This window comes from Pelodiscus sinensis, chromosome 4, assembly GCF_052426305.1.
Source record: "Pelodiscus sinensis isolate ZL-2025 chromosome 4, ASM5242630v1, whole genome shotgun sequence".
Lineage (NCBI taxonomy): Eukaryota > Metazoa > Chordata > Testudines > Trionychidae > Pelodiscus > Pelodiscus sinensis.
In genome coordinates, this window is record NC_143055.1 from 26,468,275 (window position 1) to 26,540,363 (window position 72,089).

A 72,089-nucleotide genomic window follows, 5' to 3' on the forward strand; every position below is an offset into this window, starting at 1 on the left:
ACAACTATGATATCCAGCAACCAGATGAGACTGACCTTGCCTGGCTTATAGACAAAGTTCACCTGCCTGATCAGGACTGGTAAGCATACAATGGTATGCTTAGCTTGTGTTCTGCTTGGCGTAGTAATTAATAGAGTGCAAGGGTATTACTGTGTACAGCTCTTTTCACTGCTAAAAGATTCTGCAAAAGATCACAGGAAGTTACATGAGCTCTAGGAATTGAGTATGGGCACACACTTGTAGAGCATGTCGGTGACAGAATTGTGTGCAATTAACAAGTACTTTCTGCCAGATGCTCAGTTTTAGGTTAGAGTAATAAATTCTAGTCAACTAAGCTATAGATCCAGCAGGCCTTGTTCTTTGCTATTAAAGTGATTTCTTTTAACGATACTGCTAGTTACCCTGTCTTTGGAAATCATGGCCTAAATTACACTGTTTAATTCCTGTTCTACTCCCCTGAAACTCCCATTCTCATGCTAAAGGTTCAAGAGACAAAATACTTGCAACCATTAAGTGTCTTAACATTCCACCCCTTTAAAAAGGCACCAGAAGCCATCTTTTTAGAATGGCAGATGAGGATCTCATAAGTCATCACTGAAGAATTCTGATAAAGACTGCCATTCACAGGTGTTAGTACAGTGGTGTTCCAGCTAGTTGGATCCCTTCATATTTGATTAAGTTCTGCCTCTAATATATTTCACTATTTTCCATCACAGTTACAGTTGTATATTGGGAGCTGCTACATGACCAGAGAAGCCATCTCAGTTTAAGCTACTAGACATGGATTATGGGTTTCTAGTAAAGAATGAATCGTGATGAAGGTGACGCCCAGCTGAGTATTTCTAGATTCCTGCTATACAAGGATTAGTCACAGTTCACACAAGTGGCTCAGTGCTAGCACACTCACTTTATGACTAATTTCTATGGGTAAACAGTCACTTTTAGCTAGACTATAAGAGAGCTGCCTTCTGCCAGCCAACAGAACACTGACTGGTTACATTTGCCCTCATTTCCCTCCCTACTTCTGTAGATCACACCGTCCAACAGAGATAAGGAGCTACTGGAATTGGGCTAGCAATAGCTTATTTATTGGATGGTAGTGTACCACAATAACAGGTAACATTTCCATTAAAAACCCACACATTACACCACCACATAAGACATCTATAATGAATTCATTCAAGTAATTGAATTAATTGCCACATTTGCTTGTTCGTGGAGATTATCCTTCCATGGTAGCCAAGTCTCGAGTCAATGCTATAACGATCCCTCAAAGTTATGTTTGAGGAACAGTCGTCACTGCACTGAATGCTGGACAACTATGTAGCAAAGGTTAAGCATGGCATCTGTTCATCACTCTTGATTGTTATACTTCCATATCTTAAAACAAGTACAGTGTACAAAGATTGTATGGCAAGGAGCAAAAGACTCAGTAAAGACATTCAAAATAAATATTCTGGTGAAAGCTCTTAGTTGTTAAAAATCTACAAGATGGCTTTAAGTCAGAATTTAAAAAACCCCACACCCTTTATAAGAATTGTGACTGGCACTCAATAGCTTTTCTTTAGAAAAGTTTCCACAACGCTAACTAATGAATCGAGGCCAGAGTGGATTTCAGGAACAGGGAGAATCAAATGTTTTTGGTGCTGCGCCTAGCAAGAGCCATTAATAATGGTGTGAAAACTAGATAAACTGGATGATTTCCACAAGTAAGGAGATGATCAAGGTGGGGGGCGGGAGAGGGAGAAAGACTATTAACATGAACACAATTAAGAAAAAAATTCCAGCTATTTAAACACTTCAAAGGTAAGAGTTTCCTTTTTGGCCACCAAGACAAGTCGCATATTATGTCTCACCAATACACACCAATGACAATTAAGTCTTTTCCTCTGCCCTGCCAACCATCAGAACTTCCAAGTCACTTAAGGCAAACTTGACCAGTGGGGTGGGGTAAGTGAGTGATATACGGTTGGTTAATAGCTCTAACAGTTTGTGTTTCTGGGGAAAAGTGCAGAAGTGACAATCAGGAAAAAAAGTTTAAATTAATATGCAAAAAAAAATCACCTCAAGTCATAACAATGATTCAGTTTAATTCCTGTATGAAACAGGTGTTAATGCTGAAAGTGTTTACATCAACTTAATTCTTCTCTTTAAGAAACAAATTTATCTTTAAACAGAAGCAGAAGTTCTCCCCTGACATTGAAATGACCAGACATTCTCAGTTGTTCATAAGGTAACAAAGATGTTTTCTAGAGTGAGAAAATGCCATGATAGTTATTTGTAAACATTATACTGACAACAGTAAGTACATTAAAATCCCACATTTCCATCCTAAAATAACCACAAAACTTTGACATGAAATACATAAAGCGTTTATTATGTGTGTAGCCCATTTCATTATTTGAAGGAGGAAATCTGAGGCAACAGTTCGGTGCAGTACAGACAAGCAAAGTAATATACAGTAGCTGCACAGCTTGATTTGTTTTGGATCACATCTAAATATTCTTATGACCATAGTACAGAAATGTTCTGTAATTAGAAAAAATGAGAATTATTTCTCTCATGCTGTACAATCTCACACAGACTCTGTTAGAAAAGAAGAACTGATCATGTTTGAATTTTTCATGCCAACTCATTTGGCTGTTGCCTCTGGAATGTTCAGCACAAAGGTTAAGTTCCAGACATAATTTAAGTGCTTTTCATGTGCAAAGTGTTACTGGCTAAAGCTTTCAAAATACATTTAATTACAGATATGAACACCCTGTAAAGATATGAAGATATGATAGAAGACCCAGAGGCCATTAGAATTTTTCTTTTAAAGAGAGAAATGCTATGTTCCACTGCAGTAGTTCTAGTCCCTGATGAGGTCCTTTCAAGTAGGAGGACTGTTCATTTGTAGGAGATGGACCATTCTTTGACAGAAGCATCATGGGATGTGGTTACCAGGGTATTTTCATCCAGCCATGCCAAGCTGCTTACATGATGTAGTCTATGAGCATCTGTAAAGAGGGAAGTAGGTATGTTTGAGAATTTTTAAAAATGCAACCATGTAAGAAGCTATCAGCTCTTAGTCATCTTAAGCCAGTATTTTGAACAAAATTTGAATTGTAATAAGTAATGTACTTGTAAAATGCAGTTGACCATCAAATGCACTTAGTGAATTGTAGTCTCGACCCATAATTAAAATATTACAGATAGATTAAATGACCCTGCCTCTATTTAGATGGCAAGACAACTGCTGATGCAGTCCTGACACAGTAAGCCCTGCTCCTGTTATGAGAGAGGCTAATAAAAGTCTCAAAACTAATCTCTTTATAGCAACAAAGTACACAACATACCTGGTATCTTGACTCTGGTCTCCGGGTCACTTAAGGTCCAAACATAAACCATCATGTCCATACCCCCAGAAGCAAAATGCTCATTGTCTGGAGACCAGGCAATGCAAACAATTTTTGCATGATGTCCATAGAAGACGTTATGTTCCTATTTGGGAGTTATTGGAAAAATGGTGTTATTTAACTGGCTATTACATTTAAGATGACTTCAGGTAGCTGTTTCTGCTACCTGTGATATGGTCCCTCATTATGCAACAATTTTAATATGTTAATTTTCATTAATCAGCTAATCAAGTCGTCAATGGAATTTCCTGTAGGGCTCCTGCTCTATTTCAAAGGCAGAGTCACAGCAGATAGGCCAGGCGCGAGCGGGGACTACTTGAGTCACCACTCAAGCCCTTTCTCCACTGCCTCTGCCCCTGCTTTTAAGCTGGCTCCTGCTCCCCCCTTGCTGCCTCTAATACAGAGGTAGCATGGGGAGAGGGAGGCAGAGTGACTAGTCAAGTAGCAACTCGACTACCCAATAAGTCTATGCTTATTGGGTAGTCGACTAGTCACTTACATCTCTAGTTAGAACAGTTAAATATCTGTATACTCCACATACAGAGAAACACTGCAAACTAACAAAAAAAAAAAAACCCCACACAAATGGTCTGGTAGCACTTTACAGACTAACAAAACATGTAGATGGTATCAGTGGGCTGTGCCCATGAAAGCTCATGTTACCATCTACATGTTTTGTTAGTCTACAAAGTGCTACCAGACCATTTCCTGTTTTTTTCCCCTGTAAGACTAACTTGGCTACCCCCCGAAGCTTACTGCAAACTAAGTGCCTTTTACATTTGAAAAGCATGCCTAAGCCATAAATTTGTTGAGAGCCATTTAAAAACTCCATTTTATGCTATTTATATAAACATCTGAGAAGACCCAACAGAATTCCAACCAAAACTGATAAAAAATGGTAGGTCTGGAGGTTCAAGTAAACAAACTGGTGATCCTAGGACTCTAAAGTGGCCTGCTCAGCGTCAGCTATAGTACACACAGGTTATATGAAGCCTTTGAAAGTAGCTGTACAGTAGGTGTTTTAAGTAATAATCCATACTAGATGGGAACTACATCCTGGATACAAATCTTTCCCAACCTGACTTTTGTCCTTCAAGCCCTCCCTCTTTAAATGCCCTACAGATTAGGGTACCCAATCTCAAAGTGGCACCAGCCTCTGCCATAATAGATGCAAAACCTGCAGACATCTCTCTACAACTTTCTATGCCACAAGTCTTACACATGATGTACCTCAGAGTATTCCAAGAGGCTCATCAACAATAGTGGTGGGTTAAGAGAGACACTATGCTCCCAGAAGAACGCAGACAGAAAAGTTATAAAGGAGGGGGGGGGAAGCCCATGGGAAAACCATGATCACAAAAATCACCACTCCTTATCTGAAATATCACCTGTTGTCCTCAAAGAGAACCCACACATACACACCTCCAAGAGACAAGCCTGGGAACTCTCAGTCTAGCTACCGCAAAGGTTTCAACCTTAATCCTTGCCTTCTTTATTGAGAAAAGCATATGAATTACAATGTACAGCTAGATCCCTAATTCCAATTCTTGCCATTTCAGTGCATGGCCTTTACAGATTTAATTTGCTAGCCACAATGCTTTATCAGAAAGCCAACTGTACAGTTCTGCATAGGTTATAGTCTGATCAGACTGCTTCCTCAGGCCAGCCCAGTTTCCAGAAGTTAGGGAACTCTTTTGCAGACATGCACAATAATGGACAGGGAAAGGCACATGGAGTTCACTGTGCATTTGTTGTGACTGAGGCTTCCATTATATAGACACTACCATGTAATTCAAATGACTTTGTGAAACCCTATATAGTTTGTGTTCAACCACAGTAAGCCTAGCCTGACTTCCTTCTCCTCCTTGCAGTTTACATACTGCCAAGTGATTTTTAAAAAGATACCTTTGTTTGGATAGAACTTGTTTTCTCTATTTTTCTTGTTCTTTGTTACAAGATTTGGGTAAAGTTTGTATTTTGTTTTTCCTAGCAGCCAGCCTATGCTGCTCTTTTCCTCTCCTCATAATTGTGAGGCTTCAAACTTGCTGCTGTGAAATTGTTCTCAACAGAAGCACGGCTGAATTATTCACAAGTAGATGTTAGCAGCATCTTACTCTCCTCTCCCCTCCCCCCCACAATAAAGGCTAACTCACACCTAGCTATGCGCTTTCATTTCTAGACATAGAATTTTAGGACTAGAAGTATTTCACAAGTCAAATACAGTATTTCTTACCGCATAGCCATCAGCAACACTAAACACAGTGACAACTTTGTTTGCATCACAAACTGCAAGAAAGGCACCATTGTGAGAATATGCTAGGTCAGTCACAGGACCTTTAGCTTCCAAGGTCTTCTCATCATTTTTCAGAGAGTTTCCTTGTATTGAATATAAATGGACTTTCCCATCCTGCAAGTTAATAATAAAAGTCAATGCTTCACAACAAAAATCAATCAGGCTTAAGTTAGAGGAGCCTCTGTATTTACAAATACTTCCCCTTCTATGTATTTCCCAAGCAGTATTTTAGGGGTATATTGGCCATATGCCATCAAATTAAAAACCATGCTATTAACACTGGCAGAGTTTTGATAAGTAGGGAGAAGATATTGTGGCTAGTATATATACACACACACTCAGAAGTGGGAGAATCTAGTGGAAGGGTGGGCAAACTATCTGGTTGGAGCACCATGTCTGGTTGTGAAAGTTGTAGGGTGGGCCCTTCCATCACTTGCCCCATTCCACCACTTGGTGTTTCACCCAGGAAGTGGTATTGGTGGCTGGAACACAGAAATAGATTCAGGGTCAAATTTAAAAGGCTCTGAGGCCAGATGTGACCTATGGGCCATGGTTTGCCCAATCCTGAGCTAGTGGTAGGAGGCCAGCTCTTTTTAAAAAACTAAAACAAAAAAAATCTACACACACACACCCAGCAGCACTATTTCCCCTCCCCCCCAATTTAAAAACCGCAACACACACACACACACACTACCCCAATAGTACACTGCCAACTTTGATATCTTGATGCAACCATAACCTAAAGCCCACAACGATGGAATACTTTTCACTAGAATGTGTCCTTACCAGTCCTCCCACTGCAGTAGTACCATCTCTTGGGTGAATAGCCACTACTTCTGGTTCATAGATAGGGTCTTCAATTGCAAAGCACTTCTGCTTGTTCTTCATCAAGATGATCTATAAATGCAGAGCAATGCACCCTAGTGAGCATTGGCTCAAAATGCTTCAGAGGTCATACTGTCTTCCCCATACATACTAGTGCACTATGCTAGTGAGCCACAGTAGGAGATAGTAATAGAGATATAGCCATATTAGTCTAGCTGAAAACAAACAAAAAAAAAAACCAGGACTATGTAGCACTTTAAAAGACTAACAAGATGGTTTATTAGGTGATGTGCTTTTGTGGGCCAGACCCACTTCCTCAGATCTGAGGAAGTGGGTCTGGCCCACGAAAGCACATCACCTAATAAACCATCTTTAAAGTGCTACATAGTCCTGTTTTGTTACAATAGGAGATATTGGTTCAAAGAATACCGAGATACAATTCTAATCTGCATAGAATGAATGAGATGCCTATGATGACTGGTGACTAAGCTTTTTCCTCCCACAAGCATTTAGAAGTGACGCAGGTGCTGGTGCAGGCTGCCTTCCATCTACTAACTGCAAGCAGTCAGGACTTGCTCTTGCATATTCTTTTGGCTGAAATTCATTTAGTCACAACAAAAAGAGGTGCATGGAACAATCTAGTAGGTGTTGCTTGAAATGCTATTTCATAGGACTGTCTTCTGTGGGGAAGAACGCGTCAAAGTACACATGCTATTACACTCCTGACCAAAGGGTCATTTCCCCATCCAACTATAATCATCACTAAAAACAGTTCGGCTGACAATTAGATCATGAAAGTTCAACCTACATCCTTATTAGTCAAAAGCATTGCAAAGGACTGCATGGGCAGCAGGTGACTACCAGGTTCAGGGAGGCTAGTGTCAGGCAGAAAGGGTGGGCCAGAGACCCTACCCATCCCATTGGCGCTCAGAGGTCCACGTCTCCAATCCCTGAAATGCCAGAGGGCCAGATGGGTGAGTGAGCAGGGCATTCAGCTCCCATCCTCCCCCGCCCCACTGTGCAGGCTAGCTCCCTTTTTGCCTGTGGTCAGGGCTAACAGGATGAGGCCTGGAAGAAGAGCATGGGCAGGGCCACACAAGGCTGTTTAGGGAGGCTCAGCTTTCCCCAGCCTCAAATATTAGGCAGTTAAGCGACTAGTCACTTATCCGATAAGCATAAGCTTATCAGATAGTCCATTAGTAACTCGACTAACTGCTCCCCCCTCCCATATTTCCTCTATTGGATGCAGCAGGAGGGAGGAGCACAGGAGCCGGTGCTGGGGGAAGCTGGTTCCCCCCACCTCCCGAACACCATCTTTGCGGGGGCAGGTGAGGCAGGGGACTGGGCATGATCTGGGAATCAACGGATTCCCGGCTCACTCCCAGATGCCACACCTCTGCTTTTAAAAATGTAAAAAGAGCTGCCAGACGCTTAATACAGTTTAAAAAGCAGAGGCACAGCAAGCCTCATGCCCGGTTCTTCCCTCCCACCACTGCGCTTCAGCCTTTTTAAAAGTATTAGAGCCTGGCAGTTCTTAATATGTTTAAAAGGCAGACACACAAAGTGGGGTTAGCCCCAGAGGCCGGGAGCTAACCCCTGCTGCGGCTCTGCAGTTTCCTCCCTTAACGACTAGTCAATGGAAATTGTTGATTAAATGCAATTCAGTATCCCTACTCAATATCCACCACCTATGAATGTAAGGGTACGTCTAGACTACATGGCTCCGTCGACGGAGCCATGTAGATTTGTTTGTTCGGCAAAGGGAAATGAAGCTGCGATTTAAATAAATGTGGCTTCGTTTACATTTAAATGGCTGCCCAGCTCTGCCAATCAGCTGTTTGTGGGCAGATCGGGGCAGTCTGGACACTCCCCATCGACATGAAAGCCCTTTATCGACCGCCCCGGTAAACCTCATCCTACAAGGCATAACGGGGAGGTCGATAAAGGGCTTTTAGGTTGGCACGGGAGCATCCAGACTAGCGCGCTGAGCCGACAAACAGCTGATCAGCTGTTTGTCGGCTCAGCGTGGCAGCCATTTAAATTTAAATCAAGCCGCGATTATTTAAATCGCGGCTTCATTTCCCTCTGCTGATCAGCCTAATCTACATGGCTCCATCGACTGAGCCATGTAGCTGGACACACCCTAAGTGTGGTTTTCAACAGATACTCCTGAAAAAACAAGGATCTTTGCTTTGAGTCATACCAAAAAAAAAAAAAAATTAATATAAAAAAAATCTTCAAACTACCAGAGTATGTTCCTAGAGCCAAGAGATAAGCAAGCTGTACACTAAAGATTGATACAACACAGTCAGCCAAAATAACAAATGCTCAAGCAACAGACTAAGGAAACCTGGTGAATGTATGTTTTTACTATTGACCAAGGTCCTAAGACTATCATACTGACCATATCCAATGTAGTTATAATCGGAAAAAACAAATAACTGATTTTATTAGCTATAATCATCCGTCCATAAAAATAAGATTTTAAACCAAAAATCCCTGACATCCTCATAATCACTATAAGAGCTAGAAAATTAAGTACATATTTGCTCCTGCTCACTAGCAGAAAAGATTACCTTTCATATTTAGAGTTCAGACACATGCACTCCAAAAAGTAGGATAACCAATTAAAGCAGCAGCAGCTGCCACACTGCTGTAAATCAGCACTGGATTCAAAATTTCAGCTAGATTTTCATGTTGACTCAACCTTCTTAGGCAGTAAATCCACTGGTACATCTACACGTAGTTTGGGTGCCGATTTAAAAATATATGGTTTTTCCACTAATTTTAAAGTTTGGTAACTAGCATGGATGCAAGAATACCTTTATACCGGTATAACACATTCCCATCAGAGGTTGTATCAATTTAAAATAAAACAAGCTGATTTAAAGAAAGCAGTGCCAAAACTGTATTTAGATAAAGAATCTGCTGGTGTAAGACTGAGTTAGTTATGCTGGTACAGAATTTAAAAATAGTAAGGTGCTATACAAGTGCTAAGTATTACCATGGGCTAATATTAACAGCTGACCCAAACTGACAGCTGCCTCTACCAACAGACTCCTCCACTGAAATATTTTTCTAAGAAACTTGTTAGTAGACCAATGACATACACACAGAGCATTAAATACTGCACTAGTTACACAGGACACAGCAGCTGGCCTGTACCAGCTGACTCAAGCTCACAAAAGTCTACACAGCAGTGCAACAGCTCTGCAGTCCAAGCCTCAGTTTGCTGGTCCAGGCCAGCTGTGGTGTCTAGTGGTTGTACCAGAAAAATACCTGGTTAGGTCTGTACTTACTTGACCAATGCATATAACTACTGTATATCCACCAGGACCAACAGCTAAACATTTGGGTTGAACATCCATTTTTACAACATCCTGGCCACTGAAAAGGAATAAAATGAAGATCAAAATCATTTCTTTTTTTTTTTTTTAATGTATAAATCTCAATTCAACAATCAGCTATTGAGAGATCATTGAAAAGTAATCAGGAAAGAAGTCTTCATGTATGCAGTATGAAGATGGTTTCCTTAGCTAGATGCTAAATTAGGTCTTATTGTCTTTGCACCACTCAATACAATTTTTAATTAGATTTTTTCCCCACATTAAATTGTCATGTAGATGCTCTGATTCAGAATTGACTGATCTTAAATTCAACTTCAGAGAGAATGGGCAACCCTAGAACGCTTCATCTCCTGAAGAAGCAGGATTGTCATATCCACAGGGGAAAGAGTTTCCAAAAAGAATCTTAGGACGTGTTTTCTTTGATACAGTGAATATTTAGAAAGACAACAAGACCCTCACACAAAGAGTCAGCCAATACCAAAAAAAAAAAAAAAAAAAAAAAAAAAAAAACCCACACACACACACACACACACCACACAAACAAAGACACAACCCCCCCCCCCCACACACACACACACCAGGCTAAGACCGGTATAGTTATATAATCAGAAAATATATTATCTAAAAAGCAGTCTCTCGTGCATGGAAGATAAAAATTTAGTTGCCTGAATACACTGAGGAACTTGTTTCAGAGATAAAGCAAATTTGGTATTATAAGCACTTCTAGCATTTCCATGGTAACTTGAAAATTTGCACAAGCTGGATGAGGAAGCTATTCAGCATTCTACACTACAATCAGTGAAAGACTCTTGGTACAACTAGACACACCACATTCAAGCACAACCAAATGTAGTAGCTTCACTAACCTGTAGTCTCTCTTGTTTAAGTTAGTATAACGCACTGTGTCATCCATACTGCAACTGACCAGTTGATCCAATTCATCCACAGCCATTCTAGAAACCTGGTTTGTATGTCCTTTTCCAGAGAAGCCATCATTCTCCCCAGTTTCAGAATCCCAATAATGTGGAGAGTAGAATTAAGGAATTTTTTTTCTGAGTGGGAGGGGGTGGGGGGGGGGGGGAGAAATGATTGCATCTCCCAAATGCCAACTAATGAAAACACACCAACTCAAGTATTACTTGATAATCAGTTTAGAACAGTAGAAAGGTATTGGCACATAAATTAGAAAGCATTAGGTCTCCATGCCTAAGGAACACCTTCCAAGGGAGATATGGGTAGGGACATTGTATCTTTGACTAATGAGGAATTTCTGACATGTTATCAAAGTTTCTTCCTTAGCAAGTCCTCAATTTTCACATACTTTCCAAAAAGAGGTAATGCAGTTATAGGGTGCATTATGTTCACTAATGAGCAAGTGTATTATCAGGGCTCGCCAAACTGCGGTGAGCTCCACTCGCCAGCCACGCTGTCCGGCGATCTGCGTATGCGCAGATCACCCAAACCCAGCTCTTCTGGGTTACAATCTACTCGCCACGGGCAAGTAGACTGTATTATTTGTCGAGCCCTGAGTATTATACATAATTGTTTAAGGGAATAAAGAGATAACACACTCACATTTGCCCATTACTGAAAAAAGTTCAGTAGTGTTCAGCTACAGACCTCACAGCCTAATACTCTCAAAACACCCCAGGGGAGAGCTAGATTGCATTCAACGTTTATTGGTCCACAGGCTAGTGGAGACTGAGGTTATTATATAATAACAGATGTCCAAATTCTGGGGTTGGGGACCTGACTATACTTGAGACATTGGCTAGACAAGAAACAATAAGATGACCGCCCACTCTGAGGACAGCAATGAAATTAAAGCCATAAGGTGGTATAAAAAGACTTGCAGTTTAGAGCAATGCAGAAAGATATTTAGTATAAAAGCCTAGAGGCAGAGCAACATGGAGTTCAGAATTGAAAGAGTTATGGACTGACGTGGTTAGCTGTTCTGTTTCTTTCCTTTGAAGCACCCAGCACTGGCCACTGTTGAACACAGGATACTGGACTGGATGGATCTTGGGTCTAACTCAGCATGGCCATTCTTATAAACATTAATAGGGATTTAGGTAAGACTACTGTGGTATCAGGAAAGCAAGTTACTCCAGAGAATGATAAATCTACAGACAAGTGCCATGTATAGAACATTAGAAGCAATGTGATTCAGCAATACAATTTTATTCAGAAGTGTCAAAGAAAGTTCACTTTATTGAAGAAAATGTGCTTGAGTTCCAAGAAAGCTGAATATCCGTTTTAAAGAAAAGCGGGATTAGAATAATCCATTTGATCACAACAAAGGATATTAATGTGCCCATCATGGCTTCCAGAGTAAATGTAGGATTTTCCACCATTTTTATGCACTGTCAGACACTGAATTGATTTACTATGACCCTGTGAGACAATATAATGAGAAATGAATCACCCACTAACTTATTCAAACTATAACAAAGCTAATATGTTCATGAAGTGCTACTGGTGAGATATAAAAAGTTCAAATGACTAGTTGTTCAAGTCCATTTCAAGGAATCAATACACTGAGTACTTAACACTTTATATTTCCATACAAATTCCAAAGAAATAGATATTCTCTGGTATGATTAGGCACGTTTTTTATTTCTGGATCTAGATTCCTTTCAATACATAAGTGTTATGTTCCATCATAAGCAAGTGCCATGATTAGGAGATAGTTAAATATGGTCGCCTATGTGTGTGTACTGGTTGCCAGATTTACAGTAACAATAAAAAAAATATCTAGGACACAGGTTTCTAGTTCATGCAAAAACGTAAGCTCCTGCCACATAATTCCTAATATTAAAGCTTGACTGCATAGTGAACCATATCTCCTTGTTCATAACATTTAACACTTGCAGGATGATGAAATAAAATCCCCATGTGTGCTATTCTAACTCAATCTTTCAGTGTCATCTTAACCTTCCTCCCTAGTTTTTAAACGTGCTTAAGTTATTTTATTAGCATAATTAAGGCCATTACTCACAAATTTGCAAAGTATAACTACTATATTTGATTGCTAATGACTGAGGTTTCAAGTCAGTGATTTGTTCAACAATATCCAAGCTTGATGGAATTGTTACTACTACTAAACAGATTATTGCCAAAACCAAGCTGTGTAGCAGAAGCGCTGCTGCAGCCTGATCAAAGTCAACATACCTTTATGACACGTAGAGGCTTATTTGGGTTATTCTTATCCAAATAGTTAATGTAACCCGAAAGGGAGAGGCTCAGTAAGTGGTCCTTCTGCCACAAGCAACCCAACTGTTGATCCAGAACATTTGATCCCATGTTAAATGTACTGACAACAGAGTTAGCAGCAACATCCCAGATTTTAGCAGTTTTATCTCCAGAAGCAGAAAGCAAATGACTGCTATCAGGGCTCCAGCTAATCTGTAAAAACAGAATATCTGTTTTAGTACACTGAATGCACTGTTATAAGACAATACATTGTCAGTGGGAAGTTAGGTATGTATTATGCTGTAGTTACAAAACTATAAATACTTACAGCATAAATGCCTCCATCATGAGCCTTATTTCCACCTAGAGCACAAATTTTCTCTCCTGTCTTTCCATCATAGACAAAAATCTTTAAGAAAACCCACAAAAACTCATTATTATACATATATTAGACAAATGACAATTAAATGGAGGCTTGTATTTTGTAAGTTATTTATGTGCATTAAACAGCTCTTTGCTGCAGGCATAAAAGTAACTTCAAGTCAAGTCTTCAAAACAAATGCATACTGCTGTACTAAATATTTAGGTGCCAGAGGATGTTATGGTATTCTAAATGAAAACAGTACACTGTTCTAAGGAAGTCTGACATCTAAAACACTGACAAATATTATGCTAATTGTTCCTCCTGTAAGAGCAGCAGCTTCCTGCTAGTCACTGAAATCTTCCTCTATGCAGGGAAGCTATCCATGACAATAGTGCTGTTGTCACTCATCCTTTGGACCTCAGCTGATAATGTGTACAGCTAGACTCTTACCTAGCCACTTACTCTACACCCACCTTCTCAGCCAGTGCTGAGAGACCAGTAGTGGAGCACAAGTATGGCTATAGGGTGGTACAGAATCAAGCTCTTCCATAAAGGAAAATATCCAAGAATTCTCAAATTCCCTCAGACTGAAGAAAGCCTTGCTGGGGGGGAGGGGGGGGGAGGAGGAAGAGAAGAGAAGAGCTATAGGCAGGGCTGTCATTCCTCCAGAACATACGTAACCTGCACTGAGGAAGTGTATCAGGAAGAGAAACAGGGATAGCCTGATAGAAGCAGCACCAGGGTTTTGTAGAACAGCTGCTACAGCAGTATCACAGGGGGATAATGACAGTTCTTAAGCCTGTTTTTTCATAGTAAAAAGAAAGCATGTAGGCTGCAGTACTGCTCCCCCAAATCTCATCAAAAGGGGCATGTAACTCAATTATTCCCCTCTCCCACAAGTTGATATCAAGGTGGCAGTTCATTTTTACCTGGCCATCTGCACTAGACGTAGCAAATCTATTCCCATCAGGCGAGAACTTCACACAGTTAACAAAACGGCCATGGTCCTGCAGGAGACAGCAATTAACAACCAATGAAAAAATAAAAGCTTCAGAAGTCTCAAATTAGTTACTTGACCCCCATGAGATCCATTCACTTACAGTGAAATTCTCCTGTGAGAGGCTCTCTGCACTCCTCAAGCCACATATTGGCTATGAGGGACAGACAGTCCTACAGATGAAACCTCTGAACCAGTCTAGCATTGGTAAACATGACAGAGGTGGGTCAAGGACAGTCATGGCATCCATGGTTCTGCAGTTCAAACAGCTTTAATGCATGGTACAAGTCAGATCACGAGTACTCATCATGGCTTTGGCTAGAAGGCAAGAAGGCTCAACAACAGCACTCTTCCCCTGCAGGATGAGCAGTCCTATTTTGCCTCTACCCCATCCTATCCCATTTCGTATGCATAAGCCTGATTACCAAGGTTTTCTGCAGGTAAATTGAATTCCACTCAATCATCAGAAAATGCATCCATTTCATGCCCAATACTTATTTTTACTCATTGATTTGTTAAAGAAACTGTTACTGAAAGTTGAACTATTTGAAGCAGAGTTGCCAATAGACAAGTCTAGCCACTATCAGTAATCATTTAAACTTTCAGGGTGGGCAGGTAGCAGCTACTTCAGCCACTACTGGTTAACCAGAACGCCTCACCAATTAAAGATAAGACTTATTGGTTAACCTTTTACATCCCTAATCTCCAAAGCTACAATCAGTTAAGTTTGGAATGGAAAACAGACAAAAAAAAAAAAAAAAAAAAAAAAAGTACTTTACAGGTTGGACCTTCGTGGTCCAACACCCTCAGAAGCTGACAGATCCTGAAGGAGAGTTTGCTGGACCAGGGGAGATCAGCTGCTGTCAGCAGATCAGTGGGTTTTCCTGGCTCCACCTGCCCTGGGGCTCTATGGTTCAGCAACATCCATAGTCCTTTTGGACCTCGGATGTTGCTGGACCAGAGAGGTTAAACCAGTAAGGATTTTAACTCAACTTAAGGCATGTGTAAAAACAATAGGTTTCTAACTGCCTTTAAGAGTCAGGTCACTGAGTTTACATTTCTTGAAAGGAGTTAAAGACGTACTAGTATGGTAGGGACTTAATCTGCAACAGGGATGAGTGGCAAGCCCTACTCAGAAGGAGTAATAAGATAGAGACTCCCTAAGACAGGAATGGGCAGTAAGTGGACAACCAGATGCTTTATTTACCCACTGGTATACCATTCACAGCTCCCATTGCCTAGGAATGACAAAACACTGTCAATGGGAGCTGCAGGTAGTTAACTTCTGCTTCGTATTGCACTAGTGCAGTGTGAAGACTACTTATTCCCCCCCCCCCCCCGACAGAAGGTAGCAGCAAAGAATAAAATAACCACCAGTAATGATTTTTCAAAATCTAGGCTAACACTTCCAAAGCTGCCTCAGTGGATTTGGATGCTTAACTCCTATTTAGAATTGAGAAACCAAATCCTTTAAAGAGATTTGAAAATTCTAAACCCTCATCCCCCAAACTGGACACTGTTGAAAGATTAAGGCACATGGTTGAATACTGAGTTTCCACTAAGACAAAGGAAAGAACTGACCTCCAACAAATACTGAAAATTGTTTCCAGTTACCTTCCTGCAAATTCAGGAGAGTGAATTAAAGCCAGTACAGAAACAGATCAGAGACATCACACTTAAAATTATACTGTCCTGAAAACTAGATTGTTTCCTTTCTAACCCATCATTTATTTTGTTTTATGAGCTTGAGCTAGACTTTCAATTCTCCTCAAACATGCGTTTGTGGAAACTAAGTTCTCATGGCAATGATTTATATCAAACACACATTAGGTATGCCGGAGAACTGTTCAGACTTAATATACACCATTTGACTTCATGCACAGCCTTAACAGAATGTGTGTGTTAGACTCACGCTTATAGTAAACTTGAATTTGAATGGTGGTCCCTCAAAGAAAGCACTGCAGTTGTCATCACTGCCAGTCACGATACGATACGGCCTTGTTTGTTTTATATCCACACTGTTGATCACCTTGTTGTGCCCAGAGATCTCTCCTACTGAAGAGCCAGTATCCCACAGAAACACTGCTCCAAATCTATTTGAAGACAATACACACTTAGTTCATAAAATAAAAAAAAGTTACATGAAGGCTAACTCCTCATACACCAGTAATTGGTATGAGTGCACACAGACAATAGAAATTAGGTCATCTAGTTAATCCCATGCAAATGCAACGTTGTTCCCTAACGGATATTCAAGTCCTTTGTCTAAGACAGGAAAAAAAAAAATCCATACCTCAGAAAGTCACATCTGCCACGTGTACAAAAGAGATGCAAATATACAAAACCTTATAAATTAAAGTATACCTTGGATCTCATTTTAAGCGATCAACTACCTAAAAGCAAGTTGTCATCCCAATTGGATAGTTGCTACAAACAGATGACAGTATGGAACACTGGAATATAAAACCACATCAAGTCCTTCATGTGGTTTAGGCCAAAACAGTTGATTATTGCTTTTAAGTCCTGTAGGAATACACATGTATTCCAAGTGCAAAGTGTTAGTGAAGTATTTAGCTTATGCAGACCACCACAGAGATATCTCCATAGTACCTTACTGTAAGGTTTTAGAGCAGGAGTGGGGGACCTTTTTGGGGGTCAGGGGCTGCTGACTCACAGAAAGATTAGTCAGGGGTCACACACGAGACAAGAGAAGCAAAGGAAAAGAGAACCAAAACAAGATCCTCTCGCTGATGTGGCCCCCCAACTGAGGAGAAAAGACACTCCTCATTCACCCTTACACCCCAGAGTCTAGAAAGGTCCAGCCTAGTACATTTTGTGAATTTCAGCCCTGTGGTGGGGAACTCTGAGCCTCAGGGACCGGATCCAAGCAAGCCAGGGGCTGCATCCACCCCCCAAGGCCTGAAGTTCACCACCGCTGTCTTACAGTGACAGTTCAGTAAAGCCCAGGAAGGGCCACAGATACTGAGTGACTAGAAATCTTAGCAGACCAACAAGTTGCCAGTTACTAATTCAAGGATATTTTTAAAAAGCCTCAGAGTTAGCCTGTAACCACAAACAAGTTTCCTTGGCACATAAGGTCCTTTGTCAGCTGTGTTTTTAAAACAGCACAAAAGATACTCACTTCCAAAATAAAGTAAATATGCTCTAGATAACCATTTCAGCAAGATTCTAAAATGAAGCTATACTTGCTGGAAATGCAACACAATTAGTTAGAAAACATTAATGACTTTGCTCTAACTTATGTACTTCTGAGCATTTTAAAAAATACATAAATATGTACATTGACATGCAAGACATCATACACATTTCTTCAGTTCCATCCTTGAGACATTAAGCAAACAAAGTATTACAGCAGGCACCTCCCCCAAAGTATTAAGCTAGGAGTTAGACAGTAGAATCTCAAAGATTTGAATACCAGAATATGGACTTACCAGTCAAATGGACACCAATCAGGCAGCAGCGGAAACAAAAACAAGACCACAGCAAATACTGCATTGGGCTCAGGGTGTCAGCCCAGGGGGGATTGGAGAGGGCCCTGCAGCTGCAGGGAGACTTAGGATGTCTGCCCTGTGAGAGCACTGGAGCTCAGTGCATCAGACCCCAGTGCTTACCTCCCAACAAACTCCCCCTCAATTCACTGAGACCAGAAGTGAAGTTGTAGGAAGCCCCCCCAAACAGAGTATTCAGGAACACAGCCATATGGCTGAACTCCCAGCACTACCCACTGGGTCTAATGCCCGGAGCTCCTGCAAAACAGAAGCCCCCCCCCCCCACCCAGAGCTGTTGTGACCAGTGATTTAGAAAGCCTCATGCACCACACCACCTCGCCCTCGCTGCCCCCCCCCCCCCGGGCCTGGAACTCTGACCTCTAGGAACTGAAGTTGCAGCTCTAAGCCCCATAACCCTGCCCTTCCATGGCTGAAATCCATAACATCTTGCTCAGAACTCTGGAATATTTCAGATTACAAACAACTTTCAGTCTCCTTAACTGAGGTGCTACTGTACCACCAACTTATACAAAACAGTAGTTAGTCTTAAGATATAGTACATGGTCAATGTCTAAATACCACTCTTCCTCGATTGGCCCCTACCTTCACAGGTCTGCAAATCTTTTGTACTGGCAAGTGTACACCCATACCTGATTGAAGCTATACAATGGGCACTTCTAACTCATTACAGAATACTGTCATTGGTGGTTATTTGTGAATTTAATTTAACTATGTGTCTTCTTATGGGGAAGACACATAGTTAGAGAATCTCACGCATACAACATTAGCATATTTATCTAGCATTGCTCAGCTTCTTAATTTGGGGGCCAGGGGAAGGGGGAACGGAAGGGTGTACAGAAGAAAAATGTACATTTTTTTAAAGCTTCATAAACACTGAATTAAGAATCTGAAAAATTAAGAGGATTAAGATTTTTTTTTTTTAAACACACACTTTTAATGAGGAATTCCATAAAGTGTATTTCTTCATTCCTATAAACTTATTTATAATAGGAAAAGAGCTATAAGTAATTTGGGTTCCAGTAACATTGTCACCTAGTTTTCAAACCATAAGAATTTATTTAACTGTGTCAAAACACAGTACTACTCCAAAATTCTTAGCTTACAGAATAGAGTATGGCTTACTGAGAAAATCCTATTCCAGGTTCATCCCATTTTTCTGGCTCATCTTGATTCAGTCTTTCAACATTTGCTGAGTGATGTCAATTTTGAGAACTATATATGAATTGTTGATTCTCTCTTTCACATCCCATTTTCCTGGTACAATCAAACCCGCAGCCTCTTATGCTGCTTTAAGTTATAAGAGGAAGATAGATACTGAATTTAGTGGCCCTAGCTCCTACTGTTAAGAAGGATTTCTTGATCAAGCAGAAGCCACTCTAAAATATACAGTAAAGTTTAAAAACTTTGTGGTTCTCCCTGCAACAGAACACACAAAGCAAATCAACCCACTGCATCCTCTGGGTAGTAAATCTCGAATCGACCACAATACTGCATGCAATCATGTCGGTCCCAAAATTAGAGATGGAAGGTGTATGAGATGAAATCTTTTATTGGACTCTTATCTACCTTGTGTCCCTCCATCTTGAATTGATACCATTTAAGGAAAAAAGGTAAAGCTGCTCTAAAGGGGTCTATTTTAATGGCACTATTTCCCCAGTTAATAAGCTAGTCTCAGTTCTGTAGCTGAGAAATGCCATGTAAATAATTTTGCTACTGAACAGTGAATCTAGAAGACTAAACAAGAGTGAGACATACATTTCTCTTAGAGGAGCTGAGAGCTTTCTGCATCACTGATTTTGTATTGTTAGGACACAATACTTTAAAGAATTACTCACTTCTCCCTTCCTTCCCCCACAACTGCAAGTCTCTTGCTGTCTTCAGTCCAGGCAAGATCCTTTATTTTTCCTGCAAATGGCTGATATTCATACTTCAATAGGTGTTCCTTCTGCGTGGTATCCCAAATTCTAAGCTTTCCAGAAATATCTGCATAACATAGTAATAAATAACTATCACTGTTCCAGCAAGTATCAAGTAGTCACATGTCTCAATCTGTCTCAGTAAAAAAATTCAGTCATACTAATTTGCTAGTGTATTAAAAACCCAACACGCTATCATATCATTATACAGACTTAAGATTCCTAAATAAAATTGAATCCAATAATCGTTAGAAATCATAGCTCTTTCAAAATCCTAAATTCAAAGTTCAGCATGCAGAATTTATGGTGTCTTAGGTAGACTCTTGTGCACTCAGCAGATACTTGTGCCAATACGACCTTTAGTTCAATCAACAATGGGTAAGCATAAATACCTGGCCTGCTCCGTACCTAGAGTACTTAAATGCATATGTACAAAATTAAAAAGCTAGCTTGTTACCTAGAAGGTCAAATAAGTATTCAGCAATCACTGGAGATCCCTCAAAGCTGAGGATGATTATGACAGTCCATGCAAGAAGTTATCTATCTAAAGAAGGAGTACAGCAGAAAGAGGTCTAGGGGTTATAGTGGACCACAAGCTGAATACGAGTCAGCAGTGTGATGCTGTTGCAAAAAAAGCAAACATGATTCTGGGATGCATTAACAGGTGTCTTGCTCACAACACACAAGAAGTCATTCTTCTGCTCTACTCTGTGCTGGTTAGGCCTCAATTGGAGTACTGTGTCCAGGTTTGAGCACCATATTTCAAGAAAGATGTGGAGAAACTGGAGAAGGTCCAGAGAAGAGCAACAAGAATGATTAAAGGTCTAGAGAAGATGACCTATGAAGGAAGGCTGAAAGAACTGGGTTTGTTTAGTTTAGAAAAAGAGAAGATTGAGGGGGGACATGATAGCTGTTTTCAGGTATCTAAAAGGGCATCATAAGGAGGAGAGAGAAAACTTGTTCATCTTGGCCTCTGAGAATAGAGCAAGAAGCAATGGGTTTAAACTGCGGCAAGGGAGGTTTAGGTTGGACATTAGGAAAAAGTTCCTAACTGTCAGGGTAGTCAAACACTGGAATAAATTGCCTAGGGAGGTTGTGGAATCTCCATCTCTAAAGATATTTAAGAGTAGGTTAGATAAGTGTCTATCAGGGATGGTCTAGACAGTATTTGGTCCTGCCATGAGGGCAGGGGACTGGACTCGACCTCGAGGTCCCTTTCAGTCCTAGTATTCTATAGTCCTGCAGATGAAGCCTGTTCCACAGCCACAGACTCCTGCCACATTTCTAAGCAGACAGGTGAACTTGCATGTTGGTTTGAGCTCTGGCCCATGCAGTCACTCCCTTTTTTCATTATTCAACAATGTTATGACAGGCAAAATTGTTTAAAACACGACAGACCATTAAGCAAAAATGAGACCTGAGAATATTTGCTTCAATACACCTGAAAATTGCCATTTCTTGAAAATAGAGGGGCCCTTCAATTCAGAGAAAATAGTGATGTTCCTCGTGTAATTCAAACAAGTTTGGTCTTGTATAACATAAGAACACCCATACAAGTTTGCTCTTTGTATTAGGACTTTAAAAGTTACATGATAAAGCCAGACCCACCAGCTTGTGTACTTAAAGTTACCAGTTTATGGTCCTCTTCAATATAGTAACTTCAACACCCATGACAGGAGGTAAGGATTTATTATAACTATTTTACAGATTGGAAAAAGGTACCAGGTAGATTAAGAGGTTTGCCCCCCCCCCCCAAAACTTGAAGTCTGATAATTTAACCTGGATTCAAACCCATTATTCCCAAATCCAAATCCAGTAACCTACTCACTGAAGTAACCTTTTGTTACTTCCCCAACCATTTCACTACTGCCGTGGTAGCAATGATGAGAACACTAGCATAAATAGCCTGTTTGCTCCTGGGTTATCTAATTCAGCTTAGCAATATCTATGGGAAAAAAAATGCAGGCACAGGTGCTTCTCATAGTGACACATCTTAATGCACAATTGCTTCATTTTAAACATTTTGTACCTAATCAAACAAAATAAAGACTGACATACCTCAAGGTTAAATATATGCTTCTGATCTGTGCTCAGTGGAGTGGCACGTTACTGACAGGTTATTCAGAGAGAGGTTGGGGGCAAGAAGGGGGAGAGAAGGGAGAAGAGACGAGACTCAAGACCCAAATGGTGAACATGGATGATGCCCCTGGTAGCTGATCTCTGCTTAGCAGCAGCTTCTCTAACTACACCACAACTGAGATTAGTGCTGCATTTCTCTCAGTGAAGGGGGACCTCGCTACCATTCAGTGCCCCTCAGAGGAATTTTGTATTTCTGCCTTGCCTTATTAGCAAGAAGAAAACAAATGGGAACTTTGCAAAGTAAATTATCAGCACAGAATAGACCCAAAAGTGATGGCCTGGGGCAGGGAGAGCAGACTCCACAGTTTTGACACCACACATGGACTGGAAGTCAGGAAAGCCATGTCTCTTGCACAGATTTTACAAGACTGCATTATCCAGATCTTTTAACACATACACCCTATCTGTGCTCAAAAGATATGCAAAGTTTAGGATATGCATGGAGAGGCCCTCTGGGTGGGGTGAATCACTGAATCTTCACAACAGTTAAAGAGTGCTCTCATAGCAGGTCCACACTGGTTCTATTCAGGTAGAAGTGCATAAAAAGGACACCCCTCCTCTCCATGTGCTATGGAATCAGATTTGATAGGACATGACCATGCACAGCTCAGCTTTGAGGAAAAAACAAAACAAAAAACAAAACAAAACACTGAGAATCTCCATGGAGAAGGAGAACCTATATATTGAGACCCTATAGCCTGGCTCAGGAGATCTTGAAAGTGCTATATGGCTCCTCAGGGACTTCCTTGGAGCCAGGATTCCAATTGATTTGGAGTCAACTTCATCTTGCAGACTAAGGAAGTCTATCTTTCAGGGATGCACTCTTGGAAGGTTTCATTCTGAATTATAAGGGTTATGAACATATTTAAAGAGTGAAGATGACAAGTTAGGAGCTTGAATTCAAGTTAAGTTAACTGCTTGTCAACAGCGCTTCCATGAAAATTTTACATAATTCTTTAAAAAGATTATAGTACTTAGTTTATTAATATTTATTCTCCAACACTTACCATCTATAAATTGTCCCTGATTGATTTTTTTTGTCCTTTCATCTGACAAATCAATTCTCTAATGGACCATGGCATTAATATAGGCTTGTTTCTTTCTATACAACAGCATCAAAAACAAACTTTATTTTTCTGTCAAGAATCTAGATGAGGCAGGAAGGGACTGGTTTAGTGTAGATTCCCTAAGTTTGGGTTCATGCTCAATGTTTTCATAGAATCTCTACACAAAAATGCAAAAATCAATATCCTTTTCCTGCTAAGTTGTTGCAGTTTGATTTGCAGCCCTGAGTGAGATGCCAGCAATAAGAAAAGTGAGAATCTGTGTGTGTAAATATGAAAGACACAAAGTCAGTGGCAGAATTTCATTTTAAAGATCAAGAATTTGAGGCCCTTTATAGGTTTTCTAGGCTATAAAAATGGCAAAACATCAAAATTAAAAATTCCACAGTTCACTCCTAATGCTGATGTGCAGACAAGTCATTCAACTAGAGCAAAACGACAGTTTATAGTAAGTTACCTTTATGTCTATTTACATACAAGTAGAAGACCATACATGAGCCTCATAGGCTGTGTGTGGGGGGCTGGGGCACCCAGAAGTGGCTCTGCACACTGCCGCTCCCTACCCCTGCAACTGGAGGAATAGCAGTGCAGGGAACTGCTTGCCTGGAGGCTTTCATCACTGCTCCCATTGGCTGGAGTTCTGGCCAATGGGAGCAATTGAGGGGCAGTGTCTGGGAGCAGCAGGAGGAGGATGGAAATCAGGTAAGCAACTCCCATCCCCCAACCCGCTCCTGCACCCAACCTCCCTGGTCCAGTCCCAAACAAGGGAACTTACCGGTCCAGAGAAAATTAATGCCAGCTGCTCTAATGCCACTGGTTACCAGGCTCTGCTTAAACAACAGGAGCAGCAGCACAGGGGCCAGAATTAACCAAGCGGGGACTGTGCAGGTTGCTTGGAGGAAGAGGCAGGATGGCTGCAGAACCCTGTAGCCAGGATTCAGGAGCACACCAAGCCCTGTGTGCAGCCACAACCTGCCTCTTCCCCTCTTAGTCAGTCAATGCCAGCCAGGAGGGTGGGAGGGGAAGGGAATGGGAGAGTGCACTGGGTTAAAGAGGCAGGGTGGCTGTGGAGACCCAGGAGCGCAACCCTGTGGCAGCCAAGCTGCACTCCTAGCACCTAACACTGGACCCCAGCCACGGGGCTCCACAGTCTCTTCTTCCAGGCATCCTCCTATCCCCCTGAGCTCATGTCACTCCAGAAAGTCTGAGAAGGTGGTGGAGGAGTTGCTGGCTTTTCCCTGTGAGTGCTCCAGCCCAGGAGCACTCACAGGGATGCCAGATCGCAAATGGTGCCAAACTACATAGAGGTCTTAACCACAGAAACTGAATTTTTAATCACTCAATACACACCCACCCACCTTATCTCCATGAGGGATGGAGCATAGTGTAACATTAAAAGGCACACAGTTAGGAAGATATATTTGTTAAATATTATGTAATTTAACTATGTTCAAGCTGTATACCTAAAGTCTGTGCCAGTAAATTTTACCTAAGCATTTCAACATTCCTGTCCACATACCAGAATGTGTACTGATACTTTACCTCCAGATGCTATGTAGAATCCACTGGGAGCATACTTGGCAACCACAACTTGATGGGCATGCTCAGTATAGATATCAGCAATTGCTGGGTTCTACAGATTAAAAAAAAATTACAAAGTTATATTAGTGGGCTTCAGAGAAAGAGAGAACCAGTGCTTCCAAAACTGAATCAAGACACTTTTAAAGCCGAGGCATTGGAGATATTTAAGTCCTATGTAGGATAAAAGGGAGTGGAGAAGAACCAAAGTGAAACATACTGCAGATGAGTGGAAACATACTGTTTAATGTGACAGACATCTAACATGGCTGCTATAGTGAGAAGTAATATCCCTAATGGCCATCATACATTAGTGTACCGATACTTTGGAATTTACACAATACTGGAGGCTGGAACTTATTGACTGAAAGACTACATTTCACTGTAACCCTATCTCTCTCTACATTGCAGAAGTAGCTTTCTGAAACATGTATATACTGAGAGGAGAAAGTAAGACTGTTCTACTTTGTAGAGTACTAAGCATGTGAAGGTTTTCAGTAAAACATGCCTTTTAAGCCTTAGAATAAAAAACATTAAACAAACCCTTGCTTAGCAGGACATATGCACCTGTAATTTCTAAGTATAGTACTGACTCAGGGCTACTCAACATACAGCCCATTTGTTTGCGGCCCACAGGTGGGAGCCAAAACAAAAAAGGTAATCTATATAATGGTCTCTCGATGTGTTTTAGTAGTAAAATTCCTGTACTGCCATTGCTCATTAAAAATGCTGTCACATGGGTGGAAATCAGTAAATACTGCATTTTATTAATATCACAGAAACGACTTACATGGGGCCTGTGTTGTCTTGCCTTAATCTTTGTATTCACACCCATCAGCGTGAAAGAAGCTGTGTGTGTGTGTGCGCGCGCAACCACACTTAAATTGCAGCCCTCTGCATGTGCTTCAAGTATCATCATGGCCCCCAGGGCTTCTAAAGTTGAGGAGCCCTGCTTTAAGTCTTCACTGCTAGAACTAGAGACTTATTACAGGAGTTGTCTCAACAGGCACAGGAGATTTATTAAGTCAATGTGGATTGAAGGGACTTTGTCTTTTGACAAAGCTAATTTATAAGCAGCTTTCTCCAAGTTTCAAAATAAGGGGTAGTATAGAGAGTTATTTCTATGATCGATAGGAAAATTGAAATTCAGATTAAGTTGCATCACTGCTTTAAGACATTACAACTATAGATTTTCCACTTCCCTTTGGGAAAGTCTGTTACGGAACCAGACATTTCATTGAATACTAACCTTTTCTCTCCAAAAGGACTTGTGTTTGGTCTACAGAAAGTTAGTGAGTGTATTTCATAAACTAACACTTGTTCAACAGTATCATAAACTACTAAGTAATACAGTATGATTCAACTGTGCTCAGGAGAAACTGGACTGTTACAGAGTACCTATTCTGATTAGGAAGCTTTTGGGCTTTTTACCAGGAAGAGGTCTTGCTCTTGCCAGTCCTGTCAGTCTCTCAGAGATGTAATGTAGCCTACTCAGGCAAGAGAACGCTTTTCTATTTCTGGTCAAGAAAACATTTGTACTGGTTGAGTGCACTTTTAGCTCAGGCAAGTCAGAAGTTATTGCACCTTAAAGGGTCACCCAATTCCCTGCCACTCTCCATTTTGCTGGGTGATTGAATTTTAAGTATTTAAAACATGCCATATCTACAAGACAACTACGTTAATATCGCCTCTGTTGCAGATCTAGTCTATTGCCAACAGAGTAGTTCCTCTTTTATAGCAGAGTTGCAAGAACCAACTGAAGTGGATAAAAATCAAGACTTACAGGGTACTGAATTTAAGACAGACAAGCTTTTGATTTGTTTAAAAAAAAAAAAACTCTACTGTTAAAAGATTATACATGCCAAAGAAGGGTCTTTTCCCAGTTTATATTATTTGCATATTTAATAGTACTATTCCTTCCTCCCATTACAGCCAGTCCCCTCATTTACATACATCCGTCACACAGAGAAGTCAAAAACACCCTTTAAAATGAGAAGATATAAATCCAGAAAAATTAGGAGTAGGAATTCAGGGTCAAGAATATATCACTACCATTAATTCTTTAAGAGGAACCACTAGCTGGAGAAGGAAGGGCACACAGAGCAAGACAAAAACAAAAAGTGAGACCAAACAAAACCACAGAATTCGGGTAATTAATGAAGCTTATGTGGCTCCTTACACTGAAACTGCTTATGATAGCTCAAACTGCCTCAGACATTGCAGGATGAAGGATCCATAACCAAGGTAAAATATTTGTGAGATATCAAGTCTTCCAAGTATCACTGAACTCTCCTGCCCTAGCAGTGCTTTTCCAACACACATCCAGAACTTCAGCCTACTAAAGCAAGTTTTGGATTTCGCTGTTATGACTAAGAACATCCTCATTACCGCAAGTGCTTTACTCAGGACAAAATATTTGCAAGACACCAACGATGTGGTCTATTTTATTGACTAGGATGAAGCAGTCACAGGTGGAATTGGGGCAGAGTTATTGTTATATTGTACAGGGATCCCATGTAGTGCTCTCCAGGAGGTTGTCCTGTTTGTGCTAACATGAGGTAGTTATTTATCTAGGCTTCCCTATTTTTGATGGGTTATATTTCAGAAATTAGCTCAACAATAGTACATCCATGGTCCTTTAATAGTACCATTAAATAGTACTAATCATCTCTAGTAAATTGCAACAGATTGACTCAAATACTAGGATACATGCTTTTGACATTAAAACCAAACATTATGACAAATTTTAACAATAGGTTTCAGTCAGTTTATTATACCAGAAGATTTTCCCTGTTTGCCAGTTCACTTTCAGCTTTACAACAAACATTCAATATTAGTTGTATTGGTCAACTAGCTTTCTATAATCTTTCTGTACATTTGTCATAGATGCCATTTTACCTTCTTAAATGACGTTTTTGGCTTCAGGAAGAGACATTTTTGCTGTTTTAGTCATTTAGCCAAGATGTGGGGCTAAAACTACATTGGATTCCAGTTCTGATATTTCAAGAAAGTTTAGAAACAAATTCAGACAAATCAGAGAATGTTTTAAAAACAAAAATGTAATTGTCAGCAATTTAGTATTTGAGTCCATCATTGAAGGCACTTTTAACACACTAACAACTAAATAAAATATTCAGATATACCCATCAAAGGAGAATACCAGTCATTATCAGTGAAACATATCTTGGAAAGGTGTGCATATTCCCACCCAGAAACAAACCTTACATTGAGGGACAGGACAATAGGGTGAGGAGCCTAATCAAACGAAACAGTTCTTCAACAGGTCAGCGCTCTCATGCATTTCAAAAGAATGCAGTCCTTGCAGCCTGATTATCAGTATTACCATTTAAATGGCACATTGTTAACAGTTAACTGCTGCTTAAGGCATAAAAAAAAATAACCTTCTGAACATACCTGTTTAATCTTGACCATTCATATGCTGTGAAGCTCCCTAGCACTAAGGCTGAGAGCTTTGCATATGCAGATATTAGATGCATTCTAAAAATCAAAACAGCTCTCTGATATTTAATTGGAAGTGTAACAGTATGCTACACAACACTGAATTCGATTTATAAGGCTGTGCGCAGCAAGTAGGGGTATTTGTTAACTAAAATCATTTTAACAGGTCCCTAGGATGCACAATACTGATATCTGTATGACCATATTAATCGGGCCAAGCAGAACATGAAATCCAAACCCAAACCTAAATTCTACAGCAAGGGAAGGGAGGAGACTATGCAGGTTTTGCTGAGATTTTCTACAGATTTCTGTAGTCCCTGCCCACAATTTTATGACTGAGTCATTCACCCTCTCCTGTCTCTTCAGCAGAGATATACCTGACCTCAATAGAAATTCCAAAGTATCAGGAACAAACCAGTAAGGGAGAGCAGCTGGAAGAGCCAGAGAGAGAAACTAAGAGGAAAGAACCACATAATGAAATGAACAAAAATTATAGGATACGTTACATCAATGTTCCTGATGACGACACATTTTCCATTGGTATACAGAAAGTTGTTGCCCTTGGGATCCCCGCCAAGGATTTTGGAGACACCTCTTTCAACCTGGGGCAGGCTGGCAAACACGTTTTCTACAAAAAGAAAGATTCGTAGGTTGATTTGGGGCACCCCGAGCCAGCGCCTTGCAAAAGCCGGTGCCCCCGCCCCAGTGTCGGCTCCACAGTCACTTGTTGCTGTCCCCGGAGCCCGGGACGCGGAACACTCGGCACCCACCCCGCGCTGCGCCGGGAGCCGTGCGGGGCTAGCGGGGGTCTGTGGCGAGCGAGCCCGGTCCCAGACACCGCCCGGGGCAGTTGCGGCGCGGACACGAGGGAGCCCGAGCAAGCGGCAGCGGAGCCATTAACTCGGCACGAGCCGCTCCCCGCCAGACTGTCGAGGGGGAAGGCAGCGCTCCCGGCACCGGCCGCACAACCCCCAGCGACCCGCCAGGGCGGGATCCGGCCGCCCCAAGGCGGCTCCCTGCGGCGCACGGGCAGCAGCCGGCGACCCGCGGACTCACTGCTCTCGAACGGCATCTTCGCCCACTCGCTCCCGCGGCCGGAGGGAGGCGACGCGCTCGGTGCCTAGGCGGGTGACGGCGGCCCAGCCTCTCCCTGCTCCGGCCTCGGCCCCGAGCTGCGGATCAGGAAGCGCTCGCCGAGCTCGCCGCTACTCCCTCGCTTTGACCATATATAGTCAACTCTGCGCTTGCCGAGCAACGGCAGCAGCTCCCCTCGCCGCGAGCCCGCGCCTCACGCCCCGCCCCGGAAATGCCGTCTCGGCCCCGCCTCAGCCTGGGCGCGCGCACCACAGAGAGAGGCGCGCGCGCGCACACAGAAGAAGGGGGGAGGGGAAGCATTCGCCCGGTTTCGGCAACTGGCTTGGGCGCGGCCTCGACCTCTGCGCATGATCGTTCCGGTCCGGCGGCCCTCTGCGCCGCAGAGAGAGAGAGAGGCAGGCAAAAGGGCGGGGCTGTTTGCTCTGAAGAGGCCCTGCCTCCAGCCTGTTCCTCGAGCCGTTGCGGCTGAGAAGTGGGAGGAGAGACAGTGGAGTGAGGAGAAGGGGCAGCGGGGGGGAGGGGAGGAGAAGGAGCAGTGTGGTGGGGCTGAGGGGGGGAGGAGAGGAGGAGAAGGGGCAGTGTGGTGGGGCTGAGGGGGGGAGGAGAGGAGGAGAAGGGGCAGTGTGGTGGGGCTGAGGGGGGGAGGAGAAGGGGCAGTGTGGTGGGGCTGAGGGGGGGAGGAGAGGAGGAGAAGGAGCAGTGTGGTGGGGCTGAGGGGGGGAGGAGAGGAGGAGAAGGGGCAGTGTGGTGGGGCTGAGGGGGGGAGGAGAAGGGGCAGTGTGGTGGGGCTGAGGGGGGGAGGAGAGGAGGAGAAGGGGCAGTGTGGTGGGGCTGAGGGGGGGAGGAGAGGAGGAGAAGGAGCAGTGTGGTGGGGCTGAGGGGGGGAGGAGAGGAGGAGAAGGGGCAGTGTGGTGGGGCTGAGGGGGGGAGGAGAGGAGGAGAAGGAGCAGTGTGGTGGGGCTGAGGGGGGGAGGAGAGGAGGAGAAGGGGCAGTGTGGTGGGGCTGAGGGGGGGAGGAGAGGAGGAGAAGGAGCAGTGTGGTGGGGCTGAGGGGGGGAGGAGAGGAGGAGAAGGGGCAGTGTGGTGGGGCTGAGGGGGGAGGAGAGGAGGAGAAGGGGCAGTGTGGTGGGGCTGGGGGGGGAGGAGAGGAGGAGAAGGGGCAGTATGGTGGGGCTGAGGGGGGAGGAGAGGAGGAGAAGGGGCAGTGTGGTGGGGCTGGGGGGGGAGGGGAGGAGAAGGGGCAGTGTGGTGGGGCTGAGGGGGGAGGAGAGGAGGAGAAGGGGCAGTGTGGTGGGGCTGGGGGGGAGGGGAGGAGAAGGGGCAGTGTGGTGGGGCTGGGGGGGAGGGGAGGAGAAGGGGCAGTGTGGTGGGGCTGGGGGGGAGGGGAGGAGGAGGGGCAGTGTGGTGGGGCTGAGGGGGGAGGAGAGGAGGAGAAGGGGCAGTGTGGTGGGGCTGAGGGGGGAGGAGAGGAGGAGAAGGGACAGTGTGGTGGGGCTGGGAGGGAGGGGAGGAGAAGGGGCAGTGTGGTGGGGCTGGGGGGGAGGGGAGGAGGAGGGGCAGTGTGGTGGGGCTGAGGGGGGAGGAGAGGAGGAGAAGGGGCAGTGTGGTGGGGCTGAGGGGGGAGGAGAGGAGGAGAAGGGGCAGTGTGGTGGGGCTGAGGGGGGAGGAGAGGAGGAGAAGGGGCAGTGTGGTGGGGCTGGGGGGGAGGGGAGGAGAAGGGGCAGTGTGGTGGGGCTGGGGGGGAGGGGAGGAGAAGGGGCAGTGTGGTGGGGCTGGGGGGGAGGGGAGGAGAAGGGGCAGTGTGGTGGGGCTGGGGGGGGAGGAGAGGAGGAGAAGGGGCAGTGTGGTGGGGCTGGGGGGGAGGAGAGGAGGAGAAGGGGCAGTGTGGTGGGGCTGGGGGGGGAGGAGAGGAGGAGAAGGGACAGTGTGGTGGGGCTGGGGGGGAGGAGAGGAGGAGAAGGGACAGTGTGGTGGGGCTGGGGGGGGAGGAGAGGAGGAGAAGGGGCAGTGTGGTGGGGCTGAGGGGGGAGGAGAGGAGGAGAAGGGGCAGTGTGGTGGGGCTGGGGGGGGAGGAGAGGAGGAGAAGGGGCAGTGTGGTGGGGCTGGGGGGGGAGGAGAGGAGGAGAAGGGGCAGTGTGGTGGGGCTGAGGGGGGAGGAGAGGAGGAGAAGGGACAGTGTGGTGGGGCTGGGGGAGGGGAGGAGAAGGGGCAGTGTGGTGGGGCTGAGGGGGGAGGAGAGGAGGAGAAGGGGCAGTGTGGTGGGGCTGGGGAGGAGGAGAAGGGGCAGTGTGGTGGGGCTGAGGGGGGAGGAGAGGAGGAGAAGGGTTAGTGTGGTGGGGCTGAGGGGGGAGGAGAGGAGGAGAAGGGGCAGTGTGGTGGGGCTGAGGGGGGAGGAGAGGAGGAGCAGGGGCATTGTGGTGGGGTTGGGGGGGAGAGGAGGAGAAGGAGCAGTGTGGTGGGGCTGGGGGGGAGAGGAGGAGAAGGGGCAGTGTGGTGGGGCTGAGGGGGGAGGAGAGGAGGAGAAGGGGCAGTGTGGTGGGGCTGAGGGAGGAGGAGAAGGGGCAGTGTGGTGGGGCTGAGGGGGGAGGAGAGGAGGAGAAGGGGCAGTGTGGTGGGGCTGAGGGGGGAGGAGAGGAGGAGAAGGGGCAGTGTGGTGGGGCTGAGGGGGGAGGAGAGGAGGAGAAGGGGCAGTGTGGTGGGGCTGAGGGGGGAGGAGAGGAGGAGAAGGGGCAGTGTGGTGGGGCTGAGGGGGGAGGAGAGGAGGAGAAGGGGCAGTGTGGTGGGGCTGAGGGGGAAGGAGAGGAGGAGAAGGGGCAGTGTGGTGGGGCTCGGGGGAGAGGAGGAGAAGGGGCAGTGTGGTGGGGCTGAGGGGGGAGGAGAGGAGGCGAAGGGGCAGTGTGGTGGTGCTGGGGGAGAGGAGGAGAAGGAGCAGTGTGGTGGGGCTGAGGGGGGAGGAGAGGAGGAGAAGGGGCAGTGTGGTGGGGCTGAGGGGGGAGGAGAGGAGGAGAAGGGGCAGTGTGGTGGGGCTGGGGAGGAGAGGAGGAGAAGGGGCAGTGTGGTGGGGTTGGGGGGGAGAGGAGGAGAAGGGGCAGTGTGGTGGGGCTGAGGGGGGAGGGGAGGAGGAGAAGGGGCAGTGTGGTGGGGCTGAGGGGGGAGGAGAGGAGGAGAAGGGGCATTGTGGTGGGGCTGAGGGGGGAGGAGAGGAGGAGAAGGGGCAGTGTGGTGGGGTTGGGGGGGAGAGGAGGGAGAAGGGGCAGCGCGGTGGGGCTGGGAGGGGAGGAGAAGGGGCAGTGTGGTGGGGCTGAGGGGGGAGGGGAGGAGGAGAAGGGGCAGTGTGGTGGGGCTGAGGGGGGAGGAGAGGAGGAGAAGGGGCAGTGTGGTGGGGCTGGGGAGGAGAGGAGGAGAAGGGGCAGTGTGGTGGGGCTGGGGGGGAGAGGAGGAGAAGGAGCAGTGTGGTGGGGATGGGGGGAGAGGAGGAGAAGGGGCAGTGTGGTGGGGCTGAGGGGGGGAGGAGAGGAGGAGAAGGAGCAGTGTGGTGGGGCTGGGGGGGGAGGAGAGGAGGAGAAGGGGCAGTGTGGTGGGGCTGGGGAGGAGAGGAGGAGAAGGGGCAGTGTGGTGGGGCTGGGGGGGGAGGAGAGGAGGAGAAGGGGCAGTGTGGTGGGGCTGAGGGGGGAGGAGAGGAGGAGAAGGGGCAGTGTGGTGGGGCTGAGGGGGGAGGAGAGGAGGAGAAGGGGCAGTGTGGTGGGGCTGGGGGGGAGGAGAGGAGGAGAAGGGGCAGTGTGGTGGGGCTGAGGGGGGAGGAGAGGAGGAGAAGGAGCAGTGTGGTGGGGCTGAGGGGGGAGGAGAGGAGGAGAAGGAGCAGTGTGGTGGGGCTGAGGGGGGAGGAGAGGAGGAGAAGGGGCAGTGTGGTGGGGCTGGGGGGGAGGAGAGGAGGAGAAGGGGCAGTGTGGTGGGGCTGGGGGGGAGGAGAGGAGGAGAAGGGGCAGTGTGGTGGGGCTGAGGGGGGAGGAGAGGAGGAGAAGGGGCAGTGTGGTGGGGCTGAGGGGGGAGGAGAGGAGGAGAAGGGGCAGTGTGGTGGGGCTGGGGGGGAGAGGAGGAGAAGGGGCAGTGTGGTGGGGCTGGGGGGGAGAGGAGGAGAAGGGGCAGTGTGGTGGGGCTGGGGGGGAGGAGAGGAGGAGAAGGGGCAGTGTGGTGGGGCTGAGGGGGGAGGAGAGGAGGAGAAGGGGCAGTGTGGGTGGGGCTGGGGGGGAGAGGAGGAGAAGGAGCAGTGTGGTGGGGCTGGGGGGGAGAGGAGGAGAAGGGGCAGTGTGGTGGGGCTGAGGGGGGAGGAGAGGAGGAGAAGGGGCAGTGTGGTGGGGCTGGCGAGGAGAGGAGGAGAAGGGGCAGTGTGGTGGGGCTGAGGGAGGAGGAGAGGAGGAGAAGGGGCAGTGTGGTGGGGCTGGGGGGGAGAGGAGGAGAAGGGGCAGCGTGGTGGGGCTGGGGGGGAGAGGAGGAGAAGGGGCAGTGTGGTGGGGTTGGGGGGGAGAGGAGGAGAAGGGGCAGTGTGGTGGGGCTGGGGGGGGAGGAGAGGAGGAGAAGGGGCAGTGTGGTGGGGCTGAGGGGGGAGGAGAGGAGGAGCAGGGGCATTGTGGTGGGGTTGGGGGGGAGAGGAGGAGAAGGAGCAGTGTGGTGGGGCTGGGGGGGAGAGGAGGAGAAGGGGCAGTGTGGTGGGGCTGAGGGGGGAGGAGAGGAGGAGAAGGGGCAGTGTGGTGGGGCTGAGGGAGGAGGAGAAGGGGCAGTGTGGTGGGGCTGAGGGGGGAGGAGAGGAGGAGAAGGGTTAGTGTGGTGGGGCTGAGGGGGGAGGAGAGGAGGAGAAGGGGCAGTGTGGTGGGGCTGAGGGGGGAGGAGAGGAGGAGAAGGGGCAGTGTGGTGGGGCTGAGGGGGGAGGAGAGGAGGAGAAGGGGCAGTGTGGTGGGGCTGAGGGGGGAGGAGAGGAGGAGAAGGGGCAGTGTGGTGGGGCTGAGGGGGGAGGAGAGGAGGAGAAGGGGCAGTGTGGTGGGGCTGAGGGGGAAGGAGAGGAGGAGAAGGGGCAGTGTGGTGGGGCTCGGGGGAGAGGAGGAGAAGGGGCAGTGTGGTGGGGCTGAGGGGGGAGGAGAGGAGGCGAAGGGGCAGTGTGGTGGTGCTGGGGGGAGAGGAGGAGAAGGAGCAGTGTGGTGGGGCTGAGGGGGGAGGAGAGGAGGAGAAGGGGCAGTGTGGTGGGGCTGAGGGGGGAGGAGAGGAGGAGAAGGGGCAGTGTGGTGGGGCTGGGGAGGAGAGGAGGAGAAGGGGCAGTGTGGTGGGGTTGGGGGGGAGAGGAGGAGAAGGGGCAGTGTGGTGGGGCTGAGGGGGGAGGGGAGGAGGAGAAGGGGCAGTGTGGTGGGGCTGAGGGGGGGAGGAGAGGAGGAGAAGGGGCAGTGTGGTGGGGCTGAGGGGGGAGGAGAGGAGGAGAAGGGGCAGTGTGGTGGGGTTGGGGGGGAGAGGAGGAGAAGGGGCAGCGCGGTGGGGCTGGGAGGGGAGGAGAAGGGGCAGTGTGGTGGGGCTGAGGGGGGAGGGGAGGAGGAGAAGGGGCAGTGTGGTGGGGCTGAGGGGGGAGGAGAGGAGGAGAAGGGGCAGTGTGGTGGGGCTGAGGGGGGAGGAGAGGAGGAGAAGGGGCAGTGTGGTGGGGCTGGGGGGGAGAGGAGGAGAAGGGGCAGCGTGGTGGGGCTGGGGGGGAGGGGAGGAGAAGGGGCAGTGTGGTGGGGAAAACACTGGTGGTACTGGGGGTTGTTTTTGGAGAGACAGCAGGAGTTAATGGGAGGAGGAGTTAATGGAGGGGAGGACTAGCAGGTTGTGTGAGGGGGCTAAAATTAGCACAGATCAGTCATGAGTGGGGGTTTGGGGCTGGCAGAGCTGGTTGGAAAGGTTGCTGGGAGACAGTGGAGCTGCTCAGGCATGGGTGTGGAGAGATGACAGAGCAGTTCTGGAGTGGGGAGACAAATGATCAAATTTCAGGTTGGTACAAGGAGAGGGAGGAGTAGATAGATGGGGGTGAGAATGGATTGATGAAGGAGGAGGTTGTGTAGCTGGGGAAGCAGGTCAGTGGGAAAATGGGAATGGAAGAGAAGACTGAGGAAAGAAGGGTCTACTCTTACCAGCATAGCTGGTCTCCAGTCTTGCTTTGCTCACTCCTGTTGGTGCATTGGGAGCTGTTGCTGAGCTACCCAACATAGCTGATGCATGGATTTTGTTCTGAAAATAGCTACTGTATGAGCACAACCCTGCTTGCTGTAACTTAGAATGAGCTAACACAAAAACACAATTGTAGTTCTAGTGAACATGGACATTTAATCATTACATTTTCTCCTGCTAGTATGCCCCAAACCACTGAAAAAAATGCAGCCCCTTCTGAGTCTAGCTGCTCCCCTACAGAGATGGTAGGGTGTCATACTTGCTATTAGCCTTTTCTGAGTAGATAAGATTAGCTGAGAACTAAAATCCATCTGCCTCCATGCTGTTCTCATTTTTTAAGGTTGCACCCTCTCAATATGATAGTATTTGAGTAGCTCAGGACCAGTACAGTTTTCTTCAGAATATGCCCTTAATTTAAGGAAGTAATATCTGTTTAGTTTATAAACAGATGGAGAGAGGCCCAGATATAACTCACAGCTCAAAGATACACAGGGGCTGTGTCTAGACTGGCAAGTTTTTCCGCAAAAGCCGCCACTTTTCTGGAAAAACTTGCCAGCTGTCTACACTGGCCACTTGAATTTCTGCAAAAGCACTGACGATCTCATGTAAGATTGTCAGTGTTCTTGCGGAAATTCTATGCTGCTTCTGTTCGGGCAAAAGTCCTTTTGCGCAAAAGGGCCAGTGTAGACAGCCCAGACTTGTTTTCCGCAAAAAAGCCCCGATCGTGAAAATGGTGATCGGGGCTTTTTTGTGGAAAAGCACGTCTAGATTGGCCATGGACGCTTTTCCACAAAAAGTGCTTTTGCGGAAAAGCGTCTGTGCCAATCTAGACACTCTTTTCCGAAAATGCTTTTAACGGAAAACTTTTCCATTAAAAGCATTTCCAGAAAATCATGCCAGTCTAGACATAGCCAAGCAGTCTGTAGTAGAGCCAGAACATGAACACAGACCTGAGGCCTGTCCAGTGCCATCAACACAAGATCATCCTCATTTTGGGTGCGTCTTCACAACACCGTTATTTTGGAATAACAGCTGTTATTTCAAAATAACAGTGTGATCTTCTACACAGCAATTCCATTATTCTGAAATAATTTCAAAATAACATGTCTTATTTCAAAATCTGTAACCCTCATTCCACAAGGAATAGTGCCCATTTCGAAATAGTTATTTTGAAATAGGGCTTGTGTAGACATGGCAGCTGGAGTTACAGTAAAACTCCGATGGTCTGGCATCTGATGGTCCGGCACCATTAGGAACCCGGAAGTGCCCCGGGCAGCCGGACCATTGGAGCTGCTCTGCTCCCAGCTTCCCTGATTCAGCCGCTGCTAAAGCTGACCAGCGGCTGAATCGGGGAAGCGGGAGGCAGAGCAGCTGGAGTGCTGCCAGGTAGGTCCCGTAGCACTGCCCCTTGGGGCTATGGGATCAACCCAGCAGCACCCCAGCTATCCCCGATTCAGCCGCTGCTGAAACTGACCAGTGGCTGACTCCAGGAAGCCCAAGGCAGAGCTGCTCTGCCCTGGCTTCCTGGAATCAGCCTCTGATCAGTTTCAGCAGCAGCTGACTTGGGTACACCTGGGACAGAGCAGCTGGGGTGCTGCTGGGTTGGTCCAGTAGTGCCGCTCCTCAGCGCTGTGGGACCAACCCGGCAGTGCCCCAGCTGCTCTGTCCCAGGCGTCCGGATTCAGCTGCTGTTGAAACTGACTAGTGGCTGATTCCAGGAAGCCTGGGGCAGAGCAGCTCTGCCTCTGGCTTCCTGGAGTCAGCCGCGGATCAGTTTCAGCAGCAGCTGACTTGGGGACACCTGGGGCAGAGCACCTGGGGTGCTGCTGGTTGGTCCAGTAGCGCCGAGGAGCAGCGCTGTGGGACCATCCCGGCAGCACCCCAGCTGCTCTGCCCTAGGCATCCCCAAGAGCAGCTCGGGTGCTGCCGGGTTGGTCTCGCAGTGCCAAGGGTTGGCGCTACTGGACCAACCTGACAGCGCTCCAGCTGCTCTGTCCCAGGCGTCTGGATTCAGCCGCTGTTGAAACTGAACAGCGGCTAGCTCCAGGAAGACCGGGGCAGAGCAGCTCTGCCTCGGGCTTCTTGGAGTCAGCTGCTGATCAGTATCAGCAGCGGCTGACTTGGGGACACCTGGGGCAAAGCTGCTGGGGTGCTGCCGGGTTGGTCCAGTAGCACCGAGGGTCGGTGTTACCGGACCAACCCAGCAGCACTCCAGCTGCTCTGCTGCAGGTGTCCCCGATTCAGCTGCTGCTGAAACTGACCAGCAGTGGCTGAATCAGGGACTCCTGGGGTAGAGCCGGACTATCGGAAGGGGGGCTATGAGGGGTCTGGGGTGGGGTGGGGATTATCGGAAAGGTGCCGGATTATCAGAAGTTTACTGTACTTCAAAATAAAGGGCCTCCAGGAAATCCTACAGGAGCCCTGCTGACCCCTCCATCAGGACTCTACAGTTCATCTTTCTCTGCAGTACTTAAAAATGCAGTCACAGGGAAAAGGGCTCGTGGCAGGAAGATGGTGCTGCCACAGCCAGTCCTAGGACCATCAGGACTGACCCACAAGCTCTCCACAAGCCTTCCATCACTCCTAAGAATCATTCTGATGGCTCCCAGGAGCTTATTAGGCACCACAAGAGATGTGTGCCATCCTGGTTTGGAGCAGAGATCATGGCCCTCATTGAGGTTTAGGACGGGGAGGAAAACTAGGATCTCTGCACTGGTCTGTTGCAATGCTGACATCTATGGCTGCTTGGCTAATAGCCTGGCCACAAAGGGCCACATCTGGACCCAGGAACAGATCCAGATGGAAGTGAAGGCGCTCTACCAGGCCTATTCCAGGGTGAGGAGGTCAGCTTCTGTTTCTGGGCAGAATCCCACTTCCACCCCTATTATCAGGGCCTGCACCGCATCTTTAGGGGTGGTGCAGTCCCTTCCCCACCCCGGTGGTTGATGTAAGGCTAGAGACATCCGTCATTGTCCAGCCAGGAGGTAGAGCCAGTTGTGGGGAGGAGGATGACAACCCGACGTGGCCAGCTTTTGCGGGCCCAATCTGGCCTACCAAGTAAGTTGATCTGGCCTATGGAGGTCCTGCCGCTCCCCTCACCCCCAGGCCAATCATGGGTTGGGAGTGGGGGGCATTCAAAGTCTCCTCCCACTCTGCAAGGGGCTCAGCACTTAAAGTTAACCACCAGCTGCTGCTCAGCTGGCAGTTGACCCTAAGCACAGTGCTGTCTTACAGGGTGGGAACAGGGAGCGAGAAACTTCATGTGCTCTCCCTCCCTAGGCCCTGATTGACCTGCGTGCAGCAGGGGGGAGCACCCAAAGTTTCCTTCCACTGCCAAGGGCATGGATACCTATAGGGAACTGCTAGCTGTTCAGAACAGCTTGCAGTTCTCTCTGGTAGAGGGAGGGCAAAGACTTTGTGCGCTCCCACACCCCGAGACCAATCAGGGTCTGTGGGTGGGGAAGCATGGAAGTGTCTGTGCCCCACACATTCCGCCTGAGGCTCTTGATCCTTCTGGGGTAGCCCAGGGCCACTTCAAAAATTTCTTAAGTAGCTCCCCAGTCAAAAATTATTTCCTACCTCTGCACCACACTGACCCTGAAGCCAGTACCCCACGGCCTGGATGTGTCTGAGGCATCCTCTGTGACGGGGAAAGGAACATCAGATGACTGACCTTAGTTACCTGACCCAGACAGGATGGAAGTGGTGGGCAGGAAGGGGCTGGGGCGCACTCCACGCTCAGGCTTCTTGGCCTGTGATCACACTGCAATCCGTGCATGTGGATGAACATGCAGTGCCAATCTGTGCCATGCAGCCTCAGGAGGCTACACTAGAGCACCCCTGGGTTCTTGCTCCCAAGGTCTGGGGAGGCTGGCCACACTTCTGACACCCAGGTGGGACACCCTCCCACCATGGCGCTCATGCACACACACATATGACAGCACCCGCTCCCAGGAAGAGCGCAGTGAGGTTCAGGAGCATTTGCCACTTACACACCTCTCCCCCACTTCACTCTGAGCTCCACTTCCCCAGCGGCCAGGGATACAAGTTCTCTTCCCTTATGATGCCACCACTACAGGACCCGGAGTGTGTGCAGCCCTGAGGCAAGTACAACCAGCCTGTGGCCCCCCCTACCGCCCGCAGGATCCCACTGTTGCCAGCAACTTCCTATGCCTGCTTGTCCCCAGGACATGGCAGAGGGTGGTGAGGCTGCTCCCCAGAGACATCTGGGCCTCTGTAAGGGTATGTCTACACTACAAAGTTAATTCGAACTAACGGACGTTAGTTCGAATTAACTTTGATAGGCGCTACACTAGCGCTCTGCTAGTTTGAACTTAATTCGAACTAGTGGAGCGCTTAGTTCGAACTAGGTAAACCTCATTCTACGAGGACTAAGCCTAGTTCGAACTTACTAGTTCGAATTAAGGGATGTGTAGCCCCTTAATTCATACTAGTGGGAGGCTAGCCCTTCCCAGCTTTCCCTGGTGGCCACTCTGGCCAACACCAGGGAAACTCTATTGCCCCCCTCCCGGCCCCGGACCCTTTAAAGGGGCACGGGCTGGCTACGATGCCCGTGCCAGGTGCAAGCCTACCAGCACCCAGCTAGCAGACCCTGCACCTGGCACGGCTCGAGCCAGCCACCCGATGCCCCCCAGCATCCCCTTCTTCCCGGGACCAGGCTGGCGGCTCCCGGGAGCTTGCCCAGAACCTCAAGAGGCGGGCACCCGCCTGGTCCAGTGCAGACATCGTGGACCTCGTCCACGACCTCCGCACTAGGCACAGGAAAGCGGCCGTCTAGGGCAGGAGAGCTGCCAGCCTGGCCACCCAGGAGCAGGTTTGCATGAAAATCAAGGTGGTTCACTGAGACCCCCGACCCTGAGCCCTGAGCTTAGAATGGCCGTACTGGGTCAGACCAAAGGTCCATCTAGCTCGGTAGCCTGTCTGCCGACAGCGGCCAACCCTAGGGACCCTGGAGGGGATGGACCAAAGACAGTGACCAAGCCGTTTGTCTCATGCCATCCCTCTCCAGCCTTCCACAAACTTCGGGCAGGGACACCACTCCTACCCCCTGGCTAATACCACTCCATGGACCCAACCTCCATAAATTGATCTCACTTCTCTTTAAACTCTGTTCTAGTTCTAGCCTTCAATTCTCCTGCAACAAGGAGTTCCACAGGTTGACTATTTGCTTTGTGAAGAAGAACTTTCTGTTATTAGTTTGAAGCCTGCTACCCATTCCTTTCCTTTGGTGTCCTCTATTCCTTCTACTATGGGAACTAATGAAGAACTTTTCTGTATGCACCCTCTCCACACCACTCATGCTTTTATAGACCTCTATCATATCCCCCCTCCATCTCCTCTTTTCTAAGCTGAAAAGTCCCAGTCTGTTTAGCCTCTCTTCATATGGGACCTGTTCCAAACCCCTCATCATTGTAGTTGCCCTCCCCTCTCCCACCCTCTCTCTTCCCCTCCCCCACCTCCTTTTCCCAGTCTTCCCCAGTTTTGTTCAATAAAGAGAGATTCTATTTTTGAATACAATTGTCCTTTATTTTGTACATCAGGAAGCATACGATGCCCGTGTGCCTGGTGGGGGATGCTGCCTACCCATTGCAGCTGTGGCTGATGAAGCCCTACACGGGGCACTTCAATCCCTCCCGCCAGGCCTTCAATGCCAGGCTGACCAGGGCCCACATCGTGGTGGAGGGGGCCTTCGGGTGACTGAAAGCCCGCTTTCGATGCCTCCTCACCCATCTGGACCTGGCCGAGCACAACATCCCTCCCGTGGTGGCAGCATGTTGTGTGCTCCACAATTTATGTGGGAGAAAGGGGGAGGCTTTCCTGCCAGCCTGGATGGCTGAGGCTGACCGCATGGCTGGCCACTACGGTCAGCCCCACACCGCCGCCATCCGGGAAGCCCAGCAGGGAGACGTCCCTGGACCACAGAGCCCAGGAATAGAGAGATCTGGCAGCAGAGCAGGAGCACCGTAGGAGGCACCGGCGACTCAGCCAGGAGCCCCTGTGCATGTCTGTGGGCAGCACAAAGGGGAGCTCTGGCCCCAGCCGCAGCCATGGAGTCCCAGTCCCAGTGGTGGGAAGCAAGTCTGTCCCCAGCCACAGAGCTCTGGACCTGGCTGTGCAGGTCCAGCCCAAGTGGCTGTGGAGCTCTGCCTTGGCTGCGCAGCTCCGGCTATGGCACTCCAACCCAGCAGCAATGGGGTTGCTGGCATCTAGAGAATCCCAAGGGGCTGAGGCAGCAGCAGGGCAGGCTGGTGAGCAGCTTGGGTCAGGAGAGGAGGGACCTCCCCAGTCTGGCAAATCCCCTCGTTCAGGACCAGTCAGGTCCTAAGGGTGCTGGTCCAGTAAGGTCTAACCTGCAACAACTTTATCATAAGCTTCAGGGGGTAGCCGAGTTAGCCTGTACAGGATAAACTTAAAAAACAACAAATAGTCTGATAGCACTTTATAGACTTACAAAACATGTAGATGGTATTATAAGCTTTCGTGGGCATAGCCCACTTCTTCAGATGATTGAAGTCAACTGAAGTGGGCTGTGCCCACAAAAGCTCATGATACCAATTTTATCACAGTTAAGTCCTTTTAGAGAAAAACTGAAATAATGATCAGTTTCCTTTATTGACTAGAAATATGCATGGTGCTTTGCAAAACCGAGAGGGAGTGCATCACCATCACAAGACTTACATCACAAAGATCCTAATTCTGCAAACATGTTTTCCTTTAAGTTTGTAATGTCAAAGGGACTACTCACATACTTAAAAATAAGCAGATCTGCACAGGTTTGCAAGAATAGGGTTTAGGTAAAATGAGAACAGGATTATAGCATTTGGGGATTTTTTGGGAGGTCATGGAAGACAAACCTAGGAATAGGTTATTGCAAAGGAAGTCTAGATTGTAAACTACATAATATTCCCCAACCTGAAAAAGAGCTCTGTGTAAAACTGAAAATTTATCTCTGACCACAAGCAAAACTGGGCCAATAAAAAAAAATTGCTTCACCCATCTTGTCTGTACTACATAGCAATATATTTTTTTAAAATATATAGGAAATAGATTCAGATTTAATTAGATTCCTCCCTCTCCAACCACTGACTTTGATACTAAGGCAGGGAAACCCTTCTTGTAATAATATTTAAAAAACCCTTCTTGTAATACAAGTTATTTAATAAATAGTTATACATTTATTATAAATGTCAGGTCAGCAATAGGGCACTGGCTAAAGTTAGCAGATCCTTAGAATGTAGTTCACAGTCTTTTTGCATTTCCACACCATTTAAAGTGTTGCATTTAAACAATGAGTTTTGGTAGAGTCTCATGGCCGGCCGTAGCTGTGAGGTTACACTGCCCAACCTGCCTGCTCCTCCATAACCGGGCTGCTCCTACTCTGTTTGGCTGGCTGCTGCTGGAGTTCACTGGCACAGACTAGTTAACATCCCCATCCCTGACTATGAGAATATTCAAGTGGCATAGAGACACAAGAGTGGGACCTAGGCTACAGCACCACTTCTATTCCCTGGCATAGGCTGCATAGTCAAGGGTAACCACTGAATCCCTTTTGCACTGTGTTATCCCTGGCTGCTGAAATGGGTCCTGGGGGCCATACATAGCCAGTGTAAAATAGAATAGCCTTGAAACTTTATGCTGAAGACTAGACTGTTGGTCACCTGGGTACACCCCATGCTGCAAACAGTCACAGCTCTGTGTGTAGGATCTTCACCAATGTATTTAGTTTTAATCTGCCATGTCTAAAATATTATGTACCTAAATAACATGTAGCTCTTTAAAATTTAAATAGACCCTCACTTTTCTATATTTGGATCAATGTGCACAGCTCTGGCTTATGTTATCAGTAATGAAATGATAGGTTCTCACTGAAGTACACACTGATAGGTATGAAATTAGTTATATCCTCTCAGAAGACAGATCTAGGAATCATTGCCAACAGCAGCTTAATTAAACCTCTATAAGACTGTAGGCTATATCAGTGTTTCTCAAACTTTTTTTTTTGGTAAAGTACCCCTTTTTTAAAAAAAATGTGTAAGTACCCCCAATACCTACAATTTTCAGACACACAAAGTTTTTTTCTACCATTGCAACACATTTGTTTAAACAACTTAATCATAGCCGGGCAGGAGATGAAATGTTTGGGTGTAAAAAGTACAAAAATAATAAAGTGCTATAAAACTTAAAACAAAAATTCAATTTTCTCCAAATTTCGGTTGTGTTGACGTACCCCCCAGACTTCTCTCGAGTACCCCTAAGGGTATTTGTACCACTGGTTGAGAAACATTGGGCTATATTCAGAGAAGGAAATAGAAAATGTAACACCATTGTGTAAATTAAGAGCATGTTTTCTCCACAAACACTGCATTCGGATTTGGACATCTCAAGACATTTAGCAAATAAAATACTCCAGAAAAACACGACAACAGTAATTAAAAGCCTTGGAAGGAGTTTAAATACAAGTCTACATTACAATGTATAGGACTACAAGAGAAAATAAATGATATTTCTCTAGAATTTATTATAAATGGTCCTATTATTAAAAAAAGGAACAGCCATTAAAGGGCAATCGATTTTAACATAATAAAAGGAGCATTGTATAATTGACCCATGCAATTCCCTGCCACGGGATAATATTGAGGCAAATGGCTTAGTAAGATTCAGCAATTATGAAAGTTAGACATAAGAAGGCATATGCATAAAAATAACATCTGCCTTTGCTCTAGTTAAACATTCAGCTTTCATGATTCAGGGCATAAGTTAGACATCCTCTAGAGTTCAGAAGTACTATATCCATAGCCAAGTGTTACATAGGGGCTACGTCTAGACTGGCATGATTTTCCGGAAATGCTTTTAACGGAAAAGTTTTCCGTTAAAAGCATTTTCGGAAAAGAGCGTCTAGATTGGCTCGGACGCTTTTCCGCAAAAGCACTTTTTGCGGAAAAGCGTCCGTGCCAATCTAGACACACTTTTGTGCAAAAAAAGCCCTGATTGCCATTTTCGCGATCGGGGCTTTTTTGCACAAAACAAATCTCAGCTGTCTACACTGGCCCTTTTGCGCAAAAGTTTTGCGCAAAAGGGACTTTTGCCCGAACGGGAGAAGCATAGTATTTCTGCAACAAGCACTGATTTCTTACAGTAGGAAGTCAGTGTTTTTGCGGAAATTCAAGTGGCCAGTGTAGACAGCTGGCAAGTTTTTCCAGAAAAGCGGCTGATTTTCTGGAAAAACTGGCCAGTCTAGACACAGCCAGGTAGTATGGAGGTTTTATGCTCTTCTCTGCAGAATCAAGGTTCAACCAGTATCCAATAGGATATTAGCCTAAATAGACCACAGACCATTGGTCTGTTCTGTTTTATTTTAAAAAAAATGTACATAGGAATAGACTTATGGAACACATCTTATTTCTGTAATGGTTCAAGTGGTTATTCACTCTTACCCTGAATTATATAGGACAGCTTACAATTGCAAATAACATTGAGAATAAACAGTTCCTCTCCTCTCATCAACAAAAAAGTGTTGTTGCATTTTGGGTCACATGGTACATTTGCAATACAATGTGGGATGTTTCTTTGACAGTAATAAGCCTTGTAGATGGTAGGGGGGAGGGGGCCCAGGGGAGGAGTGGTGAACATGGTATATCCTCAGCTTAGTAAGGCTTTTAGTATTGTTGTCTCCCATGATCAACTCAAAACAAAACTAGAAAAATATAGCCTAGATGGATCTACTATAAGGTGGGTGTACAACTGAATGGAAAACTGTTCCCAGAGAACAGTTATCATTGGTTCACAGTTAATCAATCTGGAAGGGCATACAAAGAGGAGACCCGCAAGGACTGGGCCTGAGTCCAGTTCTACTCAATTTCTTCATCAATGATTTAGATAATGGCAGAGATAGCACACTTAGAGTTGGCAGATGATACAAAACTGGGAGGGGTTACAAGTACTCTGGAGAATAGGACTAAAATTCAAAATGATTGAAATTCAAAATGTTCCAGGGTTGGCACACCCATAGGAAAAAAATAGTGGGTGCTCAGTAGTGAGTCCCCTTGATCCACTCCCCTGTTTCCCTCCTAAAGCTTCTGCCTGCTGCGGATCAGTTGGTCAGTGGCACGTGGGAGGAAGAGGCACAATGGGGTTAGAAGAGGCAGCGGGGGGAGGGGGGGAGCTTTGGAGAAAAGGGCAGGGTGAGGCAGGGTGTGGGGCAGAGCATAAGGTTGAGAATCCTCAGGAAAATGAGAGTATCAGTACCTGTGACTGGAGAAATGATCTGAAATAAACAGAAAGAAATCCAGTAAGGATGAATGCAAAGTACTTCACGTAGGAAAGAGTAATGTGAAAAGTGATCACATTGTGGGGTTGATCACAAGCTAAATGGGAGTCAACAATGTAACACTATTGAAAAAAAATAAACATAATTCTGGGGTGTATTAGCAGAAGTTTTATAAGCAAGACACAAGTAGTAGTTCTTTTGCTCTATTCTGTGCTGATAAAGCCTCAGTAAGGAGAATTATGTTTGGCTTTGGGCACTACATTTCAGGAAAGGTGACAAATTGCAGAAAATCCAGAGGACAACAACAAAAATGATTAAGAGTCTAGCAAGCATGGCCTTTGAGGAAAGATTGTAAAAATGTGTTTGTTTAGTCTGAAGAAGAGAAGACTTGAGGAAGATAACGGCTTTCAAGTATATCAAAGGTTGTTACAAGGAGGAATGTGAAAAATTGTTCTTGTTAATGTCTGACGGTAGGACAAGAACAATGGGCTTAAATTGCAGCAAGGGAGATTTAGGTTGGACATTAGGAAAAGTTTCCTCTCAGGGTGGTTAAGCACTGGAATAAATTGCCCAAGGAGGTTGTGGAATCACTGACAGTTTCTAAGAACAAGTCAGCCAAACATCTGTCAGGGATTGTCTAAAAACAACGAGTAGTCCTGTGGCACCGTAGAGACTAACAAAAATATATATCATATGATAAGTTTTTGTGGGCAAAACCCACTCTATATTGAGTGTAACGGACTGAATCACATGACCTATTTAGGTTCCATCTAGTCCTACACTTCTATGGTTATACATTGGTTATTAATTAGATATCTGTCTCTTGATTTCTGTTATTTACACTTTAATTCATCTGACGAAGTGGGTTTTACCAAATAAACCTCACAGTTCTATATATTTTGGTTAGTCTGCAAGGTACCACAGGACTACTCATTGTTACAGTCTTTAGTGTGTTGCTGACGATTATAAAAATCACATCTCTCCCATCCTCCCCACTGGGCTGATGTTGGGTGTAGAGGCATGTCACAAGCACATCTCATCCCAAGGCATTGCAGCCTAGTGGCCACAGTTTATAAACACAATTGTAGGGTTCAGGGTAGCACAGCTTAATGGCTAGAGTCAGTAGTATGGGATAACAGCCCCGGTACCAGGGCCCTGTTAGTGGCAGAATGCTCCACCACTCAGTGGGGAATCCAACCACAACATACCGAGCTCACTCGGTTAGAAGACACCACTCTCACACCCTCCCTGGGTCACTTCCTACCAATGTTTGCATGGGGATACTCCACATGATCTCCATGTCCTCCAGTCCTCCAGTTCCTGGACAATAGCCTCTCCCTGGGGCTCCTCCAGTGCTGGCAGCTCATGGCAGCCTCTAGGGTCTCTGGCTCCTGTCATCTTGGCTATTCCAGGCCCTTGAAAAGACACAGATACAGTGTTCTGTTTAAGGACTGACACACACAAACTGAATTCTTTTGAAAACAGAAATAATTGTTTAGTGAAGGAATTTGTGACAAAAAAGCAAGAAGAAATGAGTGAAGTGTGATGGGTACTGTGGAATCATAATTAAAATACAAATGAGAAACAACAGATGTGAACTATATAATCTATAATCATGTAGTCATTCCTTTGAAACCCAGGAGGCACTGGCCAGGCCAAGTAGGCATTGGATGGGTAGGGGGTGATCTCAAGCCACTAGCATCTGGTTTTATTTACAGGTAAACCCCACACATCCCTTAATACTAGATGGAAAACTACACTTAATTCTACGGTTCTTAATTATCTCTTGAACCCTCAGATCTCTTCTGCTCTGTCTCAGTTGAAGCCAGGGATGGTGCCAGGATGTTGTCCCTCAGGTGATGCCTGGTGCCAAAGCTGATTCTGGTGGGCAGCCCTCCAGCAGTAGTTGCAGAGCTGCTGCTGGCAAAGACCATTGGTTTGGTTGCTATAGTAGCTGTTGCCAAGGCAACCTCCAGGTTTTCTTGCTGCTGTGGCTACTGAAACTTCAGATTTCTTGAAGTCAGTGGCTCCCCAGAACCCTAAGGCAACCCTCTTCCAAAAACTCACAATACTCCACGCAAAGCTTGTCTAAAATCCCTCTTCCCAGGTAGGGTCTTCCTGTCTCTATGGAAGTCTTGCAACTTCTGTTCTTTAGAATCTGGATCCCACGATCAGGTCAGCCTAGTAGTGGCTATCGCCCTTATATTTACTTTCCAGCCTACCATGTTTGTCTCTGATAGGTTGCTCTTTCGATGTCCAAGAGACTATCACCCCAATCAGCTGCCAGCTTTCTGACTCACGTGCATCTAAATGTGACTTGTCACGTGTATCTACATGTGACTACCTACATGATACCATGTAGGATTCCAAGAATTTCCAGAAGGCTCTAGAATAGTGGTTCTTAACCTTACTTCAGCCTGCACCCCTTTGGCTCTCAAAATATGTTCTCGCACCCCTTTTTAAAAATAATTGAAGTAGGTCAGTTTTAAACCTAAGATATATCATAAAAGTCTGGCATGTCTTGCACTCCCAGAAAGGGCATCTCGCACCCCCCAGGGAGAGCGTGAACCTCAGGTTAAGAACCACTGCTCTAGGAAGTCTTAGAAGGTAATACCCCATTACTCCATCATCCCTATGTTCACCATTTTGGATTTTCTAAATTTAAACTATTAATTTCTATTTAATTAAAATTTATTTTAAACAATTACTGTTTTATGCAAACTAAAGTGTCCTGACACATTCACCGTTCTTTATGTCCAATGGAGAAAAATATAATTTTACAAATTTTAAACCCTGTCTGAAGTTTTTCTACAAGCCTTTATTGGCAACATTCAAGGCAAATATATCTTTGGCTAAAACTCTGCATCCCTTGTATATTCTGCCAATTGTCATCAAGAGATCCCGAGTCATAGATGTATTGCTAAGGCTAGTTCTCCATTGTTAGTAAGTATTCTTCCATCAGAAATATTATACCAAAATAATTCATAAGCCTATATTTTTGCTTCTTCTAGCTCCAGCAGATTGTAAAAGCTAGAAACAAGGCACTCTGAGTTGGAAGCAGAAGGCCTATGCAAGTATAGATGTACTGTTTGCAGCTACCCAGAGAGAGTTCTTACTTCCATCATGCAACTCTTTAGTTGCAATTGTCATAATATTAGGTATTTTCTAGGCTCTGACCCAAAGTTCATTGTTGTCAATTGGAATCTTTCCTTTTCTGCAGGCTTTGGGTCAGGCCTCAGAGCTCAAATTGTGTTAGTTGCTTACCAGGCTAAGCAGAAGTCAAGCTCTGTACTTCACAGTTATAGTACATAAATAGATGCAGAGATAGAGCATAAAATAAAAAAGAAAGTTAAATAAATGAAGCAATGAAATTTATCACAGTTGCTAGTTCCATTAATCAATTTTAAGAATTTAAGTTAATAATATGGATGGCAGAAATGTCCTATGTATGATAAAAGACAATATTTTCACTGTTGAACAAAATGAACACCATGAGAAATACGAGGGGCTTTAAAAAATGTGTAAAGAAAATCAGAGGAGCCTAGGGATGTTAGATATTGAATAATTTAATAATCATGTAACTGCATCAAAACTTAGTGCTTACATAATTATTTGATAGTCCCTGGGATCGGGGACCATTGTGCTCCCGGCCCCACTCCCAGGGAGCCCCCTGCCATTCCACACTGCTGTCCCTGTGATATAGCAGTTCCTGTGGGCAGGGGGTCTGAACTCCCTGTGGACAGAGGCTGAGCTGGCATCCCATGGAACAGCCTCTGTCTGCAGCCAGTCTGGGCCTGCCATGGACAGAGGCTGCTCCACGACAGCCTCTCCTGCCCCCCCCCTTGTGCTGCAGCCTCTGAAAGAGAGGAAGCAGTGTGGGGGGAAAGACAAGAGGCTCTGTGTGAGCCAATACACACGCTGAGTTGGCTTGAAAGCTGGCTTCCTGCATGTACTGGCTCCTACCTGCCTCACTCACCCTCTACACTGCTGCCCTTCTATCAGAGGCAGCAGCATGGGGGTATAGGGGCAGTCAGCTCCGTAAAATCTGGTGGCATCCTGTGGAATCAGCTGCTGCCTCCCTCCCTTCCTCCCCCCTTGCTGCCCCTGGATATGTGTCGTATGCCTTTTAGCCAGGGCATAGAAATGGTGCCCCTGGCCTCTGTTTGTCAGAGGCTGGAGAAGGATGGCAGGAGACAAATCGCTTGATCATTGTCTTTAGTCCACTCTCTCTGGGGCACCTGGTGCTGACCACTGTCGGCAGACAGGCTACTGGGCTAGATGGATCTTTGGTCTGACCCAGTATGGCCGTTCTTATGTCGTTGATATGGTTAACTGGTAAGTCCAGGTTTATCAGTTAAGCATGTAGCTGACTACATGTTGATATCCCTAGAGCCTACAGGTTTAGGCAACCTTTAACATGCAACCCATCAGGGTAATCAGCTGGTGGATTGCGAGACATTTTGTTTATGTTGACAATCCACAGGCAGGGCCCTCCACAGCTCTTGGTGGTCACAATTCATTATTCCCAGTAAATGGGAGCTGTGGCAAGCGGTACAGGCCCTGGCCTACATTACTGTGTTACACTGCTGCTGTGGCTGTGCTTTAGTGTTCTGAGCACAAACAAAATCTAAGAAAATGGAAAGCAGTGCCATTTGAATTACTTATTCAAAAGAAAGCACTGTTATGTTATTGAAGGCTTTGGTATGTCTCTTCATGATAGTGTTTTATCAGGACTAATGGCTTGGCACTAGAGAAGAAGCATATCAGCCTTCACCAGCATGTTTACCAGTTTGGCCAGGCAAGTAGTATGTTAGATGATTTCTCACTGAAAAAGGGAAAATTCCAGATGCAATTGCAACTATGGCACATGCAACATATACTGCATTTTACTGAGGTTTCTGTGCCCCTCTGTGCCTCTTGCTCCACTCATGTGAAGAAGTGGGCGGTGCCCACAAAAGCTCATGATGCTATCTATATTCTTTTGTTAATCTCTCAGGTGGTACAGGTTTACTGTATTTTAAATTTTTAAAGCATATACCACAAATGACAATGTCTTCACTTTCGTCACTTTAAAAACAAACAAACAAACAAAACCCCACACCACACACAACCAGTAGCACAACATGAACTTTTGTTGTGATTTAAATATCTTTAAATAAGATTATTTCTGGCTGAAAATTCAAACAAAGAATAAAATAGCTTCATTTAAGTTTATCTACTGGTTCCAGGAATTAGTTTTTTAAGGGAGTTAGCTCAATCACAATGTGTGTAGAAGCATGGATACATTACAAAAAAATCCCCCAGTAGTGAATCTCAGTACCTAGGTCATCTGTGTTGGGGTCCAAAGGCTCATGCTATTGCCTAAAAATAGCCATGTAGATACGCCAGCTCAGGCTCTGAAATCTGACACCAAGGGGTAAGGTCCCAGAGCGGAGGGTCCAGCACAAGACTGAACAGTTACACCACTATTTTTAGCCCTGTATCATGAGCCCACTGACCTAGGCTGAGACTGGCTGCAACTTCTGTTTTTCTTTCTGTGTAGCTGTATCTTAGGAGTTAAATATTTAATACAGTAATGCCTTTCCAAGTGCATGTACCTCTGAAATACCTTGTTAATTGATACTGTAAAATGGACTATACTTTATCATAGAATCATCTTCTCAGGGTAAAATCATGGGCAGTGGGTAGAGGAGGCTGAGCATCCCCAAACATCCAGTTGTGGACCCACCCATACTCCACCTCTAGGGCTCTGCTTTGCAGTGTGTGATGGGACATCTGCCCGGCACTGGTCCTTTAAGGGTAAAACCCAGACCTGGGAGAAGGCTGAGCGAGCAAAGCCCTATAGCTGAGGCAGATACAGCCAATTAGGGCCCAGCTGGGGTTGTATAAATAAGGTCTCCTGGCGGGAAGTAGGACACACACTCTTGCTTTAGCTGGAGGCTTCCAAAGATAGAGCAGTATTGGGGAAAAGCAGGCATAACTGGGGAGCTCTGGCCTGACCTCACTCCCAGGCTGCAGGGCCTGAGGCAAAGCCTCATTGTACTAAGGCTGCAGGAAACATCCAGGATAGGAAAAGGCAGAAGGCCCACACCCCCTTGCCAATGACAAGTGGTCATTTCAGACTGCAGTTTGCACCGATGCAGGGGCTAGATGATGACTGGCAGTGGGTCACTGAGGCAAGGTGGATATAGGGGGCTGGGGGTTGGGGTCCCTGGGAGGGGAAGACCCTAGAGGGCAGGGGCATTGACCTATGATGGTACCAGCAGGCATGACACCTGCTGAAAAGGGGAGTTCCAGGGCTGAACAGCGAAAGTGAGGAGCAGGAGGCACCCCTGGGGGTGAGTGCTCACCCAGGATTCAGTGCTTCTGGGCTCCAGGAGCTGCAGTCATGCTGCCTGCCTTTCTGGGGCTAGGGAGGCTGAGCATCCCCAAACATCCAGTTGTGGACCCACCCATACTCCACCTCTAGGGCTCTGCTTTGCAGTGTGTGATGGGACATCTGCCCGGCACTGGTCCTTTAAGGGTAAAACCCAGACCTGGGAGAAGGCTGAGCGAGCAAAGCCCTATAGCTGAGGCAGATACAGCCAATTAGGGCCCAGCTGGGGTTGTATAAATAAGGTCTCCTGGCGGGAAGTAGGACACACACTCTTGCTTTAGCTGGAGGCTTCCAAAGATAGAGCAGTATTGGGGAAAAGCAGGCATAACTGGGGAGCTCTGGCCTGACCTCACTCCCAGGCTGCAGGGCCTGAGGCAAAGCCTCATTGTACTAAGGCTGCAGGAAACATCCAGGATAGGAAAAGGCAGAAGGCCCACACCCCCTTGCCAATGACAAGTGGTCATTTCAGACTGCAGTTTGCACCGATGCAGGGGCTAGATGATGACTGGCAGTGGGTCACTGAGGCAAGGTGGATATAGGGGGCTGGGGGTTGGGGTCCCTGGGAGGGGAAGACCCTAGAGGGCAGGGGCATTGACCTATGATGGTACCAGCAGGCATGACACCTGCTGAAAAGGGGAGTTCCAGGGCTGAACAGCGAAAGTGAGGAGCAGGAGGCACCCCTGGGGGTGAGTGCTCACCCAGGATTCAGTGCTTCTGGGCTCCAGGAGCTGCAGTCATGCTGCCTGCCTTTCTGGGGCTAGGGAGGCTATCTCACAGCACTTAGGGTAGCTAGGAGGCGGGGACTTCAATATACCACCACGTACTCTCCCTTCTGACATTCCAGGGATGAGGGGAGCAGCTGTAGACGCTAGCCAGCGGGGGCAAGGCAAATGGCTGCAATGAAGGGGCTCTGAATTCTCAGGCCTGAGGAAGGGGCATGGCCCTGGAGAGAAAGGGTGTAGTTGAGGGGTAGTCTGCCAGGGCCAGAGGCATTACTAGTGGAAGTGGCCAGAAAACAGCAGATCCTTGAGATTCAAGTAAATCTAGGTTCAATAACTGGTAGTAAGAGTTAAATAATGCACATCTGCAGGGCTTGACAAATAATACAGTCTACTTGCCCATGGCAAGAAGATTTCAGCCGAGCGCCGCATTAATTTGCGGCGTGTGCATGCGCAATGTAGTTCTTGTGCATGCACAGTATGGGGCTGGCAAGTGGTTTTCGCCGCCGTTCGTCAAGCCCTACACATCTGTTTTGAAGATGTGGATTAGTCTAGTGATGAAAGCATAGACAGGCAGTCTGGAAACAAAGTTCTATTTGTAAGACTAGCAATATAATAGAGACACAGTCCTTTACAAGAGGTGGGTATGTGAGATCACCACACGAAAGCCCCTACTTAAATGCAAAAAATTATAGCATGGAATAAGTTGTCAAGAAAAATTGTCATGCAAGAGAGATCACAGGCATTCTGTTAAAGAATATGGGATGTGACATGTCATTCAGAGGTCCTTATTGACTTGGGTCAGCTATAGCTAAAAAGGCACTGCTTTAAACAGGCTTGGGGCAAAATGTGGCACATTCGATTTCCTTTGAATTTGGCAGCTCTCTTTCCTCATAGTGCGTTAGTATGGTTCTGTATAGAGAAGAGTGAGACCGTCTACAAAGATTTCTAGTTCAATATTTTTGGATCAGCAGCCTTAGCCTCCCTTCCTAGACTACATTAAAAAACAACCACACACAGGTTCTTGTTCCAGTTTTATCCCTTTTTTCTTTCTGAAAATGTAATTTTTAAAAAATACATAAGACTAATAAAAAATAATAATGTCTGACCTGATGTCTGCTCTAATTTATGTGGGCCACTTTCAGCCCTGAGGAATCAAAGCCAGAGTGTTCTACCAATGCCAATATGGCAGATGGAACAAAGAGGTGACAGGAGTTTCTTGGAACATCTGAGCTACTGGCGGATTTTCCCTTGGGATAATTCTCTGAGGGACAGATAAACCTGGTTTGCAAAAGAGACCACAGTGTACCAGAGAGTGTGTGCCCTTACAAATTCAACATTCAGAAAGTAAATAATTTTTCCCCTCACAAATTCACAGCACCAAACATATTCATATACTCACTTAAATGTAAACTTCACATTTTTTTAAAGCTTGTGAATGTTAACAGAAGTCCAAAAGAGTAAATGCTGTTTCACACACACGAGGGAAGAGGCAATATCTTTTATCGGCCTGACTTATGCTGGGGAGAGACACAAGCTTTCAGGTTTATTCAGAGGCTATGTCTACATGATAGTTTATGTTGGCATAACTTATGTTACTCAGGGGTGTTAATAAAATCACATATATATGTATATTGGGCAAACTGGACAATCTCTATGACAAAGGATAAATGGACCCATCAGATATTAGAAATGGTAACATGCATAAACCTGTAGGGCCGTAGTGTCCAACCAGTTGTGAAACACTGCAAACTAGCCACACTCATTTGGACAAATAGCCACATGTGGCTAGTGTGTTGGATACCACAGCTGCAGGGGAACACTTTAACCTACCTGGGCACTAAATGGATTTAAAATATCCATTCTCCTACGAAGGAATTTCACAAGACAGCTACAGAAAGGGAGTGTGGAATTGACCTTCATATACAAATTTGACACTGGTTCCCTTGGCTTGAACAAATATATGAACTGAATGGCCCATTATAAAACCAGCTTTCCTTACGTTCAATACCTCATTGACATCAAAAGCTAAGTATGGGACACTTCGGGTGCATCTACGCAACACAGTTATTTCGAAATAACAAGCAAGTATCTACATAGCAATTATTATTTTGAAATAAATTCAGTATAATGGACTGCTTATTCCGACTTCTGCAAACCTCATCTCACGAGGAATAATTCAGGCAGACCCCGGGTTACGTCAATCTGACTTAAGTCGGACCCCTAGTTACAAACGGGGGGGGCACAGCTAGTGCGGGGTGCCTCCCCCACTGTCGCCGCCTCCGGCGGCGCGGGGGGCACTTCCCCCCAGCAGACCAGGGAGACACAGAGCTAGCACCCCCCACCCCAGAAGACCAGGGAGACGCGGAGCGGCTTTTCTCGCCGTGGAGAACATGGGCGGCGGGACCACCGAGATGCGCCGCGGTCCCGCCGCCCACGTCCTCCGCGGTGAGAAAAGCCGCTCCGCATCTCCCTGGTCTGCTGGGGAGGGGGGGGGGGAATGCAGCTAGTGCTGATTTTAAGAGGAATAAGGGACCTTTCAGAAAAGGCTTTATTTTCCGAAAGATCCCGTCTAGACTGGCGCTTTTCTCCGGCAAAGCCCTGAGCCGGAAAAAAGCGGCAGCCATGTTCATGCAAATGCAGTGGGGGATATTTAAATCCCCCGCTGCATTTGCAATTCCGACTTGTCTAATCTGCATCCCTTTTCCGGAAAAGGGGTGCAGTGTAGACACAGCCGTGCAGTGTAGACGAACCCTTCCAGCCTCCTCAGTTAGCCTCATTAGTACTGGCACTACAATTGACAGGTACTTCCCCTCCCTCCTCCTGTTATAAATTCTGAGAGTCTCCTTTCCCCCCCCCCATCCCACTCAAGCTCACCTGAAGAAGTATGTTTTGCCCATGAAAGTTGATGATACTGTATATTTGTTAGTTTCTAAGATGCCATAGGACTACTCATTGTTTTTAAAGTTACAGAGCCTACCTCTCTGAGACAAAATGTAACAGCACAAAAACAAACAAACAAACAAAAACCAAAACCAAAATCAACCTGTCAATTGTAGGACCAATGCTAAAGAGGCTAATTAAGTGGGCTGGAAGTGTCCACTTCCTAGCTTTTGATGTAAAAATGCAGTTGTTAAGGGATGGAGAGTCTGGCTTTAAAATGTGACATCTCTGTTCAAGTTCAGGGCAACAGTGGCAAATTTGTAGATGAATACCAATTCCACACTCTCTCTGTCCCATTGGCTGGTGAAATTCCTTTGTAGAAGAATGACTACTTTTAAATTCAGGTATGTCGACAATAGAGTATCTGCTTAATGTAGACTTTGTAGCTTTTAATCTAGAGTACTTTAGAATTATTATATTCTTGTTAACATAAGTAAGTGGATAGGTCCACATAGTTCTGATTCAATTACATGGATGGTAATTAAAGTTGCTTTTAAACATTTAAAACAATTTTAAAATGTAAGCACTTTGTTACCAGGTGTACTGTCTCTCTCATCTTCTCACTTTGACTATTTGCAAATCCAATGCTTTTCAAAAAAAATATCTGGTTCATTTTACTTTTCAAAGCAAAGATTTAGAAGCAGAGTTCTGTGAGCTCTTATGTTACTGGGACTTTATTATTTTTATAAATCATTTACAATTCCTCCCTATTATATTATTTATCTTTAGTAGTTAAAGCTAATTTAGTAGTTAAAGCTACATTTGTCAGCATAAAATAAGTTTCTAATGTGACATTAAAATCATGGCACTTTTTCAATTCTCTTACTGCGTTTTTTAATTTGGGATATATATTTAAGATGGGCCTCTATTATGGTGTCTTTGAAAAGTTTCCATGCAGCTTGAAGGTAGGGATGTAAGCGGAGCTCTTGTACATTTCAAATGCTGAGGCATGCAGGCAGCAGGGGACCAGCAAAGCTTCTGCTTTTGAACTGGGCTCTTGCTACAATTCAAAGACGGAGGCACCCTTATCGACTAATCAAAATCCCATTAACTATTTGATTGGTTAATCTAAATTTAACATCCCTACTTGCAGGGATTTTAGTTTTGTCACTGTACCTTTTAAGTTCTATTTAATTTTTGTGTAGTTCCCCTTTCTGAAATTAAATGCCACAATGTTGGTCTACTAAGGTGTTTTTGCGCCACAGGGATGTTACATTTTATTACACCATGGTCACTATTTCCAAGCAGTCTAGTTATATTTACTTCTTTGACCAAATCCTGTGCTCCACTTGGGACTGAATCAAGAATTTTCTCTCCTCTTGTGGCTTCCAGAATCAGCTGCTCCAAGAAGCAGGCATTTAAAGTGTCAAGAAACTTTCTCTCTGCATCCCATCCTCGGGTGACGTATACCCAGTCAGTATGGGGATAGCAGAAATCCCACACTATTATTGAGTTTTTATTTTTATAGCCTCTCTAATCTCCCTTAGCATTCCATATCACTATCCTGCTCTGGTGGTTGGTAAATTCTTACTCATATATTCTTATTATTATATTCTTATTATTAGAGCATTGAATTACTACCCGTAGAGATTCTGTGGAACATTTTGGCTCATTTGAGATTTTGACTTCATTTGATTCTACACTTTCTTTATAGAACCATGTTTTGATCAAGAAATGAACATGATTTTCTCTCAGCTATGGACATCAATGCCCAGGACTCCTTTGTAGAGTTTCTCGGCCCATTTCGGCAGGCGGGGGAGAGGGAGTGGCGAGTGGTGTGGCCAACTCATTACCAATTCAGATCATCACTGTGGACCTCAGTCCAGAAATCAGATTTCTCTTGCTGTCTTGACATTTACCATACCTACCAGAGTCCCTTTATACAAAGTCTCTCTCTCTAGTAGAGGCCTATTCCGGTTCTCAGGACAGTTACTGACCAAGGGCAGACTTTGGTATGGTAGAGAAATGCACATTATCAGCAGAAAAGTGATTCCACTTATCTTAAGGAAGGTTGTCTGGTGACAATGGATCTTCCACAGCACAGGCTTTGCTAATCACTGGCACAAGATTCTAAAATTTGCAAACAGATCAGCAGTTGCCAACAATTTGGGTCTACATTTTGACTTTAGCCAGCAGCATGTTACTACCTGTCTGAAGCAAGGGCGAGCAAGGTGAGAATTATGGCTCTTTAAACTACAATTGCTTACTTGGAAATGCTTGGGATGGCACAGGTACACATCATACCTTACTAGGATGAATTGTGACCTTTAGCACCGTATACAGTGGTAAATACTTTATAAATGCCCAGAGACAGGAAGATTCTGTCACCCATCACTCTACTTTAGGGCATCAGACTGAGTCAGTTTGGGTAGGTCTTCACTGCATCTGTAAGCAACAACCTCTTCCCTCAGAATAATTTGTGTTAGAGCAGGGTTTCCTAACCTATGGGTCGGGACCCAAATATGGGTCGCCATTACCTTTCAAAAGGGTCACCAAGTGTCTCCCCAGGTGGCTCTGCCCCTCTGTCTCCCCCCATTTTTCAATTGCCTTGGGTCATCAAGTCTTCCTGAATTGTCAAAATGGGTCCTCATCTGGAAAAGATTGGGAACTGCTGTGTTAGAGGTACTTACACAGCTATTTTTAGCATGCTAATGCAGACAGCCCTTTGACCTTGTGACATGAAGTAGACTAGGGTTGCCAGGTGTCCAGTTTTGAACCGGACAGTCTAGTATTTGAGGTTTCTGTCCAGGAAATAAATTGAGAAAATACCGGACATATAAATGTCTGGTATTTCCTAATTAATTAAGTTTTATTATTATGAGTATCAGTACGTAGCTGCATACTGCCTGGCTGGTAGATACGCTCACACAGCGTGAGCGTGTCTACCAGCCAGACAGTATGCAACTACACACTAGAGAGGAAGGGGGCAGGGCTGGGGCAGGATGGAATCCCCGGGGCCGGACTCGCTTGTGCTTCGCCAGGACCATGTGCGGGATGGGCAGCACCCAGGGATCTGTGTGCACCCAGGCCAGCCCCACTTCCTGCCGGCCGATTCTCTCCCCCCACTCTCCTCCGGCCAGCCCCGCTCTCCCCGGCCCTCTCCTGGCCAGCTCCGCTCCCCACCAGCCGGTTCTCCCCCGGCCAGCCCCACTCCCCCTGACCAGCCGGTCCTCCCCCTCCCGATCTCCCCTGGCCAGTCCTCCACCTCCTCCCAGCCATCCCTGCTCCCCTCCCGGCCGGTCTCCCTATCTCCCCCCCTTCAGAGATCAAGCGTGTCCCATATTTTTTTGAAGCCATCTGGTAACCCTAAGTGGAGCTTGGGCTCTGAAGCTCACCCCTTCTCCCTAGATGTCCACTCCCAAGCTGCAATGTCTACACAGATATTTTTAACACACTAGTGCAAGCCCCTTGAGCACGTGTCTATGGTCTTTGGCTGGGAAGCTGTCTCCCTGACACAATGTAGACACACTCTTCAAAAGCCAGAACCAGATTTCTGGGTGTCAGTGTTCAGCATAAGAACAGTGTTTTCTTCCTAAGGGCTGTTTTCTGCTCTTGCAATTAATGGTGGGTCTTTTGGTTGACTTTGAGGGAAGTTGGATTGGGCCCTAGAAGTGTTGGTCCCCATTCTTGCTTTGCCAGGCCTCATGATGACATCTATCTTACTTACCTCCTCATTTTCTTGCACTAGCCACAAATAATCAAAAGATCATTAGGAATGCTGGCAAAAAATTCTTAAGCTATACCAGTAACCCAGTTCGGTAGCAGCCTTGGAAAGACTGGGGTATGTTTGTAATGTTAATTTTGAAGGGCATACAATTAAAAAAGTCCAAATACATTTTGGGAAGAAAATCTTCTGAAATACAGAGCAGGAGCCCAGCGATCAGTCACTACCTCAGGATCTCCTGGCATTGCAGGCAGCAAAGAAAGATTCAGTTCTATAAGAAAAGACATTAGTTAATGAAAGAATGGGCTTTTGTCTTCCAATCTCCTGGAGACTGGTTGATTCTTCTTTTGTTTTCCTATTTTAAATGTGTGTAATTGTCATGCAGGCATCTTACACTAATTCCAAAGGACCTCCCAATGGTTTGTAGCCATACTGTTAATATCTCGCTCTTAGCAGTTGAAAAAGCCCAAAGTCATCAGTGATGATAGTATGTGTTTAAGCATACAGCCTTTGATATTACAATGTGTCTTCCATGTATCAGAACCAGTTGCTGCACATTATCCATGCAGTTGCACACAATTCTACTGATTTTATTACAAGCCGATATGCATATATATTGTATATTACTAGATAATACATATTAACAGAGCTCGACAAATTATGGAAAACCCTACTCGCCAGACAAAAAAGGGACTCGCCACCCCCCCCCAACAGTGTTTTTTAATGGCATAAATTCCTAATAAGAATAATAACAGTAATTACTAATAAGTTATTAATAAATATCACCCACGTTATTAATAAATATCTTATAAACTTCTACCTTTTCCCTCTGCTGCCATGTCTCCTCCCCTTGCTCCATCAGCTCCCCTGGTGCCTGCAGCCCCCCAACTCCTCACCCTCCTCTGCTGTCCTGACTCCTGCCCTTCTCACTGCCCTCAGCCTTCCTGAGACCTGCCCCCTTCCACCAGCCCTTCTCTCCTCCCTCATCCCCACTCCTAACACCTCCCTCTACACACCTGCCCTGCCTCTTTCCCCTGGTGCTGGTCCCTCCCCTGCAGGTATCTGCCCTTTTGCTTCACCCCCAGAATCCCCTGGCACCTGCACCCTCCTGGTGCCTCCCCCTTCCCTCACTGCCCCTGCCCCCTTTGCCATCTTTTTCCTTGATACCCACCCCCTCACCACCCTCTGCCCCCGTTTCCCTCATGCTCCTGTGCCCTTACACATGCCTTGCTCCATCCCGCCTTCCTCATGCCCACCCCTTCTTTCAAGCCTTCTTCCAACACCTCTCCCTCCCCCCTCTAGCCCTCAGTACCCTCTCCTCTCCCAGCATCACCCTGTTCCCCCCTCCCACTGACACCTCCCCTCCTGCCTTTTCCCTCATTGTCTGCACTTGGCCCCCTGGGATTTGTCTCTCCTGCACTCCTGTCCCTTGGTGCCGTACCCTTTTGTCTTCTTCTTTTCCTGACCTCCTCCCCTTCCCTCCCCTCAGCACAAGCCCCTTCCCCATATTTTCCCCTCCCCATCCCTCCGCCCAGCCCAGTCCAGCTCCTTCCCCTCCCCTCCTCTCCCTCCCCAGGGCCAGCTCTAGGTTTTTTGCTGCCCCAAGCAAAACATCCTCCCCCCCCCCATTTTGGTTGTCTTTTACACATTTGCATTTTGCAATGGGGTTTTTTTTGGTTTGTTTTCATTTTTGTTCTGGCATTTTAGCCCTATAAATAGCAAATAGCATATTCATTCATTTTTTCCATAAAGGCAAAGGCGCTTCAACTGAACTCCCCCTTTCACTGCTTTTGGGTCATAGCAGCTTTTTCCCTGCCCTGTCCAGCCCCTCCCTATGGACAAGCACCCCTCACTCCAGACCCACAGGGGGAGCGGGGTGCAGGGACCGCACAGAGCCAGAGGGATGCAGGGAATAGTGGGGGTGTACAGGGGTGGCGTGGGGAACGGGGGGGGCACAGAGGGATGCAGGAATCGAGGGGAGCAGGGTGCGGTGGAGGCACAGGGAATGGGACACGGGGAACGGGAGGGGCAGAGGGATCGGGGTCTAGGGGCAGTGCAGGGAACGGGCAGCACAGAGCTGAGGGGGCAGGGATCGGAGGGAGCAGGATGCGGTGGAGGCACGGGGAATGGGACACGGGGAACGGGAGGGGCAGAGGGATCGGGGTCTAGGGGCAGTGCAGGGAACGGGCAGCACAGAGCTGAGGGGGCAGGGATCGGGGGGAGCAGGGTGCGGGATGCAAGGGCAGTGCAGAGCCAGAGAGTCTCAGGGAAGAGGGAGAGCAGGGGGTCCGGGGAGTAGGGGAGGCGTGGGGAATGGGCGGTGCGGAGACGGGCGGTCGGCAGGGAGCGGTCTCTCACCGGCGAGGGGGCTGGGGCTGTGGCAGGGCGAGCCGGTGGGGCGCGGTGGGGCTGTGCCGCGCGCCGCAGCCCGCTCCCAGGGACAGGCGGCCAGAGCCGAGCTGCCGCGGCCCTTTAAAATCGGCGAGGCCAAGTCCTGCTGGCGCCCCGCCTCCTCGCGCCGGAGCTAACGCAGGCACCACGGTGGCGAGAATCGCCGCACTTCCCTCCCCGGCGGCGCCCTGCTCCTCCGCCGGCCGGCGGGTCAGATGGGGCCGCGCCACTCGTAGTACGGGCTTCGGCCAGCCCGTCCCTGCACTCGCCAGCTGTAAAATCTACTCGCCGCGGGCGAGCGTATTTGTCGAGCCCTGCATATTAAGATGTACTTTGCTGTGTGACCTGTGTAGAACGATTAGCTTTTTATTAGCATTTGAAATTCTACTGCAGCAAGCGTTTACACACCCTTACAGTTCTCAACAAGAAATATGAGGGAGAAGAGCTCTACACACCACAAGTGGTTCTGCCTCCTGGCAGGGGTGCTGGAATAATTTTATAGTGGGGGTGCTGAGAGCCATTGAACCACACTGTAAACCCCATATACAATGGAAACCTTTTCAAACCAGGGTGTGTGGTAACACCCCCAGTTCCAGTACCTCTGGGTTCTGGGAATTATCTTTGCATGATCTCCCTTCACACTCCATCTGTGTTTTTCTCTCTTGGTGTTTAGCTCTTCTTTCCATGAGCTGCTGCTTCCTCTTTGTGACTCAGAGAGGACCTGGCCAGAGCACTCTGCAACCCCCCTGCTTCCCCATATCTAAGTCCCTTGTGAACAGAACAGAACAGGCTCAGACAGTCTTTCCATTTCCTGCAGAGATAGAGCCACTTCCTCAGAGGCTGTGAGGGGAACCAAGGCTCACCCTCTACTCTGGGTTTCAGCTCTGGGATCCTTAAATGACTGCTTCTTGGAGCAGCTGGTGCAGAAACCCACAAGGGGAGAGGCAATTCTCAATTTAGTCCTGAGTGGAGTGCAGGATCAGGTCCAGGAAATAACCGTTACAGGACTGTTTGGGAATAGTGACCATAATATAATAACATTCAACATTCCTGTGGTGGGAAGAACACCTCAGCAGTCCAGCACCCTGGCATTTAATTTCAAAAAGGGGAATTACACAAAAATGAGGAGATTAGTTAAACAGAAATTAAAAGGCACAGTGACTAGAGACAAATCCCCGAAAGCTGCATGGACACTTTTTAAAGACACCATAATAGAGGCCCAACTTAAATGTATACCCCAAATTAAAAAACATAGCAAGAGACCTAAAAAAGTGTCACCGTGGCTTAATCACCATGTAAAAGAAGCAGTGAGGGACAAAAAGGTATCTTTTAAGAAGTGGAAGTCCAATCCTAGTGAGATAAATAGAAAGGAACATAAACACTGTCAGATCAAGTGTAAAAATGTAATAAGAAAAGCAAAAAAAGATTTTGAGGAACAGCTAGCCAAAAACTCAAAAAGAAATAACAAAATGTTTTTTAAGTACATTAGAAGCAGGAAACCTGCTAAAAACCTATGGGTCCCCTAGATGATCGAGCTATAAAAGGAGCAATCAAGGACAATAAAGCCATTGCGGAGAAACTAAATGATTTCTTTGCTTCAGTCTTCACGGCTGAGGACGTTGGGGAGATTCCCAAATCTGCACCGTCCTTTGTGGGTGATGAATCTGAGGAACTGTCCCAGATTGAAGTGTCATTAGAGGAGGTTTTGGAACAAATAGAAAAACTTAATGTTAACAAATCTCCGGGACCGGATGGCATTCATCCAAGGGTTCTAAAAGAACTCAAATGGGAAATTGCTGAGCTATTATCTGTGGTTTGTAACCTATCCTTTTAATCGGCTTCCGTACCTAATGACTGGAAGGTAGCCAACGTGACACCAATATTTAAAAAGGGCTGTAGAGGCAATCCTGGCAATTACAGACCGGTAAGTCTAACTTCAGTACCGGGCAATTAGTTGAAACAATAGTAAAGAATAAAATTGTGAAGCATGTAGAAGAACAGAATTTGTTGGACAAAAGTCAACATGGTTTCTGTAAAGGGAAATCCTGTCTTACTAATCTATTAGAGTTCTTTGAAGGGGTTAACAAACATGCGGATAAATGGGATCCAGTAGATATAGTATACTTGGATTTTCAGAAAGCCTTTGACAAGTTCCCTCACCAAAGGCTCTTGTGTAAATTACATGGCCATGGGATAAGAGGAAAGGTCCTTTCTTGGATTGAGAACTGGTTAAAAGACAGGAAACAAAGGGTAGGAATAAATGGTAAATTTTCAGATTGGAGAGGGGTAACTAGTGGTGTCCCCCAAGGGTCAGTCCTGGGACCAATCCTTTTCAACTTATTCATAAATGATCTGGAGAAAGGGGTAAGCAGTGAGGTAGTAAAGTTTGCAGATGATACAAAACTGTTTAGGATAGTCAAGACAGAAGCAGACTGTGAGGGACTCCAAGAAGATCTCACCAAATTGAGTGATTGGGCAACAAAATGGCAAATGAAATTTAATGTGGATAAGTGTAAAGTAATGCACATCGGGAAAAATAATCCCAACTATACGTACATTATGATGGGGGCTAATTTGGCTACGACAAATCAGGAAAGAGATCTTGGAGTTATCGTGGACAGTTCTCTGAAAACTTCCCCGCAGTGTGCAGCGGCGGTCAAAAAGGCAAATAGGATGCTAGGAATTATTAGGAAAGGGATAGAAAATAAGACCGGATACGTCTACACTACACTTTGAACTAGCGGGGTAATGTAGGCATACCGCAATTGCAAATGAAGCCCGGGATTTGAATTTCCCGGGCTTCATTTGCATAAGTGGGGCGCCGCCATTTTTAAATCCCCACTGGTTTGAACCCCGTGCTGCGCGGCTACACGCGGCACGAACTAGGTAGTTCGAACTAGGCTTCCTAGTTCGAACTACCGTTACTCCTCATTCCATGAATAAAGCCTTTTTCCGGAGGATCTCTTATTCCTACTTTGAAGTAGTACTTTGAAGTAGGAATAAGAGATCCTCTGGAAAAGGGCTTTATTCCGGAGGATCGCGCCAGTCTACACGCTTTTTTCCGGCTTTTCCCCAAGCTGGAAAAAAAGTGGTGGCCATGTTTATTTAAATCCCGCGGGGCATATTTAAATCCCCCGTGGATTTCCCTATTCCCAAGTTCAAAATTAGCATGCCCCTTCCGAAGAAGGGGCCAGTGTAGACATAGCCTATGTGTGTTGGGGTGCAGGAGAGAGTTTTCTTCTCACTGTAACAAGAGATAAGATTTCTACTGCTTTGTATACTCAGCTGAACAAGAACTAATAACATTATGGATGTTTGAAAAAGTGTCCCTAGTCTAACCCAAAGAGAAGCACAATGGCTGTTCAGTGCTAACTGGGATTCTGCTTAACACATTTGGATGAAAGGTGCAGCCCAGTGGCACCTGAGCACAAGCTGCATGGATACATGAGTATGCATGAGCCAAGATTGTGTAGGTACGTCATCTATACCCTCTGGAGGTCTTGGATAATTCCTAATAGCAGAGAATCCTATTTGGGTCTCAGCTACCTCCAGAATACAGCAAGCCAAGTCTAAAGGTGTAGTATTAATTGCAGGCTATATAAAACAGGTAGTCTGGATTTGCAACAAGAAAAATGGCATATATAAATATTGTCAGGCAACTTAACAAGAGGATCTCATCGGGAACCCACAGGATTACTTTAACTCCCCAAAATAACTGTTCTCAGCGAGGTCCATTTGTCATGTGTAAGCTCCTGTGTTTTCAATAAACTGAATTTACTGAAGAAAATCCCATGTTTTACAAAAAGTATTGTTTATTTTTTTCTGATTTTTCACCCTAATTTTGTATCATTCAAATATATAAAAATAATTGATTAGAAACACATATCAAATTGCATGAAATGTGTTATGAAAACACTTAAGTCTGTGAATATGCAAAACTGCCTGTTGAAGTAAGGCTATGTATTAGTTTAGAAGATACACACAATAAACAAAAAGTCATGCTACACATAAGCGCTGAACTATGTGCACATCTGAATGTACTGATGACTCTCAGGCCCATCATATACACATTTCAGGTTGTTAGCAGATAATGGTTTAAAGATCTAACACACTAAAATGTGAAGAAAATGAAAATCTGTAGCAGAATATATTTCAGAATACAAGGAAGTATTCAAAAGTTAAAAAACCAAACCAAACCAGGAAAAAAGAATGAAGTTTGAGTACACATGCTGCAAACCGTGGGGCCCAATTATTAAATGTTAATATTTATCAACTAATATTTTGTCTACAACAGTAAACAGTTTGTTCAAATGAAAAGTTTTATTTGGGGATTAGTGATTTTTTTTTTAAACTCAGAGATGGCATTGTGTTTTGAATACTGTTTTAGTTCTGCACAAACCCCATTGAATTCCATTCTTTAAAGCATTAATCTATGGAATACTCTTTTCCCTTGTACTTCTGTCCATTAAAATAAAGCCCAATATTTACCCAGAAAAATTATGAATTGTTTCCCCACCCATTTCACCTGTTTTTGTAGTACTAAACACTAATAAATTCCTGGGGGGGGGGGGGGGGAGAGGAGGGAGAGAAGGGGAGGAATTAACATAACCTGAAAATGAAGGACCCTAGTCATGTTGTAGGAGTAAGTTAATGAAACTGTTTAATAGGAATGTGCAACAATAGTGACACCTGGTGTACACAGCTCAAATGGCAAGCCCACCCCATGCTGTTAGGTTGTGTATGTATAGTTGCCTCAGTAGCTGACCACACTAAGACAATTCTAGCCAGGATGTGGTCCCTGAACTCTTCCCAGAAACACCTACTTTATTTATACTTCACATCCTGTTACTACCAGGCCTTTAAGGGCCTTAAAACACTTTCCTGGGCAGGGTAATGGAGCTTCGGTAGCAATCGTTACTAGCATTTTCATTTTATTTTTTGTGTTACTGTAGTATTATGGAGCCCAAGTTGTAGACCAGAATCCCATTGTGCTAGGCACTGATCAGTCACTGCCACATGGAGATTGCCATGCCATGATTCCATTATGCCCCCATGATTTCATCATATTACAATAGTGTCTAAAATATTCTAGGAGCATTATACAGGCAGACAGCAATACACAGTGCTCATTCCAACAGTCAGCATGGTAAGAATGATGATTGGTATGTATTTTGTTTACCTTCATGTTTACCTCCAACTGCCCCTTTATCCAATCATTGTTAGCTTCTGATGCTCTTTCAGGAAAAAGTGAAATGGAACCCATCATTTGTTTGGCAAAACACCACAACTATGACCATGTAGAAACATCTACTCTGGAGTACATTGGGTAGTGTCTTTTGCCTCAGTTTCTCACCTCGTGGTGTGAAAGTCTGACAAACATGTCACTCCCCTCTCCCTCCACTGCATCCCCCCTTCCAGTTGCTGTCCTTGACCTAGAGTTCAGAGGGGCATTCATATGAATTTACTTCTACTCTGGGGAAGGGGAGTGGCTGGGGAGCTGCAGGCATCAAGCAGTGCCTTAGCTGCTACAGCCACCACTACAACAGGCTCACAGTTGTTGCACTTCACTCTGCCATTTCTGCTCAATGCTGCCCCCACTCGCTCTTCTGCTGCCTCCAACCAGTGCTGTTGCTGGCCTCCATCCTGCTGCCACTGTCCTCTGCTGCTGCTGCATATCTGCTGTGATATCACATTCTAAGTTTCCACCACATAACCTTCCCCTCAGGGAGCAGTTTTCTGGTAATGCAGGCTTTGCAGTCTCTTTCACTGCAACATCATTTCCCAACAGCTCTAAGGTTCAGTGCTTGGTTATCAGTGATTTTAGCTTTAAGAAATACTGAACAAAACAACACTCTCAATTAAATCCAATCAGCCTTGTCTTTGAACTCTACATAGGGGAGGGTGAAATGGACCTTGTAAGCAGGACCTATATCACCAAATAATAATATCTATCCATACCCTCTTTTCTCTTCACTGGGATTTAGTGTCCCTACCCCCTGCTTAATGAGTGAGGTTTATTTTAGGGTGACCCCATCAATCAGGGCAGGCTAAGTACAGTTCTGCACTCAATACTAAAGTGATTTGTGTCCCAATACAAGCCAAAGTGATCATTTTGGCGAAGTAGCTCCATCATGCTTTACATCTAGGCAGAGTTAGATGTGTTTGTTCAAATACAGTCTCTTCCTGAAATCACGAGACATCAGAGGAGAACATGCCTACATTTGTCATAAGATGACACCAGAACTAAAGCTTTTTTATTACGGCTTCTTCTTTTCATGCACATCAAATGAGGTCATTGATATTCTCTGGAGACCTAAATTCAGTTAATGAATTGAGAAAATTAGTTCACTACTCAGGATAGCCAAATTTCATTTTTAAGATAGTTCCAAAGTTCAGAAGAATAATCCATGGAAAGCAACAATATCTCTGAATGTATTTTGAAGAAATGGGTCAATACTTTTCTGTAGGATAACTTATGGACTTTGTGTGTAGTAGCAAATTTGAATGTTTGCTTTCCATGTTGCTGCGAAGAGTGCTAAATATACACAAATTCATAGATGTAAATTGCTAAAATTCATGAGTTTAATTGCATCATTAAAAGCTTCAGAGGGGTAGACAAGTTAGTCTGTAACTGGAAAAACTTAAAAAACAACGAATAGTCTAGCAGCACCTTAAAGACTAACAAAACAAGATGGTGAAGAAGTGGATTGTACCCATGAAAGCTCATGATACCATCTACATGTTTTGTTAGACTTTAAGGTGCTGCTAGATTATTAATTGCATCATTAAAGACTGTCTAATTTTTAAATATTTTTCAATGTTAATGGAACTTTTGGTTGCCAAATTTCTACTTCAGTAATTTAAAAAAGAAACTTAAAATAACCAAATCTATTTATTGGGATACTAACTTAAAAGTAGCCCAAGCCATTTATTAACTTTTTTTAACGAATATTCTGACATATATATCAAATGAAAGCTTTCATTAAATACCTAGTACAGAACAGATTTTAAAATAATCAATAAACATACAAAAACATTATTATCTATTTATTTTTATTTGCATTCAAAGATGGTAATCAATATCTATATGTTTAATATAATTAGTTTGTTACTGTTAGTCTGTAAAAGGAAGCATTTCATCCTCACAATTTTCCTCAAAAATAAAATGCTTCTGCCACTAGTCATACATATAAGCAGCGACCAGTACAATCATTTTTTTCTTTGGTGAAAACTGTTCACAACAGATTTTGTGTTGTTGCGTATATGCTCTAACATAGTGACTCTCAATCATTTTACACCACTGTACCCCTTTCAGGAGTCTGAATTGTCTTGTGTACCTCTGATTTTCACTGCATTTAAAAACTACAGGTTGAAACTCTTTAGTTTGGTACTCTGGTCCGGCAATATCTAAGATCCGGTATGATTTTAGTTAGCCATATGTCCACTTATCATGGGAGTGGCCAAGTTTCCCATGGTCCCATAAAGTTTGTTTACAGTCACCAGTCCTGGCTCCCAATGTTTTTTGTTGTTATTTAGTTCTCATTTACCCCTAAATGTGTCCTAAGAGCCCGGTAACCAGTGGAAGTATTGGTAATGCTATGAGACAATATTGACCTCCCAGGGTTCAGCAAATTCTTGGGTTTGGCACTGGTCAGGTCCCCAGGGTGCTAGATTAGAATATTTCAACCTGTACTTGCTTACAAAATCAGAAATAAAAAATACAAAAGGGCCAGAGCACACTATTACTGAAAAATTGCTCACATTCTTATTTTTGCCATATAATTATAAAATAGATGGGAATTATAGATATTCTACTTATATTTCAGTGTGATACTTGCACCTGCTTTTCACTTGTGAGCCTTCTAATTCTGGGAGGCAGTGATGTGCCAGCAGCAATGAAGTTTTTCTACTTTTTTAGTCTACTTGTATGCTTTGCAGCCATAGCAGAAAAAGAGACTTCACAAAAATATGCTGACCCAAAAAGAAACATAACATCCAAAGCATGGTTCCCACAATTAGTGTACTCTTTCTGTATTAAACATGAGAACTGAGTTATTGTGGAGTCCTTAAACTTCATTTATAGACCACAGTATGAGAACAACTCAAGAAGATTGTCTTGCTGACTGGCTGAGAGGTTACTGTGACTAACATCTGACAAAATTAATGTGTTTCTTACCCACTTGAGTTGAGTTGCGTTCAATGTTACAGAAATATGACTTGAACTCAGATGCTAAGTGGGCCAAATGATCTACTACTATTTCTTTAATTTTGCACTGCTCAGTTTCCCTTATGCAGATGTCAGTGACATGAATGAAGAGTGGGAAAATGTAAAGTCTTTGTCTTTACAATTTGATTTCCACAAGTCAGTTTTATTGATAAAAGCATTCACTCTGTAACAGAGATCCAGAATGTTCATGTCATGGCTTTACCTGGACAAATTTAGATAATTAAGCTTGCTAAATATATCTGCGAGCTAAGCAAGTTGAGCTAATCACACAATATTGTCAAACACAAAGGCTAGAGAAGATGAATGATTAGAAACAAATGTGAACATCTGAGCATAATTTAAACAATTTGCTTACTCATTTCTCTCTTGAAAGCCAGCAAACCTCTGTATGAAGCAACAGTTGATGTTCTGAGCCTCTCTGTTGCACAGAACGAGAAACAGGAAAGCACTGAGTGGTCTAAACTAGGGATGTAAAATTTTGGTTATTAGGCTAATCAAATAGTCGATGCAATTTGCATTAGCTATTTGATTAGTTGATAAGGGTGCTTCTACCTTTGAAGTGTAGCAACAGCCCTCAGGGGCTGTTGCTACACTTCAAAGGCAAAAGCACTGAGGGGAGCATAGGTGGCTCAAGCAGTCCCCTGCTGGCTCTGTGCTCCTGGTGGCATTTCAAAGTGGTAGCACCATGTGGAGCCCGCGGTCAGCGGAGGAGTCCCCAGCTGACCCTGGGCTCCATGTAGTGCTGCTGCTTTGAAATACCACGGGAAGCCTGGTGTCAGATTCCATGCAGAGTTTCAAAGCAGCAGTGACGCATGGAGCCCAGAGTCCCCAGCTGACCCCAGGTTCCATGCGGCGCTGTTGCTTTGAAATGCTACATGTAGCCCAGGCCAGCTGGAAACTCCCAGTTGGCTCTGGGCTGCATGCGGCATTTCAAAGCAGCAGCGCCATGTGGAGTCAAGGGTCTGGCACCCAGTTTCCATGCAGCACTGCCACTTTGTAACACCCTTTTCTCCCCCCGCCCCTTGCTGCCTCTTTCTGATAGAAGCAGCAAGGGGGGAGGAAGCGACTAGTCGACTAGTCGTTCACATCCCTAGTCTGGACTTGATTACATTTATAATTTTGACAGACTCATTTAAAACTTCATGGAGCTCAGAACTTATATTTTTAGAAGTGCCTCTTTGTATATGATACAGTGCACCCATGGCAAGGAAAGGATTTCTTTCCTGATTCTAGCCACAAGTCTAATCACTCTCCAATCATTGCAGCAGCCCCATCAGTGCAGTTGCCTTTTAAAAAGGGCTTTGGAACCTTTTTAGTAATCTATTGTTTTATAATTTGGTATTAAAAAAATCATAGGTTCTAGAAGTAGGAATGCTGTGGGCGTGACAGCATGGATCTATTACAAACAAATTTTGGCAGCCAAATCTTGCAGATAGCTCAGCTTGGCTTGGGTTTTTGTGCACTGAAGGTTTATTGAAAGAGTTAAGATACATACAAAGGATTAAGTTAGAAGACAATTAATAGTGTGTTGCTGTAAGGATTTAAGCAAGTAAACATCACACAGATGGTACACAGATGAAATTCACAGATGTACTCAACTTTGTGAGACTCAGAAATATTAAAAAGTAAGTACAACAGGAGCTAAGATTACTTACCAGCTGGAAGAGAAGGACACGCAGCACAGCAGACACACATCTGCAAAATAGCTGCAAAATGGTTGCTTATATCTGCACATAGAAAAAATCAGCAGTTCCTCAAAAAGATACCAAGAAAAAAGTCTTATAAAACTGCAGCACTCTGGAGATTTAATAAGATCAAGGCATTCACAGACAAATCAGTATTTCTTGTAAAAGCCTATATGGTAACCTGACCCAAAACCCATTGTAGGCAACAGAAAGACTCTCACAGACAAGTGGGACAAAATGGCAGAATAAATGGACACAGAATTACCAAATTAAGGAGTTTATTTTTGGGGATAGTTTTAAGTGTAATTTAAACAATATTTGTGGTATGACAGCACATGCTTGTTCCTTCACAGCAGGGAAAAATTATAGGTGGTCATTCTGCAGCACTGATTTTACATCCCGAAACTTCCAGC

At 45.6% G+C, this 72,089-nt stretch overlaps 1 protein-coding gene across 1 annotated transcript; it reads right to left on the minus strand.

The window, feature by feature from the left end:
• Positions 1–2,070: 2,070 nt before the first annotated feature.
• Positions 2,071–29,402, minus strand: WDR1 (WD repeat domain 1). Its single transcript, XM_089777809.1, has 15 exons — positions 29,159–29,402; positions 28,609–28,730; positions 24,608–24,698; positions 19,782–19,929; positions 16,329–16,509; positions 14,349–14,426; positions 13,384–13,464; positions 13,035–13,268; positions 12,168–12,257; positions 10,730–10,884; positions 9,816–9,903; positions 6,478–6,588; positions 5,632–5,805; positions 3,339–3,483; positions 2,071–2,999 (listed from the first exon to the last, which is right to left on the minus strand). The coding sequence occupies exons 1-15, from the start codon at positions 29,172–29,174 to the stop codon at positions 2,890–2,892; spliced, it is 1,824 nt and encodes a 607-aa protein (XP_089633935.1). The 5' UTR covers positions 29,175–29,402; the 3' UTR covers positions 2,071–2,889.
• Between the last annotated feature and the right edge of the window lie 42,687 nt (positions 29,403–72,089).

Bases quoted from the DNA above. Each gene is read 5' to 3' on its own strand.
- WDR1 (XM_089777809.1), bottom strand. The intron at 12,258-13,034 runs GTATGTTGACTT...ATTGTCTCACAG, and splicing joins AGCCTCTACGTGTCATAAAG to GGTCATAGTAAATCAATTCA. The intron at 5,806-6,477 runs GTAAGGACACAT...ATTAACTTGCAG, and splicing joins CTACTGCAGTGGGAGGACTG to GATGGGAAAGTCCATTTATA.